Below are 62,722 nucleotides of genomic sequence, written 5' to 3' on the forward strand. Positions count from 1 at the left end.
ACTTGAAACAAAGATGGTATATAAATCTGGGAAAAAAAAGAGTGGTTACAATGAATCAAATAAAAGTAAAGTCTTACTTGTTGACAATTGTCATCCACTCTTTGTCATGGGTTTGCTTCGGAAGAGGGTCCATGATAAAAACTGCATCTTTGTCTTTATTGATAATGGTCAAAATCCAGTGTGCCCTTGAAAAGGTTAACATTAATCAGCAAGTACAATATGATTTGCCCATATGAAAACAATCTGCTTAAAATTAATCAATAGTTAAGTAATTTCAGAAACTTACCCAGAATTGTATGGAAGTAAAAAAACACGATCTGATTTGCCCATATGAAAGCGATATGCTAAATATTGTGATCGCTGTTGTGAATCTCCTACTCCAACTGAGATGCGCGAGGGGTCCACAAATCCAACTATTTCTTCCATGTGTGAGTTCAAAACCTTTTCATATAGGTGCCTAATTATTTATTTCAATTAGTTCATATCCTACCAGCTACTCGATCATAGCTTAAATATTAGAGAAAATACTCATTGAATCAGCAAGTACTATTACCTCATGTAAAGCACGATGCACGTGGCTGATAATTCTTGCATCTCCATTATGGAAGTAATGTCCTCTTTCAAGATGTATAGACGTCAGACATGCCCAAAGAATTCTTCCTCTAAATCTGCTGCAATAGCTCTTCCACTTGTGGTCATCGCGTCACATGCAAAACGATATAAGGCCTTGCAGTTCAGAGGCACTTGCTTGCCAGCTTCTGAGGTCTTGAATAACTCTTTCCTTATGACAGGATCTTGTTTTTTTGGTTTCTAGGGTGTTAAGAAAAAACAAGCAACACTCGTTAGAATAATGAAGATACATTCTAAGGTCCAAAAACTTATAGAATAGTCAATAAAAGATACATTGTTTAAGACTCTAGGCAAACATTTTTTAAGGTATGTTTTTACAAGTGTTCACAAGATTATCATAATGGAAAGAGGGAGCAGCTACCTTGACAGTTTCTGCAATATCAACCTCTTCAACCTCCACTACTTCAACATCAGCAGCTTTCTTTTTCACCTCGACATCCACACCCTTAGCCTTGTCCTCATAAACACAGCTTGCTTTATCAGACATCAAACCTTGGCCTGCAGGTACCATCTTTGGTGTAACAGGTGAATCACCAAGTTGTTTCTTCTCCAATATTTCAAGCCTCTCCAAAAGCCCCTCACGGTCCTTCAGAAACATTGCAATCAGCTCTTTCTTTGTAATTATATCCCTCGGTTTTTTAGGTATGTTGAAGTACACATGAGGGTTGACATTCCCACCCACTGCTCTGACCCTACCAGAATGCTCAGGTGTGTTCAAATCCATTGTCAGCACATCATTAGCACCCTCAACCTTTAACTCTCCATTTTTCTTCTTTTCCAGCAAGTCATCCTGACATTATAATGCATAATTTAAATACTTATCAATGAATAAGCAATGGCAGTCATGTATAAGCACAATGTAAATCCTTACAATGATATTCACTACTTTAGAAACTTCCTCATCCAATTTCCCATTAGAGTCTTCTCGTGCCCTCTTCCATAGGACTGAACGGTCGAGGTCATCCTCCCTAAAACTTTCTTTCCTCTAAGTTATAATCAAAATAATGCACAATTTATAAGTTTATAATTAAAACCACTAAAATATGAGGCCCTTATTAAAAAAAAATATCAGAATTTGTGGGCTTATAAAAAAGGCAAATGCTGCCAACATATGGATTGTTAAGAATCTTACCAAAGTCTCCTCCAATCCAATGTAGCCCTTCCGTGAAAGTTTATGATGATACTTCCTATTGAGGGTTTTTTGACGTTGAACCTCGTGTTTTTCCTACAATTAAGACAACACCATATTGTCAAATAAAGTACCTACCAGTTAGTTAAGTCAAAACACATAAATCTAAATTTCATACATATATAACATAAAAGGACTGCGTAACCCTTCCAGCAACAAACTAATCTCAATGGACTTGCTCGATGCCTTTATACTCCTTTGGTGGTGATTTTAACATCTTCTCATCGTTTATGAATGGGAGAATGTATTTGCGTGTCAGCATAGTCTTGAATGTTCTCCATTTGATGCTAACGGATGACAAAACATGTTTCCTGCTTGACGGGTCCAGCTCAAATGCACCCTACATCAAGTCGATCATTAAAAAAAAGCACATTGTTATCCACTAAATAAAGTAAAAAAGGCTAAAAGGAAGGTGCAGTTGCAAGTTCAATTCTAAGGTTTCATAATTACCATAACATCCTCCCATATGTTTTGTTTTATGGTGTCATCTACAGCTGGCCAGTTTTGATAAATGATTGGCACTGTGGTTCGAGCCAAAACCCCAATGTATGACATCAAAGTTAAACGTGCATCTCCGCAAGGTGCGCCAAAGGAGTTAAACTCCACTTTTACCTTTCTTCCCTGTGCTTTCTTCACAACAATTCTGTGCATGGTTGTAACCCCACGACCAGTCTACTTGGCCTTGGACTTGGCATGTTTTGTCTTGGACTTAGGTGATGAGGCATTTTTTGCCTTGGACTTGGCTGGTGATGACAAATTTTTGGCTTTGGGTTTGGCTGGTGATAAGGTCTTTTTAGCCTTGGACTTAGACTTGGCTGGTGATGAGGCATTTTTAGCCTTGGACTTGGCTGGTGATGAGGCATTTTTGGCCTTCCACTTGGCTGTTTTAACAATTTTTTTGGCCAGCTGTGTTGAGTTGGCCTTCCACTTGGCACTCCTCTTTTTCCTTGGTGTAGCCATTTCTGTTTCGCAGCTGGCTCTTGTTCCATATGAATAACAAATAAAGTTAGTATTAAAAATAATTGACTTAACAATTAAAAATAATTTACATATGAATAATTTACTTAACACAACCAGCAACAGCAGTACTATTACACATAACATTCTCTCTATTACATTTTATGCAAATAATGCACAATACCAGCAGTATCATTCCACATAAATAAATTAAAATATCACAAATACAAAATACACATATAAATGATTTACTTAACACAACCAGCAGCAGCAGTACCATTACACATACATTCTCTCTATTACATTTTTTGCAAATAATGCACAATAGCAGCTCTATTACATTCTCTCTATTACATTGTTTTTCTTTTTATTTGCATGATGTATCCATATTCGCTCACAATCAGGCCTCTTGTAAGTGGTGTCATCCTCATTCATCAGCTCATCAAATTCCTCAACAAATGGAAGGCCATTGGTAAAGGACTCATGATCAATCACATTGTTCCCTAAATCATCATCTTGAGAACAGTTATAATAGTCTCTATTAGGGGCTGCAATCACGACTGACCAGCTCGAATCAAGTGAATCATCTACATAAAAGACTTGCTTCACTTGGGCAGCCAGTGTAAACGCATCTTTCTTATGACCTATTCTATTAAGGTTAACCAATAAGAACCCTAGGTCATCTATCTTTATGCCCTTATTATTCTCTACCCACATACACTTAAACAAAGGAACTCGAAAATTACAATAATCTAACTCCCAAATTTCTTGGATAACCCCATAGAAAACCATGTCAGTGTAAACCGAATTCTTATCTTTCGCGTTCGCCACCTGCATTGTATTCGCCACCAAGGTAACCCCACTATTTTGGACATAATGCATATTGTCCCGTGCCTTTGTGTGAAAATGGCACCCCCCAATCTCATAACCCTCATACTTCAGCACACTCATTGGTGGACCTTGAGCTAGCCGCCTCAATGACATTATAACTCCACCTCTCCAAGTTCAATTAGATGTAAAACCTATGGTAACAAAGATTGAGTTACACTTTGTAAAACTTTTCCAAAACACCAAAATTTTGTAACAGTCAAAGCTTTGTAAAGGTAACAAAATAGCATACCTTTTGACGTAACCAGTAGATAAATTCACGATTGTGGGCTTCTAGCAACCACTTATCACTTTTTTTTTTTTTTACTTGAATGTAATTCTTTCAAGTAGGCCTTGTGTTCTCTACCAACAGATTCCAAACAAAAAAATCACAATGATGATTTGAAATTAAATTAAATTCAATATGTTATAAGTCTAAGTGGTGGATAAATACACTTACTCAGCATAAGGTTCAACTTCTGAGGCATTCTCCAATACAGTTCGGTGTGCTTACTCCCAAGATTCGCGGTCTACTAAATGTGCCTTAGTCCCTGAGAGAGGTCTACTGCTGTTTTGTGCCCCCATCAATGAGTGAGGAATTCCAATTGCTATTGCATCAGATAAGTAGTCGGAGCAAAACTCCACAGCTTCCTCAGCGATGTAACTTTCAGCAATGCAGCCCTCCGGTCGATTACGATTCCGTACATAACCCTTTAAGACTTTCATGGCTCTTTCAAATGGATACATCTATCTATAATAAACCGGTCCGCACAATCGAACTTCTCTAACAAGGTGAACGGTTAAATGCACCATTATATCGAAGAACGAAGGTGGGAAAATCTTCTCTAGCAAACATAAAGTTTCAACGAGATCGTATTGCACTTTATCCAACTTCGACACATCAACCACTTTAGTGCAAAGAGCATTAAAGAAGAAGCATAGCCTTGTTATTGCATATCTCACGTGGATGAGCAGCACCGAACGTATGGCGACGGGTAGTAATTGCTGCATCAACGTGTGGCAATCATGAGACTTTAAACCAAACAATTTCAACTCTTCCATGGATACGATGTTTCGCACATTTGAAGAATAACATTCCGGGACCTTAGTACCCAACAAACACCTACATAGTGTTTGTTTCTCAACCCTAGAAAAAGTATATGGAGCTGCTGGCAAAAAAGTTCTTTTATTCCCTACCTCGAGTGCCAAGTCAAGTCTAACTCCCATTTCCACCAGATCTAAACGGGCAGCCACACCATCTTTGGTCTTCCCTTGAATGTTCAATAAAGTTCCAATATTGCTGTCGGACACATTCTTCTCAATGTGCATTACATCCAAGCAATGCCTAATATGAAGTGACTTCTAATACTCAAGGTCAAAGAAAATTGATCTTTTCTTCCAACATGAAGTAAGAGATTCACCACCTTTTGGCTTAGTTGACTTAGTCTTCCCGAAGTTACAATTGATTCTAGAAACTTTTTCTAAGACATCTTCGCCACTTAAAGGTGTAGGAGTCTCACGATCATCCTGCTTGTTATTAAAAGCAGCCTTTTGTTTTCGATATGGGTGGTTGCGGTCCAAGAATCTTCGGTGGCCTTGGAAACACATTTTCTTACCATGTTTCAAAAAAATCGAATCTGTGTCTTCTCCGCAAATGGGACATGCTTTATAACCCTTAACCGTGCACCCAGACAAGTTACCGTAAGCAGGAAAATCATTGATTGTCCACAAAAGTACAGCCCTCAAAAAGAAGATGTCTTTTCTGAATCCATCGTGCACTCCATCAATTCCCTCTCACAAGGTCTTCAAATCATCAACCAAAGGTTCTAAGTACACGTCTATATCGTTTCCCGGCTGCCTAGGACCAGAAATAAGCAAGGTTAACATGATAAACTTCCTTTTCATGCACAACCAAGGAGGAAGGTTATAAGTCACTAAAAGTACGGGCCAACAACTATACTGGTTGCTAAGGGAACTGTGCGGATTTATCCCATCAGAGGAAAGGGCAAGCCTTAAATTTCTAGGCTCACTTGCAAAATCTGGCCACTTTTGGTCAACCAACTTCCAAGCTGGAGAATCAGCTGGATGCCGCATCATGCCGCCACTCATTTTGTGTTCAGCATGCCAAGTCAGATTGTTTGAAGTCTCACAATCCGTTTAAATCTTGGAATAGGTGGAAAGTACCACAACAGTTTTGCTGCCACCCCTTCCTTCTCAACTTCTTCCTTGTTGACCTTCCACCGAGATAGATCACACTTGGGGCACCTTGTGTCATGGGTGCTCATATTTTTTTCTATACAAAATACAGTTGTTCGGACATGCATGAATCTTCTCATATTCCATTCCTAAAGCAGCCAATGTCTTCTTCGCCTCATATGTAGATAAGGGAAGTAAATGACCATTTGGAAGCATATCTCCAAAGATGACCAGCATATCAGTAAAGCTATTGTCGGAATGACCATGTTTTGCCTTCAAATTGAACAACTTGACTAGGGCAGATAACTTGCTGTAATTATGACAATATGGGTATAAAAGTCTCTCTCCTTCCTCAACAAACTTCATAAACTCATCCGGATTCTCATTGAAATTATCAAATGCACCTTCGTACATGTTGACTGTTTCAGACCCAAATACATCATGTTCTGACTCCACAAATGTAGGGGCAGCACACTCATCATGCCATATCCAATTATTATATCGCTTGTCTATACCATTAAAGTAAAGATGCTCCCTTACTATCTTAATGGTAAACTTACTCAAGTTCCCACATTTCACACAAGGACACTGAATGTACTTATGATTGGTAGCATTCTCTAATGCAAATGTCAAAAAATCCTCAACTCCCACCTTATACTCCTTAGTCATCCTATCAGCATGCATCCAGGTTTTATCCATTGCCCTTACTTGTCGATATTAACTTCACATAAAGAGACAATAGCCAATTCAATATTAATGTGCAGTCAAATTAAAATGCAAATTTCTCACCTAGCCTCTTATGAAACAAATACTCATTAATACATTTTAATTTTACCCTAAGAGACAAACATTCATGTACTGCAATTTACATATAAGATTCAAAACATATATGTTATATATGGAAAACAAAAAGCTCATAAGAGACTTTAGAGGGACAACCTATTATTCCTAAAACTCAGCAAGTGTACCATACAGAAATCTACACTAGCCACTTTATTGTTCCCCCAATTTTTTTCAAATAAAAAACTTATATGCATACTAGGACAGCTCTTATGTCATATTTACAAGCACAAGCTTAAAATCAGAAGACCAAAATTGAACAACATCATGAATGTGATCGAAGTAAATAATTAAGAAATATACCTAGGTTAGCAATTCCTCATGCGTAAAAAAGGCTACTGGTTATGTCTTCTAATACGAACAAAGTAAACCTGAAAAATGAAATGCACAATTTATAATTTGCTAAAACACAACAGAGTAAGTCAAACAAGAAGCCCCATTCAGTAATTAACTACCAGAAGCACCCATGTCTTAATTCAATCTCATCTAATTAAGAAAGTAAGAACAAAGAAGCATCACACCAACACATTTTTCTAACTTATTACAAGGATGGTACCATCAAAACACTCCAAAAATCACAACAACAATATCTTTTTATTTGTGAATATGATATGGTACCAATCTGCTGGGCCTCCACAACAAAAGCTCAAGTGGTTGGCCTACACTCACACATAGCCATTGGTTTTATGATTGCTTTCATGTGGTGTGAAGTGCAAGACATATAGCCATATATTAATAGCAGGTTCCAGCTCATAAGAATCAAAGGCTGTCTATGTCAAACAAACGTTTGCAAATCAATTAACAATGAATAAGGCAGACATGGTAGTACTATTGTTAGCTCACACTTCACCAGACATCATCCCCCAACAACATAACCTTGTTTTATTAAATATAACACATTATTATAGCAAGGAAAACATGCACTTAAATTATTTTCAAAAAAAATAAATGAAAAAGTTGAACCTCCCATTTCTTCAGCATTACATTTTCTCACTTATTATAAAAGATTTAAAGTTTTGTTCTGGACCATGGATGATAATATAAAATTACAACTACTAGATAGTCCAAATCTCACTCACTAATTTAAAGTTTTGTTCTACAAAATGGAGCACAGAAAACGCCCTTGTGAGCAAACTAATTTACCCAAAAATTCAAAAACTAATTTACCTAGAAATTCACACTTCACCTGTCGAGAGGATCTTGGGGTCGAGAGGAACTTCAAGCGGTGGCGGCGACGGCAAGAGAGTGGCTGGGGTGCGACTGGTCAGGTTGTTCTTTGACGTCTGCGAATGGAGAGGCTAAGAGTCAGAGGGTGAGAGAGAGACAGAGAAGTGAGAGTGAGAGAAACAGACAAACTCACAATGAAGTCTGGGAGTGGCGAAAGCGACGACGACGGCGAGTGTATGAGGCTGATGAGCAGATAGTCCAAATCTCACTCACTAATTTAAATTTTTGTTCTACAAAATGGAGCACACAGAAAACGCCCTTGTGAGCAAACTAATTTACCCAAAAATTCAGAAACTAATTTACCCAGAAATTCATACTTCACCTGTCGAAAGGATCTTCAAGCGGTGGCGGCGACGGCGATGGCGATGGCAAGAGAGAGGCTGGGGTGTGACTGGTCAGGTTATTCTTTGACGTCTGTGAATGGAGAGGCTAAGAGTCAGAGGGTGAGAGAGAGACAGAGAAGTGAGAGTGACAGAGAAGTGAGAGTGAGAGAGAGAGACGAACTCACAATGAAGTCTGGGAGTGGCGATGGTGACGGCGACGCCGACGATGAGTGTGTGACACTGATGAGCTGAGACAGTTTTTGCGAGATGGAATTTGCGAGAGAGAGACAGAGAAGTGAGCTGAGAGATAGACCTAGGTTTTTAATTTTTAGTACATCTGTATATGTCTAAGTGTTGGGACTTGGGAGTAGGACAAAAAAATTTAAGTAAGAAAAAACACATTACATATCAGTGAGTTTGAGTGTTAGGATAAAAAATTATAAGTGTTGTGTTAAGATATCAGTTAACAATTTATACTGATGTCTTTATAAGTTCTTAGAAAAATGAAAATATTATATATCAGTTGAAAAAAACCATGTGATATTTAATAGAGTTTAGAAATCAGCTAAAAAATTATCTGATATTATAATTTTTACAATATCAGTCATATTCAAATCTGATATAAAATGGGTGATATCTATTGACAATATTCTTGTAGTGTTTGTTTCTGAAGCGCAGAAGAGGTACGTAAAATCACCGCTTTAATTATCTATGTTAATGATATGGTGGTGACAAGTGATGATCATAAGAAGATTTCTAGTTTACAACAGTATTTAGCCTATGAGTTTAAGATGAAGCAACTTGGAGACTTAAAATATTTTCTTGGGATTGAGGTATATAGCCCGATCCAAACATGGTATTTTCTTATCCCAACAAAAATATATCCTTGATTTATTGTCTAACACAGAGATGCTTGGATGTAAGCCAGTTGATACTCCCATTGAGCATAACCATAAGCTATTTGAGTGGTTGAGTGCATCTCCTACGAATAAAGGGAGATACCAAAGGCTCATTGGAAAATTGATTTATTTATCTCATACCCGACCATATATTGCGTATGCAGTGAGTGTGGTGAACCAATTCATGCATGATCCATGTAAACCTCACATGGATATTGTAGAGTGCATACTAAGATATTTGAAGTCTACTCCAAGTAAAGGTTTACTGTTTTCTAATCATGGTCACCTGAAGGTCGAATGCTATACTAATGCTAATTGGGCAGGTTCAACTGACAACATGAGATCTACCGTAGGATACTTCATCTTTTTCGGTGCAAATCTTGTGACTTGGAATAGTAAGAAGCAATCAATAGTAGCAAGGTCAAGTGTCGAAGTTGTATAGAGGTATGACATTTGGGGTATGTAAATTGCTATGGTTGAAAAACTTATTAACTGACTTGGGGTTTAAACCGAAAATGACAATGGATCTATATTGTGATAACAAGTTAGCTATAGATATTCCCATAACCCTGTTCAACATTATCGAAATAAGCATATGGAGATTGACAGACATTTTATGAAAGAGAAGCTTGAAGCTAGAATTATTGATTTTCCATTTTTGAAGTCTGAGGATCAACTAGCAGATGTACTCACTAAAGCAATAGTTAACAGGGTGTTTACTGACTCATTTATCAAGTTGGGCATGTACGACCTCAATGCACCAACTTGAGGGAGAATGTTGGCGTGAGTCAACCAGATTCATAGGACAATTAGTATAATTGATTAGTTGACTTTGTAATTACCATTTATGTAGGGTAGTTATTACATATCCCTGTAATCATGTAAGTAGTCCCGATAATCTTGTTACACTCTTGTACTAATACCACGTTTGTTACTATGTTTTTTAGTTTTCTTTTTAATTTTTAGGTGTATGTTTTTTAGTTTTCTTTTTAATTTTTAGGTGTTCTTGAGAAAATCTTATGGTTTCTCTTAAGAACTTAGGATCAAAACCTTTGTTTTTCTTTGGTTTTGTTGGAATTATTATGAGTATGTTTCTTTGATTCGCATATTGTTAGTTTAGACTTTACTTTCTTGCTCTTTACCTTTTCTCATAAGTAGGTTTATTGTTTTCTTTATCACTTTCTTAGATTAAAGTAGTTTATGTTATGCGGTTTACTGTTCATACTTGTATTATTACCATTAATTCCGAAGATTGCTTGTATTTTGATTTCATTTTTACAATTAATTGTTATTTGCTTGATTTTAATTTTGCACCCATCACTCGTACTTTTTACTTTCACTTATTGTATCACTGTCACACCAACCCCAGCCACACTATCCTAAGTCCTAGCAGCCAAGGCATTAGAACCTTTGCGACCAAGATGTGTTCCTTCCTCGGTTCACAGTCGCCTGACTGGAAGTCAGATTCGCACAACCTATCAATTGTACGCTCGGCCTCTCGACTGCGTACTAGCACGTCAACGCAAAATTTGAAGGACGTGATTTTCTTGATCCGCGACCTAGATAACACGTGACCGTAGAGATTTTGATGCAAACAAGTTTATTAATATTTCCCATTTTATGTAATAAAAAGACAAAATGTATATTAAGTACCATTTTTATCGTTTATCAGCCCATTTTCTGTTTTGGCGTTTGAAAAAAGAAATCTACTTTTTTTTAATAGCAAATTCAGAATTTTTTATATCCTTATTTCGGTTGATAGATCTTGCAAACAATTTGACAAAAAAAAAAAAATAGTAATAATAATAATCTTATAAACAAGTCGTAACGGCAAAACGTTGTTTTGAGTCTAATAACAACGAATCAACGATAATAACGAACTGGTTAAAGTGCTCTTCTCTTCCCTTTGTTATTATTGATAGATAATAATTTTAAAAATAATATAAATAAAAAGGTGATTCTTCGGTGAACGTGTTTAGTCTTTCTTTCTGTCACTGAAGTCTGATCGATAAATACAGAGATCCTCACATACCGTGCGTATCGCTGTGAAGGACAGCTCCTCTTCTTAGACGCAAACAGAGACAGAGTGAGAGGCTTAGATCTCTCTTCCTACGCTCAAATTTGATCTCTTCCTCTTCCTCAGGTAACTCTTTCTTTTTCTTCTTCTCAGATCTGCAGCATTAATTTGTTGTTTTCTCCTTTTTTCTTTGCATCGATTCTTCATTTTCCATGATTTGCTGCGATCTCGATTTTCTGACTTTGAGCTATCCGATCTCCTTTTTTGCCCATTTCCACGTCCTCGAAATTCATTATATTATGCAATTGAAAAGATTTGAATCACCATTGTTGTTGTAACTTTGTAAGATGGCTAGTAATTGATCTTTGGTTGGATTTGAAGGTGAAAAATGGGGCTGTCTTTCACCAAGCTCTTCAGTCGGCTCTTTGCTAAGAAAGAGATGCGTATACTGATGGTGGGTCTTGATGCAGCTGGTAAGACCACCATTCTCTACAAGCTCAAGCTCGGCGAGATTGTCACCACCATTCCAACCATTGGTAACTTACCCATCTCTGCATAATTCAATCAATCCCTCTCATTATCTTTTTTACTTGTATTAATTGCTTTTAATTATGTTATTTTTTCGGTTAGGATTCAATGTGGAGACTGTGGAATATAAGAACATCAGCTTTACTGTCTGGGATGTTGGGGGCCAGGACAAGGTATAAAGTCTTTTTTCTTTTCTTTTTTTATATATTTTTTTTTAATGTCACTCCCTTCAATATTCAATTGGTAATGGTAAATTTCGATAAATGTTGATTCGTGCTCCTGATTTATTTGCTTTTGGCTAATCGAAGGAAATAATTGAAGGTGGGTCATTTAATATGTTCCGCTTGTAGCATGTTTCATTCTTTATATGATGACTTTTCTTGTGGACTATCTATTACTTTTGGTTCGATTCACATGCATGTCCTCCATACCTTGCTGTATCAGGTGTAATGTAGATACTTAGTGATGTGAAAGGAGAATTCTTTTTTATGCTGATTGAGACAATACCCAATATGCAGCCTACATGTTTTATTACTTCTGCAGTTCACGCCATTATCAGTCGAAAGTTTTTATGGCTGCTGGCATTTCAATTTATCTTGTCTGTGATTTTTTGTACGTCTTTCCAGATCCGACCTTTGTGGAGGCATTACTTCCAAAACACACAAGGACTTATCTTCGTGGTTGACAGCAACGATCGCGACCGTGTAGTTGAAGCTAGGGATGAGCTGCACAGAATGTTGAATGAGGTATCCGTAAGCTTTGGAACTTCTTATGCGATGCTATAGAGCGTGATAAAATATAGCATTATGAAAACTTGTACGTTTATGTTGCTACATATGATCTTTTCTGATAGTTACGCTTTCGTTGCATTGGCAGGATGAGTTAAGGGATGCTGTGCTGCTTGTATTTGCAAATAAGCAAGATCTTCCAAATGCCATGAATGCTGCTGAAATAACTGATAAGCTTGGCCTTCACTCCCTCCGCCAACGCCACTGGTAAAATTGATTATATTCTCTCTCCCTCCCTCCCTCCCTCCCTCCTTCGCTGTACTACTAACCTTGTAAATTATCCATTGCAGGTATATCCAGAGCACTTGTGCCACTTCTGGTGAAGGACTGTATGAAGGACTTGACTGGCTCTCAAACAATATTGCAAACAAGGTAGACTCGGGCTCTCCTACATTTTGAATAACCCGATTGTTCTCTAAGGTTTACTTTTTCTGATTTTTGTTTTCCTTATGTGCAGGCATAGATGGCGTGACTCGAATTTTGTGTAGCGACAAGTGCTGTAATATGAAGATGACATTAATCCTTGGTGTTCTGCATGTGCTACTGTCTTAAGTACCTTTTTACCATGTTTGTGTTTTCTCTTGCAAGGCTTCCTTTTCTACCTGTAGTTTAAGAATAATTCATAAGTTCTCAATTTTTCTCTTGGTATTAACTCAATAGCATTATTTTTTCAATTGTTTTGTGAAATGAAATAGCCACCATTTGTTTTGCTACCGTTGTTTACAGTACGTTTTCCTCTCTCCTTCTCCCTCATCTTGTATGTCTGCCATTCTTTCAACCCATATTTCTGGATGTGGCATAATTGCGCATGCTGATATGAATTGGCAACTAACTTCTTGCATTCCTTTAGAATGACAGGCTATCGCTCCTTGGAACCCGTGATCCTATTCTTGGTTGAAAATTTGAAATAATGCTCAACAAGCATTACTTGTAGTCTTTTTTTTCCTCCTTAAATGAGTAGAATATATGGTGTACCTTTTCACATGAGAAAAATAGGGTTTATATATGAATAATGAATGTTATGAGTTGGACGCGCCTGATTCATGATTGTATGCTACAGATGTGGTATACAGACTGGGTTGAAAAATGGATGGAAATCAACCCAGTCTCAAGATTTGGACCCGAATTGGTGATTGAATGAAACTAAAAGACAAACATGATAGAAACCAAAAATGGAAGGACAAAATTCTAAATTTGGTCATGCTAGAAGAGTGTCTTGGCCTATAAATATTAATTGGATTAACTATATATATAACGTATGCATATATGGGCTGTGCCCGAATGTCAGTTAGGCTCAATTTTACTAAACAATTGCTGTGATTTATTGTGAAACAAGAGAATCCACAATAATCAAAGAAATTTCTGCAAGCTTAATCATATTGTGGTTATCACTGGAGATTGGCGACACACGTATTGGGTCATGCCTCCTGTATATGTCTTCGCAATCTATAGCCTTGTTTGCTCCATCTCTAACCCAATCAATCACGTCCCAATAAGAGCCTTCACTACAAGACTTGTAAGCTCCCAGAAACTTGCCCAATGCATCACGGTAATCAGATCGGCAAACTTCAATTCGTTGTCTATCCACGGGATCATTGGTGACATGGTTGAGAGTGTTGGGAATCCGAATATCAGAAATGTCTCTGACTTCATCAATGGTTATTGCAATGGAGATGAGGGCAAGCCCATGAAGGTCAGCTCCAGCGGTACGTAGGTCTCTTTGTAGAGAAGAGAAGCAAAAATCATAACTCTCGGCCTGCCTGCAAATGTTGTCGAGTAAGGCTTCATCAGCAGCGGCGTTAGGATTATGGCGCGTCAAGAGGAGAAGAACCAACATTGTTGAGCAGCTTTGAGTTTGAGAGGCCATTTTAATTTGCGTTTGGAGGAATAAGGATGGTGAATTGGTGATGGTGCATCGTACATGAGATTATGAGAATTGAAGAGTGGAGGTTTTCATATATAACAAAAGAATAGGAGCATACTGGTTGGTCGGTACACGTATGCGTGTGTGCGACGTAGCTACATGATGCACGCACATATGTAACATATTATATTAGTTGCATATCCGCATGTGTCTTCTATATCACTATGTTCAATTGTTCAATTTCTTATTTTTTATTTAGACAAATTATAATTTATTAAATGAGATAGAATTCTGATTCAAGGTCAGTTTTGGAGATGAGAAGTGAGCCAAGCCGAACTCTCATTCTCCCAAACTGTTATAGAATTACATTGCACAGCAAACTTAGCCAAACAATGAGCGACAATATTGCATAATCGAGGAATATATATACGAACCAGTGACTAGAAGAAAAGTGCGCAGTCTGCGCCAGAATAACCTCAAATCTCCTCCAAAAGGTGTCTGCAGTCCACTGCCAAATCCTCTTCCGTACACCTAAAACGATAGACAAGAGATTGCAGTTCATTGCACGTCCATCTCGATCAAGATGAACAGAATCAAATGCTGCGCGCAGCAACAACATATTGAAGTCCATAGTTATAATAATGGAAGGGCTATAGCCACCACTACATCCCCCTACTATCATGAAGAAGAAGATCAACACCAGCTCCCCCCATCACTAGATATGGATCAATAAGCACCATCAAGAGTTAAGATCGAAGAAAGACCCATCCTGCAAATCCTCCAAGAAATCCACAAACCCCATCAAAGCCCATAACAAACGGACCCATTCACAACCCCAAACTGCATGCATTACCGACTCCACCTCTCCACGACATCTGGGACACCATGGCTCCATTGCCACTAGCTAGAACATATAAAGATAATCATAGATTAGAAATGATAAATACATGAAGAGTAACTTGTTAAACACTAAGTATAATGACGGATCCAGAAATTTTATCCCGAGAGGTTATAGCGTACACCATACCATAAATTTTTTTTTACAAAAATAATACTAAGAATTAAACGATAGTAATTTCATTTATTATTCATGATAAAAACAAAACAAGCTACACAATTGTCTACGACGAGTTTTGATATATATTATGAAAACGTGTCATTATAACTTCATTATAAATACAATTAAAAACATATTTTTCAATGTAAACAATCCAATTATTGCTTAACCATTGATCTCTCATTTTGTTTCGGAGTAGACCCTTAATAATATTCATGGTGGAAAACTCATAATAACAATAATCAATTAATATAATAAAAACTCATAATCAATTAATCAAATTTATCAAAGTAATAATATAACAATCATCAACCAAAATCCAATAATCAAATTAATACAATAAAAACTCATAATCAATTAATCAACCAATAATTAAATCAATATCAAGAACCACTAATTAGTCTAATTTCATCACAATAATCTTATCAATTAATTAAAAAACATCATATACATTATAAATTTAGAGTGACTTGAGAATTTGGAATTAGGGTTTGAAACTTCAAATTTACTTGAAAAAATGAAATTGAAACTTAAAACTTCAGCCTTGAGGGGCACTAGGCATGCAGTAGGGGCAACGGCAAGCAGAGGACCGGCGGCGTGGTGGTTGGTCCGGTGGTGGGGATTGGGTTAGTGGGTTTGGTCTGTGTGGTGTGGGTTTTGGAATGTTTAATTAAGGAAGGGAATGAGAGTGAGGGAGGGGCACACTGAACACACACGAGTTAGTAAGTTTGGGAGAGTTTTTTTTTTTTTTTTTCTTGTTTCTAGCTCAAAACGACGTTGTTTTGAGCAGAAACTTAAAAAAAATAAACAAGCCTGGCCAAAAAGAAGTCATTTTGGCTAGGCAACAAACATGAAGGAAAAAAAAAGAAGGAAAAAGGCTATTGAACTAGTTTGAACCAGTATGGCGGAGGGAGCCAGAGAGAGGGGGGCTGTCGTCCAGACACCTGATCGAGGGGTCGTCATCCAAAGAGATGGGATGTTTAATTTGGGCTTCTCGGCCTGGCCGCCGGGGGGTCGCTTGACCCCCACCTTTGTATGTGGATCCGTCCCTGACTAAGTAGGACTCCTTAATGGATGAGGTTTATCACACCTCCGCTGACAGGGTGGGATCTCACAGGAAGCTTGGACAACATATAGTGAAAGCGATGAGGAAACAATATTTTAGTGAAGATATCAACTATTTGATTAGCATGGAAAACTGGATTAGATGCCAAGGAGATGACACTTAGGTTATCACACCAAAGTAAATGGACAACGAAGATGAAGCTGTATATGTTTAAAAGGGGACCGAAACCATAAGATATAGGTTGCAATATAAGCAAGTTGACGATACTTAGCCTCCGTACTAGAACGAAAGACTCCGCCTTGCTTTTTGGGACTCCAAGCAATCGGATTATATATAGCCAAGATAAACACAAAACCCACTAGTAGAATGATGATCATGAGGATTGCCATCGAGCAAATTCGTTTTCTTAAGAAAGTCCAGAATATATTTTGATTGGCTTAGATGAAGCCTAAGAGATGTGCATTAATGTAATGAATTGGGCCAAGGTCCTTCATCAAGAATAATCGGCCCAAGTTACTAACGAGACCATCAATGTGAGACCGACTGTTACCTGTAATCAATATGTCATCTACAAAAATTAACAAATAAATATGATTTGGCCAATTTATATAAGTAAATAAGGAATAATTTGCAATGATTCAGTAAAGCCTAGATGTTCGAGATGATTAGAAAAGCACTAAAACCAAGCTCGTGGGGCCTGCTTAAGCCCATATATAAAGCGATCTCCACAACTTGTAAACATGGTTGGGATATTGTGGATCAACAAACCCAATAGGCTGCTTCATAAAGATGTCCTCTATAAGAAACCCATGTAAAAATGCATTTAGGACATCCAATTGGCAGATGGCCCAATTATGAGTAACGACAAGAGCGAGAACAAGATAGACTGTTGAATGATTAACTACTGGGCTCAACATTTCGCCATTGTCAAGACCCGCCTACTGGTGAAGACCATTAGCCACTAATCAGGCCTTATATATAGCACTCAATGGACCCATATGACCGCATCTTTATCTGGTAAACCCATTTATTAGGCAAAATATTCATGGTAGGCAAAAATGGGTGCCCTGAACATGACATGATTCCACCAATCTGGACCATGGCCAGATTTTGACCATGGAAAGAAATTTTTAGCGTGGAAACTTTTAGGATGGCATCAAATTTTAACCATGGACAACAATATGGTGTTGAGATGAGAGAGAGAGATTGATAGTGGTTGCCAGTGGGGAGGAGTGGCCCCCATGGGGATAGGGATACCAGTGGTTGAGGTCAGTGGTGGTCCTAGGAAGGTGGGAGTTTGATTTTTAATTTTTTTTTGTTTTAAAATTATTTAGTTTATAAAATAAATATTTCAATAAAAAATAGTCATTTTGAAGTATTTTAATTTTAGTTTAATTTTTAAATATCTTATATATAAATTGATAAAAATAATCTTAAATTTAACAGATAATTAGACGATTTGTGATGGCAGATGCCACATTAGCACAATTTGCAAAATATGGGTGGTACGTTGTAACATCATCTAAAGTGGCTGCAGCACTATCTAAAGTGGCCCAATCGACTAAAATATTGACGCAGCGCTAATATGGAAAAGGGATAACAAGCATTAACCCTAGAACAGATAATCTGGAATCCACAAGAAAATTGAGGAAACCTCAATAGTTATGTTGATAAATTATGAAAAATCCCTCTATAGTAATTGTAAAATTGCTTAAGTACGCCAATGGAACCCTAAGGAGCAAACAACCTTATAATTAAGGCCCACGGGTAATTAAAAGCCCAAATAAAATATAAACGAAAATAAATAAAATGTCTGAAAATTTTAAATGCAGTTTTGAGGCCCTAAACGACCTCAGAAGGCTGAAAAAGCTTATACGTCATAGTAAAGAGACGAGTTTGACTCATCTCGCGATTCCCTTCGATTTGATATGCAATAGCGCTATATTCTGAGCCAAACCCTCCGACTAGTAGAAATCATTTCCTGGATTTGTGGCGATCAAGCTGTTGCATGAACCTTTCCGCCATCTGTTCTACATCAAATATGACCATTTGTCGACCCATAATATAAATGTCAACCATCAAAATTTCAAATGTGCAACAAAATAAACCTAGGTCAAAATTTCCAATATGTAACAAACTTCCACAAACAAAGTCAAAGAAAAGATGATTGGAGTGGTCAGTATCTTTATATATTAACTACACAATACCCTTTTGGATCTTTTTGTTGGTACTTGTCCTCCATAGATGAAGTCAAAGCCTCCCCAACCCATTCAGTTGATCTAAGGAAGAACACCTAATTCTTAGATCTGTGTTCATAAAGTATTAATAGCTCAAAACTAAAGGCTACAAAAATCCCCAAAAAACTAAACTTTGAACTTGACTCCTACTACGAAATTGTATTATCAAATCTCAATCCCATTTCCAATTCCAAGACTCTATTTAGCCACCACTACTAGAAAAAGTAGCATTCGGCATAGACCAATATTTGTGCCCCTATGGTAACGACGCAGTCACTAAAGTCGTATTTGTATCTGCAACTAACGTTTTAGTTGTGAATCAGGCACAAATAATCGTTTTGAGTCAGATGCATGTAGACACAAATGTGGTTATATATGTGTCTCCATTCTGACAATGAGCCAGAATTTTGTGTAGTTGATGTGACATATGTAAGCTTTCTGAACATGCACAATCCACTCAAACATGCCTTCTTGAACGTCATTTATTTTAGGATTTTTTTCATTTTTAGTACCTAAACTTTAATCATTGTCTCAATGTGGTACCTAAACTTTTATATGTCCCAATTGAGTACCCAAACTTTTATTTTATGTCTAATAGGTACCCAAGTAAATTTTTGTTAAAATTGTTAACAGAAGTTAGAGACAATATAGTCACTTCATCTCTCCTCCATCGCCCATCCGCCCACCACTCTCGATCCCTTCCATCTCTCCTCTATTGCCTTCCCCCCCCCCCCCACCTTCCTTTCTTTGCAGATTGTAGAAAAGTAAAAGAATAAAATAAAAAATTCAACCTCTCTTCTCCTTGGACAACCCAGCCCCCCAACCTCTCTCCACCATCGGCAACCTCTCTCTCAACCTACCCACCTTCCCTCTCACCACCATTTGCACTGGCTGGAGGCCTTTTCTTCCCCCTCCCTTTTTTTTTCTTTTTTTTTTTCTCTTTATATCCTTCTATTTTTCTCCCCTTCTCTCTATTCCTTTCTCATTCTAGATTTTCATTGGCCTCCCTCCCCCCCTCTGCATCGGCTAACCCCTTTGTACATGAATATCATTATCAGAGTTATTTACTCCCTTTCTTAAACCTTTTTTTTTTTAGTTTTTTTAATTTTGGACTTAGAAGTTTAGAGACTTATATACTCTTCGAAGCAACAACCACGACAATGTACTTAGTCATTGTATGATGTCTGGCAGGGGTCACCACTCCCCGTCCTACAATCAACTCGAGCGTTCCAGGAAACCGAAAAGAAACAGGTAGGTCCGTTGAAGCCTACCCCAAGCATGTAGCTCTCGCGAGTCTTTCGGCTATAGAACAATTAGTGCCATCTTGTCTATAATTTGGGGTTCCGTGAGTTGATCGACAACGCGGTTAAATGTCCGAAACTAATAAGCACCATGCAGGTTCACTGATCACTTATGATAAACTTCCCCTTCCTTTTAGCTTGAATAGAACACAGAATGATAGTGAGACTCCCTCGAAAGGAGTCGAACGGTCCCTCGAAAGGAGTCGAACGGTATACTTCAATCTTTAATGGACACCGGGGAAAGGGGGGCGCATGGGGTACTCCCCCGCAAGCGATATAGCCTTCTAAAAAGAGAGTAGTGTTAGTTTCTAGGATTTGTTATATTGGCTATTTTCCTTGTCAAAACTATTGTATTTAATTTTATTAATCTCTCACAAGCTCTAGGCTAGATTAATGACAAGTTCAGCTGTATTGAAGAAGTCAAGAATGAACAAAGACTCAAGGTATACTGCACTTCATTCAATTCATGAAAATATCAGTTTTGTGTTCATTTGACTAGTCATAAAGAACAATGTTTTTCATGTACAGTGGTTGATACAGTGACAGACACTGCAGTGGGGCCATTTCGGGTTTTTCTTTTAAAGCCCATTTCATTGAAAGCTCATTCTCTGTTTTTTACTAAACATACATGTGCATTGCACATGACTTGGTTCCCCCAATGTATCAATCAATTCTGATTGCATCTTAGTCATTCACGCCACACACTTACACACACATCAGCACTATTCATCATCTTCTCCAATTCTGATTTTTGCAAAATAAAGCAAAATTCCTTTTTACAGCTCCTCATTCCTATCCTTAGTAATACTAGGATACCCCTCTAGGACAAAGAGAATATGCCCCTTATTCGTCTCTTGTGGACAGCCATTGATTGGCTTTCACGTGGCTCGGGCAAACACGGAATTGGTGTGTGTGTGTGTACGGGTATATGAGGTACTCTGTTCAGATCTTTTGGCGTGGGTCTATGAGCATTTTTAGTGTGTATTTTTCCGGTTTTATGCCTGGGTATTTTTCAGGTTAAGTGCTCATCTTTAACAATTCAGAAAATGTTCTTTTAATTCTTAAAAATCAAAAAGATTTTCTGAACTTGTTTTGTTTCATCTAAAATTCTAAATGGGTTTGAGTGTTTAAATCTTTTCATATATTCTTCAAACACATTCATTTTAGATTTTAGTTGAAGGATTCAATATCAACCTTTTCATGTCTCTAGCTTGAGAAGGTTGATCTTTTTTTTTTTTTAAAGAATCCAACATTGGCATATCATGTTCATACATTGATGAATCTACTGAGCTTGGTGTGAATTGGTGCCATGGGTTGATGAGCTTGGAGTTGGAGTTGCCTTCTTCATGAATGACCGATTGCCTTGCTTATAGAAGTTGCACAAAGGGGTAAGAAAGCTGCCACTTAGTCTAGGACTTAGTGATTGAGCTTGTGTGCTGTGTGCTCCCTTTGTATTGAACTTCTTCTTTAGTGGATTGCTTGGTCAGCTGGAAAGACCCAGTTTTTAACCGTTAGTGGTTTTCTGGGTGAACAATTGTGTGGCTTGTTTGTGATCTGTTTTCCTATGTGTTGCTGATTATTGATTCGAAAATATCTTCACAAGATCACACACTTCACTTTAGCATGTTAACTTAGACCATGAATGCTAAATGAAAGTTTGTTAAATCTGTCCACACACCACTTTAGTTGTTGATAGCACTGGCCGGGATGCCTACATTGATGGATCCTTTGAGTGCATAGGGTGTCACTCAATTCCCTGGTGTGTTCTGACTTGTGGCATTTACTGAAGTTGATTTGATTTTACAAGTAAATCTGGAGGTTCAGATTTTAGTTACTGGATCGTCAGAGTTGTGTCTGTTTGACTAGTTCATGAATGATTATATAAAATTAAAATTGGGGTCCGATCACTGAAAGTGAATTTAATCAAGTTAATTAAGTGAATAGATCACCTAAATTAAACTTTCAATTGGTATCAGAGCGCTACTCTAAAAGCAAATAGAGAGGTCCTAGTGTATTGTTTGTTTTCTAGGTGTGTCTAGATGGAAAGAGATCGAGTCGCAGGATCTTGCAACTCTCCTCCATTCTTTGATGGCAGCAACTACGCTGCTTGGAGAGAGAAATTTGAAATTTTTCTTGATGCCTATGACGAGTTGGCATATGAGTATCTCACTGTTGAGTGGATTCCTCCCACACGAACTGTTGATGGGATTGAAACTCCTAAGCCTAGGTTCGAATGGTCTTTTGCCGAAGTCACGGCCTCTAGCTCCAACAAGAAGGCTAGAAATGCTATTGTCACTGCACTATCTTCCTCACAATTTGCACACATACAACATTGTGTCACGGCTAGGCAAGCTTGGAACAAACTTAGGGTTGTTCATGAAGGGGACAAACAAGTTAGGTCACTTAAGCTTCAAATGGTACATGCCAAATTTGAAAAAATTAGGATGAAAGAGTCCGAGTCATTTTCCGAGTTCTATGAAAGGTTGGAAGCCCTCACAAATGAAGCCATGTCCCTAGGTAAACCTTATGAGGAGTCTACCATTGTCCAAAAGGTTCTTAGATCTCTACCTAAGAAATTTCAATCTAAGAAGCATGGAATACAAGAAGTCCAAAATTTGGATGAACTCAAAATTGGTAAATTGGTAGGAAAGCTTAAAACTTTTGAGATGGAACTTGAAATGTATGAAAGGGACAGCAAGAAGTCAAAGGATATTGCTTTGCAAAGTGTCAAAGAGATGAGTGAAAACTTGAGTGAAAAATCATCCATGTCCGATGATGAGGTTGCCCTTTTTGTCAAAAGATTTAGACGAATTCTTAGAAATAAAGGGAGATAAGCTAGGACTAGTGGTAACAACTTTAAGGAGTCCAAATTCAAACCTCAAGGAGAGAATTCATTTGAGAGAAAACAAGAGAGGAAGTTTAACTTTAAGGAAGGAAGAACAACCAAGAGAGATGTGAAATGTTACACTTGTGGTGGAATAGGTCACATAGCAATTGAATGTGCAAATAATAGAAAGAATTATTCTTATAGAAAGAATTATTCTTCAAGTAAGAATAAAGCCATGAAAATCACTTTGAGTGATAGTAAGAGTGATGACTCAAATGATTGTGAGTCTTCTTCCGATATTGAGGGTGATGAAGTTGCATTTGTTGCATCAATCAAGGAGATTGAACAAGTTGATGGTGGGTCTGACTTAGAATCTGCTCCTGATGATGAGTCGTACACTGCACTTTGTGATAAGTATGACTTACTTTTCACCGAAACTCTTAGCATAAAGGAAGAAAATCAGAAACTAAAGAATGCTAAATTGAAATTGTGTGAGAAGATTGAGTCATTAGAGACTGAATTAGAAAGTGTGGCTATCTTGAAACAAAATTTTGAGAGTCAAGTCAAAGTGCTCAAGGAGAGCAACATCTACTTTAAATCTTGAATGAGAAACTTCAAAAAGAAGTACATGAAGCAAATGAGAGCATTGTTGAGCTCATGGATTGGAAAGCATCATGGTGACAAAACCGGTTTGGGTTTTAGTGAAAATAGTCCTAGTGTATCTAACACAAAGACCATTTTTGTCAAGTCAAAATCTGATCATGGTGTCAAAAAGGGTCTAGGTTTCATTGACATTGGTCAAAATACATCTCATTCTAAGTCAAGTCAAGCTACATCAAGTGTCACACAAATTGATTGTTCTACTTCACTTAGAAAAACAAAGTTTGTCCCGGTTTGTCATTATTGTCATGTCAAGGGTCACATTAGACCAAATTGCAACAAACTTAGAGGAAAGAAACCAAGTGAACCAAAGAGAAATATTTCTCTACAAGAGCAAGTGAACAATCTACTCAAAGAGGTAACCAAAATTGCCTTACTTGTCACCCTACTTCCAAAAAATAAGCCAAGTCCACATCAAAGATGGGTTGTGAAGAGCTCCACTAAATGTCTAGTAACCTTGAATGCTTTTTCAGCCACCAAGAGGAACATTTGGTACCTAGATAGTAGGTGTTTCAAACATATGACGGGAGATAAGGAGGTCTTTACCTTACTTGCTCCTTATGATGGTGATAGTGTGACTTTTGGAGGAGGAGAGAAGTCCTATGTGAGTGGAAAAGGGGTTGTACACATTCCCGGTATACCCGAATTGAAAAATGTAAGATTTGTTGATGGGCTGAATTCTAATTTGCTTAGTATTAGCCAACTTTGTGATGAATGGGGTGGTGAAGTGTGTATGTGCAAGAGTGGATGTAGAATTGTTGACTCCCAAGGAAGGGAGATCTTGAATGCCCCTAGGTCTAGGGATGATTGCTATGTGTTTGATGGCAATGTTGGAAAAATTGAGAATACTTGCAATAGAGCTATTGATGACACTAGCTCTCTTTGGCATCAAAGACTTGGTCACATTAATGTTCATGACCTTTACAAGTTGTCTAAGCATGAGGTTGTTAGAGGTCTTCCAAAGATAGGAAAGCCTGAAACTTTTATTTGTGGTCCATGTCAAATGGGGAAACAAACCAAAGAACCACACAAAAGAGTCAAAGACATAGGCACCTCTAGGACACTTGAACTAATTCACTTGGATTTAGTTGGTCCTGTCCAAACCTTGTCAATAGGTGGAAAGAAATACATTCTAGTCATGGTAGATGATTTTTCTAGGTACACTTGGGTGTCATTTCTTAAGGACAAGTCGGAGACATTTGATCATTTTGTCAAGATTGTGAAACTGCTGAAAAGTGAAGGTATGTCGAGTCTGTCAACCCTGTCCAGAATTAGATCAGACCATGGAACTGAGTTTGAAAACTCTCGATTCGATGAGTTTTGTTGTCAAATGGGTATTAAACATGAATTCTCAGCTCCAATAACACCCCCAACAAAATGGAATCGTTGAGAGAAAGAATAGGGTTTTGATTGAGATGGCAAGAGTGATGTTGAATAGCAAAAATCTTGCTAAACATTTCTGGGCTGAGGCGGTAAACACAGCATGTTACATCATAAATAGAGTCTACCTTAGGCCGGGAACCAAAAAGACTCCCTATGAACTGTGGAAGGGTAGGAAACCTAAGGTTACACACTTTAGAGTGTTTGGGAGTGCATGTTACATCCTTAGGGATAGAGAACATTTGAGGAAATTTGATTCTAAAAGTGATGAGGGTCTGTTTTTAGGCTATTCATCCAACAGTAGAGCTTTCAGAGTTTTCAATTTGCGAACAAATTCTATGATGGAGTCCATAAATGTGAAAATTGATGATCATGATGCATCTATTGAAATGGCTTCAGATAAGGATGGATTGTTCCCACAATCTGATCCAAAAGAGGATAATTTGGTTAAAGAAGAGTCCAAGTCAGGCAGTGATGAACTTACTGATGACACAAAAAATGTTGAGTTTGATAAGTCAGAGAGCAAACAAAATGACAAAACTGTGAGTGACAGATCTGAAAAACCAAGATGGGTGAAGTGTAACCATGGTGAAGATGTAATTCTAGGTTCTTTAGACCAGCCAATTAGGACTAGAAAACAAATGGCCAATGAACTTGCTCATGTGTGCTATGTGTCCATTGTTGAACCTAAAAATGTCAAAGAAGCACTCAATCATGAGGAATGGGTGAGTGCAATGCATGAGGAATTGAACCAATTTGAGAGAAACCAAGTGTGGACTCTTGTAGAAAGACCAGCCAACACAAATGTCATTGGAACCAAATGGATCTTCAAAAATAAATCTGATGAATTTGGGAATGTAGTTAGAAACAAGGCTAGGCTTGTTGCTCAAGGGTACTCTCAATTATAGGGTATTGATTTTGATGAGACTTTTGCACCCGTTGCTAGACTTGAGTCCGTTAGGTTACTTTGTGCCATTGCATGCCATCTTAAGTTCAAATTGTATCAAATGGATGTTAAAACGGCATTTTTAAATGGTTACTTGAATGAGGAAGTTTTTGTGGAACAACCAAAAGGTTTTGAGGATCCTCACATGAGAGATGGTGTTTATAAATTGAGGAAAGCCTTGTATGGGCTGAAGCAAGCTCCAAGAGCTTGGTATGAGAGACTCTCTCATCACTTGTTGTCCAATGGGTATCAAAGAGGGTCGGTTGACAAGACCCTATTTGTAAAAAGGTTAAAAAATGATGTCTTGATTGCTCAAGTTTATGTGGATGATATTTCTTTGGTTCAACTTCAAATTTTCATGTTAAGAGATTCATTGATGTAATGTCTAGTGAATTTGAAATGAGTCTAGTTGGTGAAATGAATTTCTTTTTAGGGCTGCAAGTTAAGCAAGTAGATAGTGGGATATTTATCTCCCAATCTAAGTATGCTAGAAATTTGGTCAAAAAGTTTGGGCTTGAATCTTCCAAAGTGGCTACTACTCCAATGAGTAAAAGCTCCAAACTTCATAGGGATCCAAGTGGTAAGCAAGTGGACCAAACCTTGTATAGAAGCATGATAGGAAGTCTCCTATACCTCACAGCTAGTAGACCGGACATATCGTTTGCGGTAGGAGTGTGTGCTAGGTTCCAAAGTGATCCCAAAGAATCTCATTTGTTTGCAACCAAGAGGATCATCAAATATGTAAGTGAGACTCTTGACTATGGGTTGTGGTATACCCATGATACCAACACTAAATTGGTTGGATTTAGTGACTCTGATTGGGCTGGGTGTAGTGATGATTTGAAGAGCACCTCGGGTGGTGCTTTCTATGTTGGGAATAACTTAGTGTCTTGGCATAGCAAGAAGCAGAATTCTGTCTCTTTGTCGACTGCTGAAGCTGAATACATAGCAGCAGGGAGTTGCTGTACACAACTCATTTGGATGAGACAAATGTTAGCCGATTATGGAATTGATGAGAAAACCTTTCTTATCTATTGTGATAACATGAGTGCTATAGATATCTCCAAGAACCCGGTGCAACATACTCGAACCAAGCATATTGACATAAGACATCATTTCATTCGAGATCTTGTGGAGAGTGGAACTCTTACTTTGACTTTTGTTCCTTCCGAACAGCAACTTGCAGACATCTTTACAAAGGCTTTAGAGAATCCAAAACACATTAGTCTTCGGAAGTCAATTGGCATTTGTACACATGCATGATTCTTTGTAGTTAAATGTGCTTCATTGTTTAAGTTTCCTTTCTTTGGTTTAAGTAGTTTCGTTTTTTTTAATAACCATTTTGAAAGGTCTTAACATTACTTGTCACACTCTCTTTGATTTTCAAAAAGGTTCTTGCATTACATGTGTCATGTCAATAAGCATAATCCTTTCTTCTTGTCCAATGTTAGCTTTGAGATCTCTTTCTAGTTAACACTTTGTCATGGTCAATCAAACTTGTTACATACGTTTCAAGGACAATTTGTTTGAGGATGCAATTTAGCCTTTCAATATAATTTCTCCTTTGTGACCCATCTTCAGCTGAACTTTCCTCATTTGAACAAATGTGCACCATACAAAAATAACAAAAAAAAAGAAGTGTGACCAAAGAAGTCACGGCCCTAGGGAGAAATAAGGTGTTTTTATGGAGTTCTAGGGTAAAGAGTCGCAAAATTGGACCAAATCATTGCACTTAACTTGAGATGTGCCTAAACAAAACAAATGAAAATAATTTTTCCATAGCCATTGTCATGAGTTGAAAAACTTTGTTTTCAAGATTTGTTCCCAAAGTAGAAATTCTCTTGAGTGGCCAAATTCTAATCTCTTTTTGTGGATGAAACTTATTCAACCTCTTTGGTTGTCTTTGACATTGTTTTCCATCTAGAACAAGTCTTGAATGCTAGCATTGACCTCCCTATATCCCAAATATGCTTATTTTCTTGCACAAAATTTGCAATCTTCATTTTCCATATCTATTAGAGTGTTGTCATTGGTGGTTAATGCATTTCAATTGTTTTTGTTTTTGTCAAAATAAAACTCCTGAAGCACATCTAACTCATAGATTTATTCCTTGTGTGTCATTGCCTCTAACTCTTTCAGGATTCCTCTATCTCTTTGTCAATCCACATGGCTGTTTTATGTTCCAGTACGCATTTTGTTTATTTTGACTAGCCTAACAATCGTCAAATACAATTAATTTCACAAAGCCATTCTGCACCTTGGATCATTGTTCATTAAGGGCTTTTCGGACATTTTTCTCATCTCTAGCAGCCATTATAATCCACACGCCCCTCTTTTCCTTCAAATCCCTAAAAATTTCAGAATCTTCATCTTCTCTTTTCTTGCCGCGTCCATCTCTCTCTCCCTCTCGCGACTCACCTTCCTTCCTCGCTCGCAACTCGGTCTGCTCCTTCCCACTCGCGACTCGATCTGTGTCGCGACTCGGCCTGCATTCTTCTTCTCGCGCTTCGATTTGCCAAATCTCCTGCTGTCGCACTTCTCACCATGTCGGGCTCCACCATCATCCCCTCTCGCAGTCGTCAACGACAATCCACGGCGGATGACTGTGAGGAGCAAGATTTCATCAATGGGCAGAATCGTTTTACAACTCGGTGGGCAAAGAGGTTCTTTCGCGTTGTACTTTCCCGATCTGTGGTCACAGAGCGCCATTACAGGTTAGAGGACTTCAACCTCCATCTCGTTCGTCAAGTCTTCTCCTTCCTCTGTGATTATCAAGTCTCCACCTTGAATGACCTCCCTCACACAGTCCCTTCCTACAACCTCACCGTAGTTCAAGAATTTTATGCGAATTTCCCAAGTCGCATTGCCCGAACTAGTTTCAATGTCTATGTGCGCAACTGTGATGTTTATTTTCGGTCTAGTAAGATTTGTCAGGTTCTTGGGTTCAAAAAGTCTACCCACTCTGATTATCTGCAATATTTAGAACGTTCTAGGTCATATACTGCTGCTCAGTTCCAGGCCGTAGCTTATGTTAACCCAGCAGCCCCTCTAAAGGATGGTGTGTTACTAGAGAAGTCCGAATTCAAACCTTTTCACAGGTTTTTGTGGGATTTTGTGCGTCACAATATTATTCCTACCTCCCACAATTCGCACCCTTCTGAGGAGCAAATTCAAGTTATGATGTCTATTCTGAATAAGGATCCTGTTCCCTTAGGTTTCATCATTTATGAACACATTCAGACCAAGACAATTGGTAGTGGTCGTGACCACAAGGGTGCCCTCATTTTCCCTCTCCTTATCCACCTCCTTTGTGCCCGCAGTGGTGTCTCTTCTGTGGCTGGTCTGGATACATTTGCTGAGCCTATGGCTGACTATACGAAGACAGTCATGAAGGTCAGTGAAACTTTTGCTCGTAAAAAACGAGGTGATCAGGCTCCTTCCCTTGAACAAGCGAACGCTGCCCTTCTTGAAAAGGTAAAAGGTCAATCGGCTATTATTGCGGATCTCATGGCCCAACTAGCAGCTCACACAGCTCATTTTGCTACCTTTGCCTTAGTTCCTTATTCTGATGGGCTCCATACTGAGGATGGTGATCCACATGCTGACATTCCTGATCATTCCGATGACACTCCAGGGATGGACCCCACCGATTCTCCAGTGCCAACAAGCTCAATCGCTTTTCAGCCCGACGATGACTTTGAACTTGCCATGCAAGCCCGGTACCGAGATGCTGCTATTGCTGCTGCCAGTTCTCAGTCCTAGGGGGAGTTAGAATTTAGGGGGAGTTAGTCTTTTGTGGAAGTTCCTTTTTAAGCATGTATTTTTCTCCAACTCTTTGTGTGCTCTTTAACTTCACTCTTATATTTGCATGTATGTCCTTTTGTCTTTCCATGACAAAAATGGGGAGAATGTATTTGTTTAATCTACATTGCTTGCTGTGTTTAAATTGCATTGGTTGCTGTACTATCATATTTTGTGTTGTGCAAGTACTTCTTCTTGCAGGTACATTATAACATAGTGTTGGGCTGAGTGTTGAGAGTCTTGTGAGGTGAATGGGTTGATGTTTTGTCAAGGAAAGTCAAAGGGGGAGATTGTTAGTTTCTAGGATTTGTTATATTGGCTATTTTCCTTGTCAAAACTATTGTATTTAATTTTATTAATCTCTCACAAGCTCTAGGCTATATTAAGGACAAGTTCAGCTGTATTGAAGAAGTCAAGAATGAACAAAGACTCAAGGTATACTGCACTTCATTCAATTCATGAAAATATCAGTTTTGTGTCCATTTGACTAGTCATAAAGAACAATGTTTTTCATGTACAGTGGTTGATACAGTGACAGACACTGCAGTGGGGCCATTTCGGGTTTTTCTTTTAAAGCCCATTTCATTGAAAGCCCATTCTCTGTTTTTTACTAAACATACATGTGCATTGCACATGACTTGGTTCCCCCAATGTATCAATCAATTCTGATTGCATCTTAGTCATTCACGCCACACACTTACACACACATCAGCACTATTCATCATCTTCTCCAATTCTGATTTTTGCAAAATAAAGCAAAATTCCTTTTTACAGCTTCTCATTCCTATCCTTAGTAATACTAGGATACCCTTCTAGGACAAAGAGAATATGCCCCTTATTCGTCTCTTGTGGACAGCCATTGATTGGCTTCCACGTGGCTCGGGCAAACACGGAATTGGTGTGTGTGTGTGTACGGGTATATGAGGTACTCTGTTCAGATCTTTTGGCGTGGGTCTATGAGCATTTTTAGTGTGTATTTTTCCGGTTTTATGCCTGGGTATTTTTCAGGTTAAGTGCTCATCTTTAACAATTCAGAAAATGTTCTTTTAATTCTTAAAAATCAAAAAGATTTTCTGAACTTGTTTTGTTTCATCTAAAATTCTAAATGGGTTTGAGTGTTTAAATCTTTTCATATATTCTTCAAACACATTCATTTTAGATTTTAGTTGAAGGATTCAATATCAACCTTTTCATGTCTCTAGCTTGAGAAGGTTGATCTTTTTTTTTTAAAGAATCCAACATTGGCATATCATGTTCATACATTGATGAATCTACTGGGCTTGGTGTGAATTGGTGTCATGGGTTGATGAGCTTGGAGTTGGAGCTGCCTTCTTCATGAATGACCGATTGCCTTGCTTATGGAAGTTGCACAAAGGGGTAAGAAAGCTGCCACTTAGTCTAGGACTTAGTGATTGAGCTTGTGTGCTGTGTGCTCCCTTTGTATTGAACTTCTTCTTTAGTGGATTGCTTGGTCAGCTGGAAAAGACCCCCAGTTTTTAACCGTTAGTGGTTTTCTGGGTGAACAATTGTGTGGCTTGTTTATGATCTGTTTTCCTATGTGTTGCTGATTATTGATATGAAAATATCTTCACAAGATCACACACTTCACTTTAGCATGTTAACTTAGACCATGAATGCTAAATGAAAGTTTGTTAAATCTGTCCACACACCACTTTAGTTGTTGATAGCACTGGGATGCCTACATTGATGGATCCTTTAAGTGCATAGGGTGTCACTCAATTCCCTGGTGTGTTCTGACTTGTGGCATTTACTGAAGTTGATTTGATTTTACAAGTAAATCTGGAGGTTCAGATTTTAGTTACTGGATCGTCAGAGTTGTGTCTGTTTGACTAGTTCATGAATGATCATATAAAATTAAAATTGGGGTCCGATCACTGAAAGTGAATTTAATCAAGTTAATTAAGTGAATAGATCACCTAAATGAAACTTTCAAGTAGCTAACTTCTAAACAAAGGGAAAGGAAAAATCTTAATAGTCCTAAGGGGAGAGAGTGATTCACGGGTGTGGAGCACGAACGCAAGAAGAAGGAGTCTTTCTTACTCTAAAAAGTAACCAATGGATTACCATTGAATTGTCTTTATAGTGGGAGTGAGGGAATGGACTCATAGAGCTCTCTCGTTAGCCCAAAAAGCTATAGGGAGAGCGTATATATACGAGGGAGTGACCGAATGACCCAATGTGTCTTACTTATATTCTTGATGGAAATCCTTGATTTCACGATATGAAAACTGAAAGGGTGAGAGTGAGCCATGGGTGTGGCGCACGAACAGTCTCTCGGTACTTCACGGACTTTGGATTCACGGGTGTGGATTCACAACATCAGGTTCAACATTTCTGCCCCTAAAGCTCCTATTTCATGACATGTTCCCAATCCGATGAAAAGCTATCATGCCAAGCTGCAGGAAGCTTATTTGCAGGCCTGTGGATCCTGTGATGTTGTGTCCCTAGATCATCCTCAACGAACAGACAGAATAGAGAGATGAGGAGAGAAATAGAAGGATAGAAAGAGAAAAAAGAAAAAAGAAAAAAAAAGGGGAGGGGGAAGAGAAGGCCTCCGGCCAGTGCAAATGGTGGTGTCACACCTCAATCCTGAATAAAATCTAATATATCAGAGTGAAGCGTGACTTACGTCCTAATCGTAGATTAATAAAATTATTTCTACAATTAAGACGTGAAAAGAAAAAAAAATAATATAAAATAATTGGAGAAACTAAGTAAAGTGAAAATGAAAAATACACTTTATTAGCAAATTACTGTTCCAAGAATACCATACTAGATGTTCATCTTCTTATATATTACAATTTATTGAAAAACAAACAAAATATAGTACTCCAGCAAATTATCTAAATTTCCCTTGGGTATTCCACATCATCGGTCATATTTCCGTCACCTGTACGATCTATTAGGGTGTGAGCTTTTAAGGCTTAGTAGGGTATAGTGATCCCTCATGGCCAGTTATCACATTTAATCAATGTCTTAGTAAAAGGAAAAAAAAAAATACTGATAATGATTTCAATTATATGCAATGATAATGTGTGTACTCACTTCTTAACCATTTTCGTTGACACATACCCAAGACAAACAGGCATACACGTCACATACCGTGCATCCTTCTACTGTGGCCCCGAATGTCCCAAGTATGAGCCAACACCCGTCCGTCGCTTTTGCCTAAATATTTTGAATATTATTAATTCTACTTTTCCTTCAATAATTCTTCCACAAATCATGAGCTCACCAGGTACATCTCCCTTTCTCCATGGTGTCTCTAATAACTCACGAGACCACCAAGTCCATCTTCCTCTCTTCTTGGTGTCTCAATTAATCATTTTCTTAACATTGTTCACAATCACACTTTCCTTATGCACTTATGATTATGCATGTAAAGATAAACATTAATGTATGTGTAGAGAAATTAAATCGTGCATTAATAATAATTCAACCTTATGCAATTTGAGTGTATCACAAATTTAGGAAATTTCACAGTGCACACACAAGATTAATAATAAAAGCTTCTTCTCAAATATAATGAACTTGATACTTTTAATAAAAAAATACCATCATAAGTATTAAAGATAAATTATCACAAAAAATATCACACAACTTGACACAAGGATTAATTGTAATATAGTCCAATCATTGGGGAAATAAAGACCCTACCTTAATTTCTTGAGCACGGGTTCCTTCTTGGTCCGTTCCTATGTGTTCAGGTCTAAAAATTTTAAAAACTATAGTTTACATATAACTTAGGCTTAATTGTGTTTTTACCACCCAAAGTTTACATTGATTCCCACTTTACCACCTAGAACTTTATTTGTCCCACTTTACCACCCAAAGTTTACATTGATTCTCACTTTACCACCCAGAAATTTATTTGTCCCACTTTACCACCCAAAATTTACATTGATTCCTACTTTACCACCAAAAGCTATTTTTCGTGTCCCAGTTAACCTTTTTCCGTCTATTCTGTCACTCTAGATTCAGGGGGTAAAGTAGGAATCAATGTAAACTTTGGGTGGTAAAGTATGACAGATAAAGTTCTGGGTGGTAAAGTAAGAATCAATGTAAACTTTGGGTGGTAAAGTGGGACAAATAAAGTTTTGGGTGGTAAAGTGGGAATCATCCCAAACTTTGGGTGGTAAAAACACAATTAAATTTAAATTTATTTCACTCTCTTTTTAAGGAGAGTGTAACTCACATTCTAACTTAGAAGTGTCGGATTGACGCGAAACTTGTACCAATTGACTCGTATCGAAAAATAGAGTTAGGAGAGTGAAAATTGGGCAAAAACGGTCGCCGAAAACAGCCGCACACTCCACCACGCGCCGGCAGTGCGAGTGGGGGTGGCTGGCCAGTCACTGTTCATCGTCTCTTTAAAATAGCCCATGTTTTCCAGATTTTTCAGTTTTTTTATCTCATTTTTTACTCGACTTTTGACCTATCAAACCTTCACCAAATTGAGAAACCTTATACTTGTTTTAAAGCTCTACATCACCTCTTTACAACCATATAAAGAACATGACAAACGAATGGTTACAACTCAAGTTATAAGGCCCGAAAGGAGGCCATACGAACATGCGAATTTTCTGGGAAAATTTCCATATTTTTCATTTTTCTTGGTTTTTCGTTTCTTACGTTTTCAACCCTCAAAACCTATTCCTATGGCTATAATAAGGTTATAAATGACCTATTTTTAGTTTAACAATATTAAACAAAGAGGTATAAACAAAATTTAAAAATAAAAGTTTCAAAAGAAAATTACTAAGAACACTCATGGTTCCTTGAGCTCACCTTCGTTTCTGTCCTTTGGAGTTAAAAAGAGGCTAAAACTTGTGATTCCTTCTCAAGTTTCTTCCCTCCCCTTTCTGTCCCTTTCCAGTTCACTCTCTCTCTCTCTCTCTCTCTCTCTCTCTCTCTTTGTTCAGTCTTGCTGCTCAAGGGTAGCTTAAGCACACTTACACAGTTTATTTATAGCCAAAGTCTTGGTTAGAGTAACATCTAATTGGCTTATATATTCAGTTAAGAAGAAATGAATCTAATCATTATTTAGATAAGGACTCATCCCTCTAAAGGGATCATCACCATTGATCTTAAGCTTAGGTGTTCCAAATTGAGAAGGCTGATGGACGGGTAGGCAATGGAGGAGAAATGAAGTGACTATATTGTCCCTAACTTCTGTTAACAATTTTAACAGAAATTTACTTGGGTACTTAGCTGACACAAAATAAAAGTTTGGGTACTCAATTGGGACAAATAAAAGTTCAGGTAGCACATTGAGACAATGGTCAAAGTTTAAGTACTAAAAATGAACAAAAAAAAAAAAAAAAAACTCTTTATTTTAAAAATTAAATAAATATTTCATTATTAATGGATGTGATTATATGACACTTGTACAATTTTATTGAAGCACACTTCATCTCGAACGTGATGGACGACTAATAATTAAAAAAAATGGAAATGATTTAAAATTGATGGGTGTGTGAGTGTGTTCTTGCATACACCCAATTTGATCTCACAGACATACTACTAATATATCTAATAAGTTATTATTAATGAAAAAATATCACTGAATCTTATTTTGTATATTTTATTTAAATAATTAAATCTCACTATTGTCACTTGTGTGTACAGTAATGGAAATATTTATTTACAAATTTGTAATGCTAATTCAAATGAAAAATAAAGATATATGTACTGACATTCATTCCATACATGAACACATGAATATTGTAAGAAAAATTCTAATAGCATATTTGAGAAAGATCAGTAAAGATATAATATAACTATCTTTCATTGCACAGAATACCATATTAACTAATATAATAGTCAATTTCTACATTCAAAATATATCCACTGCAATCCAATCCATGTCAAATTTGTCTACTTAATTTGTCTAGTAGTCAAAAAAGCTTTATGCTCATCCTCTAAAAAAACCATTGCACATAAACCTATTCCTAACATTTCTTTTCAAAAGTTCTTCAAAAGAAGAGTAGCAGCAGATGAGAAGCTATGATTGTTCAAAAGAATCATCAATAACATACAACATAAGTTGTGCCCTCACAACATAAAAATCATCAATAACAGAATCATAACTTATAGTATTAACAAGATCTTTTTCAATGTGGATAACCATACAATAAACAAGAAACTCATCACATATTTTGTTTCAAAGTCAATTTTTAATAAATTTTATGGATGAGAATGCTCACTCAGTTGTTGCCGTCGAAACAGGAAGAGTCAACACAAGATGAATCAATCTCTGGATCAACCATTATGATTTTCTTGTTCTAACAAGTTCATGACGTAATTCATAAATGGAGGACACATTCTAAAATTGTAAATAATGTGCGAAATATTAAAATTATCTATTATGTGTTATCAATTAAAAAACTAATGTCTATTTAGTAAAATAAATTAACAAATTAACAACATATCAACAATTAAAAAAATTAATAGTTCTATGGCATATTATAACAAACTCAAACAGCCCTTAACTTAAAATTTAAAACTCTTAATTGAAATAGAAAGCCCTAAATTAAAACCATAAATCAAAAAACTAACTTTAAATTTAGAGCTTCAAAAGAAGTTATTAGGCTATTATTATAGTTGAGTGGGCTATTGGGTGCATATCAACAATTGAGTATTGAGTTATTGGGCTAATATTACTACAAGCTCTAGCCTTTGGAGAGGTTCGTCTCTGATCTTGGGTAACTACACAGAGGAAGATGAAACAGAGTACGGCGAGGCAGGCATGTGAAAGAAAAAAAATTGAATAAATGATATTTAATCATTTTTAGAAAAGGGGTTGTTTTTGAATTTTTTTTAGATATTTATTTTAAAAAATAATCTACCGAACACATATTTAAAAATGTTAATAATTATAAACCCCCTAGTTAGAGATAAAATCTCTCATAACCTCCACCCAAAATCTAACTCTCTTATAACCCCCAATCTTACACTTAATATTTTCCTAAACCCCCTAGTCAACTAATACCCAGTCAACTTTGACTCCCCATATTTTAATTTTCCAGTTTTACCCCTTTTGTTTTATTTTCATTTTCAGCCAACTAATACTCTCTCTCTCTCTCGGTCTCTCCTATCTGTTGCCTCTCTCCCCTCTGCGTCTCTCTCTCTCCCCGCTGCTGTCGCCGGCGCGTGCGCCGCCGTCTGGCGACAGTTGCCGGCGAGACCGGTCCCATCACACTCGCCTCTCCTTCCTCTTCCTCCCTATGCCCTCCACGTGCCGTGAAACTAAACGTCGACGCCAGATCGGGTCTAAGCAGATCTGAGCTCTCTCGCCGGCGATCCGTCAATTCCGGCGGCGATGAGGTGTAGGACCGGTTGGGTTCTTCTCGCCTCTTCCTCTTCAGTCTCTCCATGCCATTTCCTCACTCCGACCACCACTGGGCACGGCTTTTGCGAAGCTACAAAGCTGCGGCTTCTCCGACGGTTTTTGTGCCGATTTCGGTGGTGTTTTCTGTCGATCCAGGTATCAATCTTTGTCCCCTCGCCCTGCTCTTGCTATTGGTTGGGTTGTTTTAACTCAAATCTTGGTTTTCAGGTTGGTTTGCCGCTGCAACCGCTAGATCCGCCACTTGTGGCGGCAGGTTGGGTGTTTTTTTTTGCTGTTCAGCCTCCCCCGAATCCTAAAAGCTCAATTCGAGGTCCGAGAATACTTTTTGGGTGAGTTCTGTAATTTTTTGTGTGTTGATTGGGGCTGGGCAGCCACCGTGTGTGGTGGTCACCGCCCGACTCGGCCGTTGAACGATCAATTTTATGAACCCTGTTTGATTTGTTGAACTGTCTGGTCTTAAACAGGTACCTCGGCGATTAAAAAGTGCAACTGAATTCAACAAATTCAGTTTCAGTTTCTAGCTTAATTAGTGTAACTGTGTAAATTCAGTTTCAGTTCTATAAAATTTAGTTTTACTTTCTGAAAATTCAGTTTCACCCCAAATTCAGTTCTAGCTTAATTATGTTAATCGGATAGAAATGTGGGTTTTTTAATTGATTTATAAGTATATACAAATTTACTTAATTTATTGATTAAACAGTTTCAGTTCGTGAAACAGTTTCAGTTCTTGAAACAGTTTCAGTTCGTGAAACATGAGTTTTAAATGAACTTTGAATGAAATTATGGTTCTGAAATATGATGAATCAAATTTGCAGGTAGAAACAGATCGAGGCAGTGGCGACTGTCGTGTACTCGTCACGCGTGAGGTGATCGGACGACGTTGTATTGTTGGCTACTCCTCTCATCTCAATGACTTGTTGTATTGTTGGTTTTTTTTTTATAAGGTTGCTGTGTTCTTTTTAGTGAAACAGAATTCAGTAAAGGTGTAACTATTTTAGTGAAGTGTAATTGTTTTAGTAAAGGTGTAATTGTTTTTTAATTAAGGTGTAATTGCATTTTAGTCGAGGTGTAATTGTTTCATCACTTTATTTAGTTTCAGTAAGTGAATTCATAACTGAATTCTTCAATTTAGTGTAACTGAATTTCTGAAATTCAATTTCAGTGTAATTGAATTCTTGAAAATTTTTGAAATTCAGTTTTCAGTGTAACTGAATTTTTGAAATTTAGTTTTAGTGTAATGAAATTCAATTTCAGTGTTTGATTTTAGTTTTAGTTAAATATTGAGTTTTAGCAAAAACTTCAATTCCAAAAAAAAAAAAAAACAGTGTCACCAAAATATAGTTACAGTGACGTCAGCATATGTCAGCATGCGTCAGTGCGCGTCAGAAGGGTAATTTAGGATTATAAGTTTTAGGGGGTTTTGAAAGAGTTTCTAGATGGGTGGGGGTTTAGACAAATTTTTTTGGTGAGTAGGGTGTTTAAAATTAGGCACTATATTTAAAATTTAAAAACAATGTTGTGTTTTTAAATACAAAAAAAAAATTTTAAATAGGATACCAAACGACCCTTAAATGTGTATTAATCTGGCCGGTCATTTCGCAAAATTTTTAAATTTTTAAATTGCTCATTTTTCTAATTTTTTTAATTTCCCTTTAAGTTTCCTATTACCAACGTAATTGCCAAAACTGCCTCCAAATTTGTTATGCCTTTTGGTAGAATTTTTCACTTTACTCTTTTGTTCCCGCTTCGATCTCCAATTAAGCTTCTGTTTCTCAACCCACAAAGTTAATTCAACTTTGATCTAAATTTTAGTAAGTTATTGTTATCGAATTCACAAAGTTGGCGGTTCTAGATGCTTCTTGGCTGCCTCTACCGCATCGAGTTTTGTTTCGATGAAGTTCTAGACTTGTAAAGATCGGTAAAAAAATTTAAAAAATAAATGAAAAGAGAAAATTTAAAAAATAAAGAAAAAAAAGTGAGTGCTGGAATATATTCTAGGAGCGCCGTTAGCGTCTCACCTATTAAATATGCAATTTTCTTTTTTATTACTTTTAATTTTATAGTAAACAAATTTCACAGACAAATGAAAGATCCAATTTCTTCCAGCAGCAGACTGGAAAAGTTGACTAGCTTAAATAACTCGATGTATTTTTCATTTAATTGCTCCATAACAACGACATTTTCTTTGTACAAACACAGGACGTACTACTAAGCACAAAATATATCAGCACACACCATTACAAGCAAAACAAATAATTACAATTAATTATTCTAAGCCGCTGACGGGGCAGTGACGTACTGAACCACACCAGCTTCCGATAGAGCCTCGATGAAAGGCTCCATGTTCACCACAGCTTCACCCACAATACTTTTTTCCTTCTTGTAGTCCAACGTCTCGTCGTTGTAAATGTCCCACCATTTTTGTACCAACATCTTTATGTCCTCCCTCTGCATGTTCTCTTCCTTCCCAGTATACCTCCATGGCTTCGATCCCTGCACATCCCAATTAATTAATTAATTAATTAACAATTCATTTGATTAATAATATTAAATCTATATATATATATACTTACTGCTGCACAGTAATGCACTACTTTCACTTTATCAAGCTCAACATTCTCCGGGTGTCGCCACAACATTGCAAGTACGAGATTGTAAACCAGAGGGATTGGCTTGTAAATATTCCTAAAGTACATGTTCAAAAAGTCCTGCTCCGCAAAAGGGGTCGGAGGGGTCACTCTCAGGGTCTTCAAGAGGTCCTCGTACACCAACAGGTTGGGCTCGAACACGAACATCCCCGCATTGAAGTAGAGCGACGGGGGTGGGCCCAACTCGTCCCTGTCACTGGGCCACTGGACCTTCTCGGGGCACTGCTGGCAGTACCCGATCTCGTACTGCGGCGTGTGACTCCACGTCTTCTCGCAGAAGCAGTCCATCACCGCGTAAAAGTGGCCGTCAGGCAGATCGAAGAGGTGGTCGATGTTGTCGTACACCTGAATGTCACCGTCCAAGTAGATCATCTTGCTGTACTCTACAAACTGCAAGGGTATCTTCGTCAATAGAGGAAAAAATCTGACGTGTCAAATAAGGATCTAGATTTGTCACGTGTAACAAAATGAACGTACCTCCCATATACGGAGCTTGGAGTAGTTGATGACGTAATAGGCCATGGCGAACTGGGTCTGGTTCTCGGGCGGGTAAACGGGTTCGATCTCTCGGACTATGCAACCTTGCGACTCCAGAATACGACGGTGCTCTTGGGGAACGTCGGGAAGGACCGCAACGACCAATGGGTATGCCGTTTTGACCTTCCTCAAGCCCTTGGCCAACCCGACCACGCCTTTCACGTAGTCGCCGTTGCCGGCCAAGAAGGTGACGTAGGCCCGACTCGGCAGGATGGCGGGCTTGGGGAAACCCGATTTGACAACGCTGGGAACGAGTTCGGGAGCCATTGATGACGTGTCCAAGGGAAGGAATGAGGTTTATAAAGAGAGAGATAAAGAGAGAGAGAGAGCCGGCAGAGATGAGAATGAGAGTTTTCAACTGCACAGACTGCTTTTGTGGGTGTTTGGTTATTTTGGTGGAGGGGGGTTTAAATAAGAACCAAATCAAATTAAACTCGCCCCAAATTCTGGCGAAATTCATCAAATGTTTTGGGAAGATCTTAATCCGTATGCGCTACACGTGCCCCACATCAAGTCATCCAACGGTGGGAAGTCGTTTGGGGAAAGTTCTGGAGAGGGCTTGTGTTGAACTTCTGTAGAAGAAGACGCTAGAAGGTCCAGTTTCCTATTCTTGTTAAAATTTTCGGGAATTTGGAGGTGGAAAATTTAAAAGTAGAAATCCAATGTGATTGCCTGTAGAGCCACGTGTGGGGCTGTGTTTTATTCAAAACCCAAACGAAAAAAAGAAAAGAAAAAAATAAGTTGTTTTTTTTTTTTTTTTTAATATTTTAGAAGCATCACAAACAAACATAACATTACATACAATTTTTTTTTTTTCATTATGTGTAAAAGTTATAAGCAACCCAAAAAAGAAAAATTAATGATGAAAGTTATAAACAGAATTTCACCAAGCATCCTAAGGTTCCATTGCTTCTTATGAACGATGTTATGATCAACACTGTTTCTTATGAATTGAAGAAAAAGATATCCAACTTAAAATGAATTGGCTATAGAAGGGGAGGCTCAAGACTTAAGTATGTCTTTTATGCTCTCAGAATAAGTTCATACACATATATTAAGTTGAGTAGCCACACGAGCTCTATTGTCACCTAATATAAGTTATTCATGTATTTGAGTTAAATGACGCTACACATGCAGTGTAAGGGTGTGTAAGAGAATGTGAAAAATATATTGTCCCATATTACAAAATTATAATTTTACATAAATGCTTATAAAGGTCTTGAACCGCTCCGCTTATAACCAATTGTTTTGAGTTGGATGTTCCAACTTAATTCGATCATCAACACCACTTCATGAGTTTCACCGCTTTCAACGTACACACGCGTACCGCTGCAAAAACTTCACTGATCATTATCAACATCGGTAAAATATTCAATAGAATTGGTAAGACCAGGCAAACATGGGAAAATGGGGAAAAAAAAAACACACACAAAAAAATTCTATTCAAAGAATATTTCCCTTGCGTACTCCAATTCTCTTTAATTTTTTATGTACAATATTTATTTAAATTCTCATAAATATTTCAATCAAGAAAAAGAAAACCCCACGTCCTCCAAATTTAAGGAAACACAAATCAATATATATAGTAAATCAATTGAGTTCTTTTTCCTTAGTTACCTAATTAAGTTTTCTTGGCCAAAAGTATGATTAGTTAATGTCAAATCTATGAAAAAAAGGGAAAAAGTTTGAGGAAAATATGCAATTTATTATCTCACTTTAAATTGGAGACTTGGAATCACTAGTGAATAGCTGAAATGCTAAATGCTAAATGACAAGATAGAGAAATGTACAAGATTAATTGCATGGAATGCAGTGACCAATTTGCTACACGATGAGGACTCAACAGTCAACCCCATAAGTCAGAAATTATATAAAGGAAAAGAAATGTAGGGTACGTTCTAAAAGACTCTATAGCTTCAAATTCGTGGCTAATATTCCCACAGATCATTGCCATGTCATTAATGTCATTGATGATGATGCTTGCCTTGCCTGAGTAGAAATATAATGGGCCCTGAGTTGTCCATCATCTTGAACTTTCCATGCTTGACTAAATCTATAAATCATACTCTCTTTCTCTAGTTTCTCTATCCTAGCAACTTCTATGGGTTATTTATTGGTTGTGTCTCCCTTTAGTCTAAAAAGTCCGTTTCTATACGGGTATATTAATTGTGAAGTTCATCTATCTGAAGCTTAAGATATATTTAATTATATGCTAAATAGTATCTGTATAAAATGTTAGTGATACTGCAACTGTCATTAACGTGATGCACATGACGAATTTTTTGGGACAAAATTGTCTTTAACACTAACGTGATGCACATGACGAATTATAAAGCTAATGCAACTAAAAAAATAAACAAATAAAACTAATGAAATTAAAAAGCACTTAAATTATAACAAAAAATTATAAAGAACTTAAATTATAACAAACAAAAACAAAAAATTATAAAGAATGAAGCTAAAAGGACAAAAAAAAAAAAAAAAAAAAACAAAAGTAAGATCAGACATTCAAACCTCACCTCCAACCCTCCTAACCCCCCCACCCACTAACCCCGACAATCCCACCCCCACCCCACCTCTCTCCCCATCTTTGGCCACTGGGCGGCGCACCCCGCTTGCAAATTTCTCTCTATATATATAGCTCTCTCTCTCTCTCTTCCTTTCTCTTTCTCTTTCCCTCTCTCCCTCTCTTTCTCTCTCTGCAACTCTCTTTCTCTCTGTACTAGTGCGGTACCACCAGACCCAAAGGGTGCTGGCGGCTTCACTGGTCTCCGATCTGGAGGTTGCTGGCGGCACCCTTTGGGTTTTGAGGTTTCGCGCCAATGGAGAGAAAAAGAGAGTTGTACAGAGAGAACGAGAGTGCCAGAGAAAGAGAGGGAGAGAGAGATCAAGAGAGAGAGAGAGAGAGATAGATAAATAGATAGAGATGGATGCTAAAAGGTGGGAAGGTTGCCGCCGCGGGGAGGGACAACATCGCTGGCCGAAGAAGGGGAATAAGGTGGGTGTAGGGAGGGGTTTCTGAATATTTTTTATTTTTTATTTAGTTTTTTTTTGTAAGTATTTTGGAGGTGGAGGGTAGTTGGGGCGAAGACGACCATTTTGAACCTAAAAAATTGGTTATGTGACACGCACGTAGTGACATTTTTAGACGAACAATGTAGTTTTCCCAAAAATAATTGACCAAATAATTAGAAACCCAATAGTCATTGAGCATCTTCCAAGCTTAGCAACTACAATTTGCCAGCTATCGAGACCGAGCACGGGCCACTGTCGACTGAAGCTCGATAATGAACGCCATCATGCCTCACATATTTGACGCTCATTGAAACCTTTAACCAACTATAACTTTCAGAAAACCCATTTGAAAATTTGCAAATCTTCAAAATATGATCAAATCTTCAGCATTTATCAAGAGCGCAGTTTGAAATTCAAGAACTTGAGCTCTAGAAAAAAGTATTGAGACGACTACATCTTGAATTTAGAGGTAGCTACAGCATTTTAATCTGGAGGCAATTGGCTGCGGTGGCTGTCAGTCTCTGATATTGGTCAAATGTCGAAATTGTAGTTACTGTTTTGCTAGAGAACGAGATGAGGAGATATAGGGATGAGAGGTAGCAAAGCGATGGGAGGGAGGGGGCCGCGGGTGGGGTTGCAGTGGCGTGGGAGGTGGATCGGTGGAGGGGAGAAGAGAGGAAAATGAAGGTAAAAATTCCACGAAAAAACAAAAATTGTGATTTGAAAAAAAAATGTGATAAGTTATAAAAAAAAAATCTTGGAAATTGAATAAGAAGGGGGTGAAAAATTGGTTAAATATTTGTTTTTTAAAAATAAAAAGACAGTTGCAAGAATAAGATTTGTTATGGGTACATTGGAATGACATAGAGGTGCACCCTAGAGATGACCTAAGTATTGTCCTTAATTAGGGTTTAGGGTGAAAAAACTTATCTATGATATTTTTTATCTTTCTTATAATTAAAGATTAACACTTCTTTTGCATAAAAAATTGAATTTTCTTGTTGAACTTCCCCAAGTTGGTTCAACTACAAATTTGCAGCAGGATAACATGTCTTTTACTCAAATGCTACAGGTAACATATATAAAATTAAGGAAAGGTTAATGTTGTTTCTCTAAATTCTGTCTTATTAAGTTTTTTGTGGATTTTTTGTAGGAATCTATGATGCATTGTAATGAGATTTCACAAAGTAATGAAAAAGGCTAAGAGTTGGGACTTTGAGCACTTAATTCCGTCAACATATAAATGGTTTTCATGGATTTTGTCTGTAGATGCAGCTCGAACATCAACTGCAATTTTGTGGAGATGTGTAAAACATATTGAAATATTAAGAGTGACATGAGATTCTATACATTTTATGCAACATACATATATAGAAAATACGAGATATAGAAGTTGCTAATTTATTTGAGTTATGGAACAATTGAGTTGTATTTGTAAACATAATATTGAGTAAATCGTTTGACTCATGAATCCATAAATCCAAGATCTAGAACTTCATGATTCTCACAATTACTTAAGGTGGAAATTCAATTAATCATAAATACATGCCTTGATCCATTAGAGCAATATTAAAATAAAGCAAGATGGATACCTTCATCAATCCATAGATGAAATGTTAGTTTAGAGGAAAAAGGTTTTTCTCTCTTAGCCTTTTTGCAAGATAAAACCCTAATACGTATTTTCTTGATGTACACAACTAATGGGTATGTGCACTATTTATAGGCAGAGAGATGACCAATTTCCTAGTGGTTATTACTTTTACCACTCATTACAATAAAAGTTAAGGAAATTACTTCTCTTATTTGACCAATAAGATTTCCCAAATAATTTATTAATCCCTATTTATGCAACAAAGGCCATTTCATGTGGGCCACATACAGAATATTAATAAAATATTCTTACATTTTCCGAGTTGGCCCATATGATCAACAAATTTGCTTTATGGTTTAATAATTAAACATTAGGCGCGCAATACATTTTGGAATAATCCTTACTTTAATTGGTCACGATAATACCATCATTAAGTGATCCACTAATATGAGTCATGGCGGTCATACAACAATAGGCGACAAATCTCTTCCATGTACCACAATATTAGCAAACCCCCTAAAATGGTCCATTTATTAGAAGCATCTATAAAGGTCCAACAATTAATAATGTCTTTGTCAAAGACTATTCGGCCATGTTTGTTTAGCCGTACTCAAAACTTGAAATGAGAATGGGATTTTGTTCCAAGAAGGCTTGATGTTTGGTTGACTGGAAAGGGAACAAAACTAATGAATTGACCTTAGTTGACTGTAAACCAATTCCATCAAAAAGGAGCAAAAGAAATACCATGAGGGGGGTAGTATTTCTATTCCATAGTTAATCTGGAATGTAAAAATTACCATATATATTCTTTTATTATTTGGCTATATTGAAAAATTAGAAACTATAATAGGAAAGATTACCAAACGTTGAGAGATAGGAAATATTGGCACATAATTATGGCACATATCTTTCCTATTATATTGATATGTGTCAATTACCAAATTAGAAAATATAATAGGAAGTATTACCAAACACTAGAATGGAAATAACAAGTATTCTCCTAACTTTGATTATGTTATTGTTCCAAACGTTGGAATAGGAATTGAAAACTCATTACATTCCGGGATAGACAGGAATAAGAGTGCAATTATTATTCCTATTCCAGGATTCCGGTCAAACAAACGGGGCCTAGCTTCATGTTATCATTCATCCAATCTCATACATGTATACATATATTTAAAAATAGAAAATATCAGAAACATAATCAATTATTGAGCTTAGAGTGTCAACTCAAAGAAATAAACATTATGCAAACTACAAAATTAAAAGAATTATTATAGATTGATCACAACCAAGACCAATCATTTCAACATGTTCATTAAGCGTCGTTGGTCATAACCCTTTTCCTTAATAGGTTTGCAAGCATAAGCTTTGTCCTTATAGACACTCGTTGTTTCTGAACCTCCTTCATAACGATAAGGTATTTTAATATTCTATTATGTTTAGCATCCTTAGAATATTACCTGTTGCTCTTGAAGAAAATGACAGTTGTAGTATCACAATAAATTCTCAGCGACTTGGTAATAGGATCATAAACACCAAGTCCTAAGATAAATTCTGCAACTCCAATTCATAAATTGTGACCTTAAATGTAACAACCCCACCCAAATTTCATTAAGAATTTAAAATTTTATTGGTTGTGGACCTAAGAAGCAATAAGGAAAGTTGAGTTGTGGGACCCAAGATATTTTTTGTAAATTAATTGGGAGACAATAATAAGTTTTGGGGTTTATAGAGATTTAATTGTGATTAAAATGATTTTTGGTGATTAAATTTAAGTCATGAAGGATTTATTGGAAAATATTTGGAAACATTTAAATTAAGTTGAATAAGTTGCAGGGACTCAAAGTTTGAAGTTGAGGCAATACAAAAATAGTACAAGGCGAGAGGAACCCATAGGAATTTACGGAACATTTTTCTGACCTCGGATCCATTATTGGTGAATTAATTAAGGTGTGGACAGTTATGCCCTTAATGAAAAAGTTTGGGTTTCCAAAGGGTTTAATTGAAAAGTAATTTTAAAAATTACAATCTTAGCATGGTTGGATAGAGCTCGTGCTCACGAACGTGTAAGCCAAAACGGATCGCAATTCGGAATTAAGTAGACAAAATTATGGGCATTTGAAGTTGGCGGGCATTATGGTAATTTTGTGGATAAGCCATTTTAAAAGAACCAGTTGCTCCTTCTCTCTCTCTGCAGGCAGCAATCTTCCTAGCCCCCCACTAGAAATTTTCGGTTTTGACCACCACCCTTCCAAACTTTAACCGGCCAAAATTTCTTCGTCTGAAGTCCAATTGACACAATCTTGGTGGCTATGGCTTCGTATCGAAGCTCGAAAGGTCCGAATGGTAACAAACATCAGAGGTAAGCTACAACAACTCCAAGCCTATTACATGGATTTTCTTTAAACACCTTACTGACTTGACCATGGGAAGGCCCTTGGCTATGGCTTGGTATATCACACGCACGTTGTCTCACACTATACTGAGCGAATCGAAGCTCGAAAGATTGCAGCCCCTTGACGGTTTTTTGTTGATCTTCGGCAACTCCGGCCACCTTCGGCGGTGTTCTTCTTGGTGGATTGAAGGTGATTAGAGATGCCGAATTGGAAACCAGACCTGAACGGACAAGGTTTACGATACCGAATCAACTCTTGGACGAGCTTCGGCTAAGGTCGATGGAGATTGTCTCTTGGCTAAGGTCGAGAGAGCGAAATAATCCTGAAAAGGTTTAGCATAGCTCGGTTAAATAATGAATGGACCTTGTTAATTCATAATTTAACTCATATTGGTTATTTGAGTTTTGATTGAGAAATAATAAATGTGAGTTGGACTTTGTTTTCAAAATGATTATATGACGTTAAAGATTTATTTTATATTTTATTATTAGAAGCTTCTTGAGATTTAATGGTTTATATAAAGGTTGGGTTTTTTATGCATAAATAGTTTTTAGTAAACATTTAGCTTATTATTTATGAATAAGGTTAAAAGATTTAATAGATTTGATTTAGCATTATTATCAAAATCGGCCTCATGAGAAATTTCATGATTATCTAGCTTGAGAAATGTTTAATGGAAAATGTTTATGGTAAAAAAATGATGAACTTGAGAACATGACTTTGGCATTAAAATTAATTTTGAGAGGTACTATATATTATGGAAATCATGCATGAGCATTTCATTCTCTTATTTCGATTTTAAAATTAGGGTAAATTACAATTTAATACCTCAACTTTACCTCGGATTTCAAGTTAGTACCTCAAGTTCAAAAAGTTGCAATTTCATGCCTCAACTTTTATTTTATTTCAAGTTAATACCTCTATTAGTCTTGCCGTCAAAAAAGCCGTTATCTGATGACGTGGTACACCACCAAAATGCTTTATTTCAATTTAGTACCTCAACTTTATCATATTTTTCAAGTTCATACCTCAAGTTAAAAAACTTGCAAATAAATAAATGTTTTTTAGTTTTTATCTCAACTTCACCCTAGTTTTTTACCCATCAAATCTCTACCAAAACTATCAATCTTATACTCATTTGAAGCTACGAATTTCCTCTTTACAACCATATAAAAATCATGCAAAAAGGAGTTATGAAACCCAAGATAATTGGTCACAAAGTAGGCTACCCGAAAGTGCCAAATTTTCCAAACAAATTGACAATTTCGGGTAGCCTAATTTGTGACTACTTCTTTCGCGTTTCATAGCTCCTTTTTGAATTATTTCTATATGGTTATAAAGAGGAGATTCATAGCTTCAAAATGAGTATAAAATTGTTGATTTTGGTAAAGATTTGATGGGTGAAAAGTTGGGGTGAAGTTGAGATAAAAACTGGAAAACATTTATTTATTTGCAAGTTTTTTAACTTGAGGTATGAATTTGAAAAACATGGTAAAGTTTAGGTACTAAATTGAAATGGAGCTTTTTAGTGGTGTGACACGTCATCAGATAACGGCCTTTTTGGCAAGACTAACGGAGGTATTAACTTGAAACAAAATGAAAGTTGAGGTATGCAATTACAACTTTTTGAACTTGAGGTACTAACTTGAAATCCGAGATAAAGTTGAGGTATTAAATTGTAATTTACCCTTAAAATTATATGCATTTAAAGTATTTTAACCCTTTCATGGTTTTATTTTGACTTTTGGTTTAATTTATGCTTTAAAATGTTTTAATCCAAGTATTTTAACACTTAATTTAACTATGTTACATTTACATCATATTTCGTTTATAATTTGGCATGACATGAGAGTTTTGAAGCATGATTATTAAATGATTTCATCGGAATTTTAACATCTTCAAGTTTCACTAAACCAAATGTTGAGATGATTTCAAGATTTAAAAAAAATATTGAATAAGAGCGAAGTCCAGAATTTGGCCAATATCCATTGCAGCAAGGATGAGAAGATCACGATTGTTGACTTACAAAAATAGCTTGTTGAGGCAAATACAATTGACGACAACTTTCAGGTTAGTTTTATGTTGTTCGCCTTGGGAACTATTCTTTGCCCAACTTCTTCCCTCATAGTGAATAGAAAATTTCTGCAAGCACTCTAAGAACCGAATACCATACGACTCGGTAATTGGGCAAGTTATTCTCTAAAGCATCTGATGGATGGAATCAAGTCTTTCAAGTTAAACGAATGAAGCTACCTATCCGGTTGCGTTATATTTTTGTAGCTGTACTTTATTGATGCTCTTCAACATGGCAGAACAATGGTAGACCGTTCTTTGCCCGCTCTAGTTTCATGGGATGAGCAAAAGACAAGTAAGCTGCTGTAATGGGTGAAAGAAAGAGGGTGATTTTTTAGCATTGAAATTGAACTAGGCAATCTTTGTTTGTCAGTTTACCAACATACTGATGTGACATCCTTAAAAGGTGAGGTAGCGACATTGTCTCATACTGTTTCTGTCCTCCAGAAGCCTGTGGCTGATGCTTGCTCATTTATTTCTGCCATAGGAAAAGCCATGGCTTAAGGGAATAAAGCTGTTTTTACCCTCCAGAAATTCCAAATTGTCATGAATGCAAATGTTTATGCTATCCAGAAATCCATTGCCAACAACAATGAATTAATGTCCAATAGATTTATGCAATTTAAAGAAGAATTTTTTAAAAATGTGGGTGAATTTTTTAAGAATTTAAGAATTTTTTAAAATTATATACTAAAACATTATTATATATATAGAATATAGGGCATAAGGTTATATAAAATATATTTTAGACTCTAAAATATAACTAGGTTAATATTAATTTTATATATTGTTTCTAGATTGGCCTCTTCATCTCAAGATTTATGAAATAAATGTGTTATTTTATTTGATCTATTTAATAAACCCTAAACCCCAAACCCCATAAAAACACCCTTTACCCTAATAATAAGTATATACCATATCCTAAAGCTTAGGGTATAGGATATAGGATATAGTGTATACCATATCCTAATATTATACAATATCCTAAACATTTCTATATAGTTATATATTTTGTTACCAACTATGAATTATAGTCTTAGGGTATAGGGTAAGTTATAGAATTAAATTTTTTTTAATAAACACAATAGGGTTTAGGGTATGAGATATAATTTAAGTTTAAGTTTTAGTTTTAGTTTCTAATTTGACTAAAACCCAAACCACTCATTTTTATACATTTAGACAGTAAGCGTGGTTCCTACTAACTCATCAAATTCCTCAACTAATGGTAGGCCATTGCCAAACGATTCATGGTCACCAATGGTGTCCCCTAACTCATCCTCATGACCACAATCTTTATAGTCTCTATTTGGGGATGCAAGTACTACGGACCACATGCAGTCTAGTGGGTCTTCAATATAAAATACTTGCTTCACTTGGGCAGCCAAGGCAAAAATGTCTCCCTTGTGACCTATCCTATTAAGTTTAACCAAAAGAAACCCTAGCTCATCTATTTTTATGCCTTTGTTATTTTCTACCCATTGACACTTAAACAAAGGCACACTGAAATCTTTATAATCAAGCTCCCAAATTTCTTGGATAACCCCATAGAAACACATATCTGTGTAAACGAGATTTTTATCCTTCGCGTTCGCCACCTGCATTATCTTTGCCACCAAGCTAACCCCGCTATTTTGGACAACACGTACGTTGTCACGGCCCTTTGTGTGAAATTTGCACCCACCAATCTCATAACCCTCATAAGTTAGAACACTTATAGGTGGACCGTAAGATAGCTGCCTCACTGAATCTGTGATGTCCTTGGCTCCATCCGCATTTCCTTTGCCACCTATGGGAATGAAGATTAATTACAAGTATATTAAAACTGGGCCACAATACAAAATCCTCCATTAGGGTAGATCATTTGTAAAGGTAATGAAATCATACCTTGTCACGTAACCAGTAAATACTCAACAGCTTCTTCACCAATAAACCGTTCAGCAATACATCCCTCCGGTCGATTACGGTTCTTAACGTAACATTTTAACACTTTCATGCCTCTTTCAAATGGGTACATTCATCTATAAAAAACAGGTCCACACAAACGAACCTCTCTAATAAGATGAACACTAAGGTGAACCATTATATTGAAGAACGAAGGTGGGAAAACCTTTTTGAGCAAGCACAATGTGGTTATAAGATCAGATTGTATCTTATCCAATTTGGACACATCAAACACTTTACTGCATAGAGAATTAAAAAAGAAACATAGCCTGGTTATTGCATATCTAACATGCTTGGGCAAAACCGACCTTATGGTGATTGGTAGCAATTGTTGCATCAATGTGTGGCAGTCATAAGACTTAAGACCAAATAGTTTCAACTCTTGTATGGAAACAAGGTTACTCACATTAGAAGAATAACCTTCCGGGACCTTCATACCCAACAAATAATTGCATATTGATCATCCATAGATAGAGTATATGGGGCAGCAGGCAAAAATATTCTATTTTTCCCAACCTCTGGTGCCAAATCAAGTCTGACCTCCATTTCAATAAGATTTGAATGGGCAGCAACCCCATCTTTTGTCTTCCCTGGAATGTTTAGCAACATTTCAATAGACTTTCGCACACATTCTTCTCAATGTGCATTACATCAAGAGCATGTCGAATGTGTAGAGACTTCCAATACTCAAGATCAAAGAATATTGATCTTTTCTTCCAGCAAAGAGCATGGGTTTCAGCACCTAACCTACTCGTTCCAAGTTGCTTCCCAAAGACACAATTGATACCCGAAACTTTTTCTAAGACCTCTTCTCCACTTAGAGGCCCAGGGGCCTCACGAAATTCTTGTTGATTATTAAAAGCAACCATTTGTTTTCGATATGGGTGGTGGCCTGGTAAGAACCTTCAGTGGCCTTGAAAACAGATTTTTCGACCATGTTTCAACCTAATAGCATCCGCGTTTTCTGCACATATGGGACATGCTTTATATCCTTTCACCGTGCAGCTAGACAAGTTACCATAAGCCAGGAAATCATTGATTGTCCATAAAAGGGCAGCCCTCAAAGTGAATGAGTTTTTTCTAAATCCATCATACACTTCATCAATTCTTTCCCAAAGTGATTTCAAATCATCAATCAATGGTTATAAATAGACATCTATATCATTCCTCGACTGCTTGGGACCCGAAATCAACAAAGTCAACATCATGAACTTGCGCTTCATGCACAACCACGGAAGAAGGTTATACGTCATCAAGATGGCGAGCCAACAATTATATCGGCTACTTAGGGAATTATGTGGATTAATTCCATCAGCCGAAAGACCAAGCCTTAGAATTCTATCCTCACTTGCAAAATCTGGCCACTTATGGTCAACCAACTTCCAAGCTAGAGAATCGGCTGGATGCCGCATCATGTCGTCACTCACTCTGTGATCAACATGCCAAGTTAGGTTCTTTGATGTTCCACAAGATTTAAACATTTGTTTAAACCTTGGAATAGGTGGAAAATACCACAAGACTTTTGCCGCCACCCCTTCCTTCTCAACTACTAACTTGTTGACCTTCCACCGAGAGAGGTCACACTTCGGGCACCTTGTTTCGTGTTCATACTTATTTCTATACAAGATACAATCGTTCGGGCATGCATTTTCTTATACTTCATCCCTAAAGCAGAAAGTGTCTTTTTCGCCTCATTCATAGATAAGGGTAGCAGGTTATCCTCAGGCAGCATATCTCTGAAAGCAACCAAATAATCTGAGAAGCTACTGTCAATCAACCTATGTTTTGCCTTCAAATTGAATAATCTGACCAATGCAGATAGCTTGTTGTACCTATCACAACCATAATATAAGGGTCTCACTCCATCATCAACGAAACTTCTAAACTTATCCGGATCATTTTGAAAATTATCAAATCACTACAAGAAAAATATATTTGGGCGACGAAACTTTGGGAGACGAACCAAAATTCGTCGCCCAAAGCAACTTTGGGCGACGAACCAGAAGCGTTGTCGCCTAATCCCATCTAGGTTTGGGCGACGAACATATTCGTCACCCAAGATAACTTTGGGCGACGAATATAATTTTCCTCGCCTAAAGGTACTTTGGGCGACGACAATATTTCGTCGCCCAAAACACGCGCCAAAACGATAGTTGATTCATATATTGGGCGACGAATATGTATGTTCCTCGCCCAAAGTGACTTTCGGCGACGAACAGAAACATTCCTCGCCTAAAATGACTTTAAGCGACGAACTATTTCATCGCCCAAGATGATTTTAGGTGAAGAAGGTTTCTATTCGTCGCCCAAAGTCACTTTGGGCTAAGAACATACATATTCGTCGCCCAATGATGGGCGAGGAACATGCATATTCCTCGCCCAAAGTCTCATTGCCTTTTTTTTTTTGTACAATTTTATGTACGTTATATTCATATAATGCGATTGTGTTTCCATTAATCCAAACGGTTCAATTTTTAATTCCTCACTCAATGATCATCATTGCAAAAAATTAGCTCAATCGGAGATGTAAAAGTTACGTAACCGTGCTCGAATTTATGAACGATCGTGAATTTTCTAATACTAATCGATCGAGTAGATCAATTCCGATTTGGCCGATTTTTTGCAGGGATGATCTTTTAGTATAAACGAATAAATTGAACGGGTCCGATTGTTGAAATCACATTGTAGTCTTCACAATTGTTGAATCGACAAACTTTCAACGAAAAAGCTAATAGAATTATACTCTTTAAGTGTATTTGTATGTACAAGCTCACTTTTCTATTGTGTTTTTAACGATCCGAACCGATCATTTCTTAGTGCCCCACTCAAAGATCATCCATGCAAAAAATTATCTCAATCGGAGATGTAGAAGTTAGGTTTGGCGTTTAGGGTGTATAAACGATCGTGATTCTTATAATAATAATTGAACAGGTATATGAATGGCTCTGATCGTTGTAATCTGGTTGTGTTCTTCATAATTATTGAAACGACAATGTTTCAATGAAAGAGTTAATAGAATTTTATTCTTCAAATGTATAAACCGTTCTTTTATATATAGAATCTCAATATTGATCGTGTTTTCAATGATCCGAATCGTTCATTTATTAGTTTCCCACTCAAAGATCATCTATGCAAAAAATTAGCTTAATTAGAGATGTAAAAGTTAAGTATCGGAGTTTGAACGCATGAACGATCATTGCCTACTAATAAAGTTTTGGGCGACGAACCATTTCCTCGCTCAAAGTTACTTTAGGCGAGGAATGTAAAATTTCGTCTCTCAAAGAGGCTTTGGGCGACAAATATCTTCGTCGCCTCAGATAACTATGGGCGACGAAATTTAATATTCCTCACCTAAAATGACTTTGGGCAAGGAAATGGTTCGTCGCTCTAGGTTACTTAAGGCGAGGAATATTAGTATGCGTCGCCCAAAGGGATTTTAGGCGACGAAATGTGCAGTTCGTCGCCCAAAATCATTTTGCCTTTTTGTGTACAATTTTATGTATGTAATCGTATAAGATGCGATATTAGTATTTCCAACGATCCGAACTGTTCATTTTTTAATTCCCCACTTTAAGATCATCCCTGCAAAAAAGTAACTAAATCGGAGATGTGTAAAAGTTAGGTAACGGTGCTCGAACTTATGAATGATTGTGAATTTTCTAATACTAATCGAACGAGTGGATGAATTCCGATTTGACCGATTTTTAACAGAGATGATCTTTGAGTATAAAAGAATAAAATGAACGGCTCAGATCGTTGAAATCACATTGTAGTCTTCACAATTGTTGAATCGACAAAGTTTCAACAAAAAAACTAATAGAATTATACTCTTCAAGTGTATATGTATGTAGAAGCTCACTTTTCTATTGTGGTTTGAACGATCTGAACCGATCATTTCTTAGTGCCCCACTCAAAGATCATCCATGCAAAAAATTATCCTAATCGAAGATGTAGAAGTTAGGTTTGGCGTGTTTTGGGTGTATGAACGATCGTGATTCTTATAATAATAATTGAACGGGTAGATGAACTCCAATTGGACTGATTTTTTGCACGGATGATCTTTGAGTATGAACATAGATGATGAACGGCTCTGATCATTGTAATCACGTTGTGGTCTTCACAATTATTGAAATGACAAGATTTCAATGAAAGAGTTAATGAAATTTTATTCTTCAAATATATAAACCGTTCATTTATATATATAATCTCATATATTGATCGTGTTTTCAACGATCTGAACCGTTCATTTATTAGTTTCCCACTCAAAGATCATTTATGCAAAAAATTAGCTCAATCAAAGTTTTAGAAGTTAAGTATCGGAGATCGAACTTATGAACGATCATGATTTTAATAATGATAATCGAACGGCTAAATGAATTTTGATTTGACCGATTTTTTGTAGGGATGATCATTTAATGAGGGACTAATAAATGAACGGTTCGGATCATTAAAATTAATAAATTGATTATATAAAATTAACAACATAATTGATTATGTAAAATTAACAACATATTTAGTTATTTAAAATTAATTATTCGGACAGCTTTTAGGCGACGAAGTGGGAAAGTCGTCGCCCAAGACTCTTTTGGGTGACGGAATTTCTTCTTCGTCGCCCAAAAGTTGAAAAATTGGGCGGTATTAAGCCCGCCATATATTTTAATGTTTGGGCGACGAACTTAATTTCGTCGCCCAAGTTGTTCTTAGGCGAGGAGATTCTTAGTTCGTCGCCCAAGAACGTTTTGGGCGACGAAAATGCTTCGTCGCCTAAGGGTCTCGAAATTTTTAAAATGGTTTTCTTTTTCTTCTTTTTCTTTTCTCATCTCTCGCCCAGCCACAGCCCCGGCGATCCCCGTCCAGCCTCGCCCAGCCCAGCCCACAGAAACCCAACCCCCATCCCCCCGGATCCCCGCCAAGCCCCAGCCCCACCGTCGCTTCGCCGCTGCATCTCTCGCTTCCCCTCGTCGCCGATCGCCCAAAACGCTCTCTCTCGATCTCTCACCCCCTCCTCTTTCTCTCTCCCCGAAACCCAACCCCTCCTCTTTCTCTCTCCCCGAAACCCTCCCCAGCTTCGTCTTTCTCTCTCCTTCCCCTCTCCCTGCCGCCTCCCTCGATTCCCATTCCTATCCCCACTAGCAACCCCCACCCCGACCAGCAACCCCACCTGAACCCAGCTGCAGCAAACCCACCCGATTGTGGGTTTTTGGTGGGGTTTTTTTTTTTTTTAATTTGGGTGTTTTTTTTTTCTGTGTTTTCTGCTCATTAGCTTTAGTTTTTTTCAGAGGGAACAAGTGCAGGTGGCCAGGGGAATAGTAATACCCAGGGAAATTTTTCAGGTCAGACTTAAGACTCAATTGCTCCTTTAATGTTATTTGGCTGGTGTTTTTAATTTTTTGTTCTTAAATTTGTTTATTAGTGTTGAATAAATTAGTTTAATTCTGATCATTGTTAGGGAAATTAATTTGCTGATTTTTTCTTATGCTAGATAACAAATTAATTTTCATATAAAATTAGTTAGTTTTTTATGTGTTTTAATTATAAAATTTATTAGGTAGTTTGTATGTAGATTAGTTAGTTTGTTAGTTTTTAAATATAAAATTTAGTTTAATTACAAAATGTAGATTAATTAGTTTGAGAAATATAATTTAGTTATAAGGTGGAAGGCGATGGAGTCAGCTCCCAATGATATAGTTCAGCCATCCTCGAGTACTGGGAGCCCCTCTATGCCACAGAGGGCCCGTCGATCTCACCGCTCTAGTCAGGTCACTGCTTCCGCTTCCGCTTCATCTACTGCGACGTCATTCACTGCCACGAGGGGACCATGTAGTGGGTTGAAGTCCTCTCGGATCGTGCGCAGTACTGGGGCGCAGATTCCAGTCATGTGTGTGCAAAACGGCCTACGATCGTTAGATCCTAACGTTGATAGTTTGTTCTCGCACGATGTGGGGGCTATTATCCTTGCCGAGTGCGCCATGATTGCAACCACTTGGAAAAAATTGCCGGTAGAGATTCAACACAAAGTGATCCGCTCCATCTCAGTGAGTATATAGCTCAATAATTAATTCAAAACAATAAATTTGATCATTCATAACAATGTAATATTTTTTTCAGGTTAACTTTGACATTCAGATGGATGATCCCCTCACCATCACGTACATGACAGATTTACTCATCAAGTCCTACAGGCAGTGGAAGCATGAACTACACGTGCATTTCAAGGGATTTTCGTCGGCAGTTGAGGCATTGACGAACCCCCCTATGGAGTTGGTAGAGCGGTCTGACCAGTGGCGTTTTTTGTACGATCATTTCATGAGCCCGTCGTTTTTGGTACGTTTTATCATTTTAAGACTTTAAAAAATCGATTATTGTTTTGTTATTCTATTATTGTATACATACACTAACACATTTATAATTTATTTAATATTTAACAGAAGAAGTCGGTCGCCAACGCCAGAAACTGAAAAGGGAAGCCGTTTAACCATCATAGTGGTCCGACGCCCATCTCATATCGAGTGGAGTCGCGACGTCGGGTACGTCATTATTTAATTTGATACATATATATTCTTTAATATTGTTTGGTCTTTGACAAAATTATTTTCTTTTTCAGCGTGGGTCACAATTCCCGGAGATAGACACTTTCGGGGATATCTATGTTCATCCCGGTTGTGATGCGGCCAAGGCAAAACATGTTAGTTTTTTATATTTTAAATTTTTTCACAATTTTTTATATTTATTTTTCTAATTGGTTACTTGTATATATAACATTTTGAATAATGAGATGGTGGCCAACTCAAGAATATATTTGGAAAGCTTGGCCGAGCAGCACCCTCCGGGTACTCCGTTGGAGTCGATTCCAGTACCCGATCCCGATGTCGGACTTCGTATTATGATAGACTCATTGGGTGTTAGGCCCGGTAAAGAAATACGCGGCATGGGATATGGGCGGATTCGTGATGTTTGATCCTCGTCTTCGTCTTCATCTTTTTCACAGCCATCTGCAGTCGTCGCAGGTTGTCCGCTCAAGTGAAGAAGTTGCAGGAGGATTTACGAGCAGAGAGAGCGGAGAATGAGGCGTTGTATGCTGCATTGACCAAAGCGATACCTGGGTTTGTCTCGCCACCATCTTCTCATCAACCTCCGTCAGATATGAATGATGATGATGCTACTGGTTTAGAATAGATTGACCATTAGGGTTATTACTATTTTGTATGAATATTTGGATATATAAATTTATTAATTTTGTTTTACATAGTTTTTGAATAAAGATTTTTTTTTTAAATATTAAATTCAAATATAATATAAATAAAAAAAACAATTTTTTTTTTTTAAAATATGTTTAGGCGACGAATAATTTTGGTCGCTTAAAGGTGCTTTGAGCGACGAACTTAATTATTCCTCGCCTAAATCATGTTTAGGCGACGAACAATTCCGTTGCTTAAACATATTTTGGGCGAGGAATAATTAAGTTTGTCGCTTAAAGCACCTTTAGGCGACGAATAATTTGGTCGCCCAAAGCATGTTTGGGCGAGGAAATTAATTATTCCTCTCCCAAAATATGTTTAGGCGACAGAATTGTTCGTCACCTAAAGATGCTTTGAGCGACGAACCTCATTTTTCCTCGCCCAAAACATGCTTTGGGCGAGGAAAAATATGCTTTAGGAGACGCACTAAATCCGTCGCCCTAGGTATCTTTGGGCGACGAAATTTACTGGTTCGTCGCCCAAAATCTTGGGCGTCATGGCTTGGGGGAGTAAACTGTCGACGAACTCAGTTCGTCGCCCAAACCTTTGGGCGACGAAATTCGACTTTGGGAGAGGAACGAGGTTCGTCGCCCAAACCTTTTTTTCTTGTAGTGAATGCACCTTCACACATGTCCACTGTTTCAGACCCAAAGACACAATGTTCAGTACCGTTTTCATGTTTAACAGTAGCTTCACCATGCCATAACCAATGCTTATATCGTTGATCAATACCGTTGAAGTAAAGATGCTTCCTTATTACCCTAACACTATACTGACTCAGGTTCCCACATTTTACACGAGGACAATGGATGTACTCAGGATTGGTAGCATTCCCTAATCCAAATTTCAAAAAATTCTCAACTCCATCCTCATACTCCTTCGTCCTTCTATTAGCATGCATCCAATCCTTATCCATTGCTATTACAAATACCAACATCACATAAACATACACAAATTCAATATAAAAGTTCGGGAAAATATGCAATTTTGTTAGCTCCTAAGAACCCAAGTGATTAACAAGTTATTTGCCCTAACACCAAAACTGGAAATCAAAGACCCAACAATTTTGTTCCACTATGTTTCAATACCTGTATTGAAAATAAGCAATCAGCTTCCATGCAGTCACATAAGCTATACAAGCATTAATGCCTTTTCCAACTTCCATGCAAACTTATTACTCTAATAGTACAAATCGATAAAAAAAACATGTTCTGCAAACAAGCAATGTTGCTAATTCAAAATAATTAAGCTAAGTAGCAGTCAAATGATCCCTGATTTATCAATCAAACAAATCTGGACATTATCCATGATTTATCAATCAAACAAGCATTTCAATGATCCTGGCCTATCAATTAAGTAGTCAAACTAATGCCTGAAATCATCCATTCATTCAACTCACACATCAAGCTATTAAGTGTAGCTATTAAGCTGTTATTGATAGAAAACTAAGCAGTCAAATCGTCCATTATATCTTGTCACTAATTTGGATCTATCAATCAAAAAACCAGTTAAATGAACAAGGAACATAGTTGGAAAAATACCAAGCTTAGCAATATATTCCTCTTTTCTACTTGTATTGTATTCTACTTCCACAGTACCCAGATTATCCTGAAAAAAAAAAAAAAAAAAAAAAAAAAAGTTAGAATGTAAACACCATAATCAAGCATAAAGCCTTAAATAATGAAAGACCATCCAATCAGTTAAAGCAATCAAATGACTTAGCATAGGCATAATCAGACAGAAACACATAAACTTTACAAAGATGGAACCAAATAAAGTATCGCATTCCTAAATGAATCATGTCCTATAAATCCACCAAATACTACACTATTTGACTTTGAAATATTTCTTAATTTCCTTCAGTCTGGTAACACCGGACTAACACACTTTCCAGCAAAGTTTTTTTACACTTTTTGGTAGGGCTTCAGAAATTTGAGGTTTGCGATGCATATATACATTGACAATTAATAAGTTTTTCGCTAAAAAGGTTTCAATATCTTCAATTAAGCAGAGTGTTCATATACATTTAACTTCTGCCATTAGTATGTATATATATGTATCTCATATTTGCTTCATCAAATTCTGCGGTAGTTTTGGCACGAATCTTGAAACAAGTAGCTTTGTGTGGGAGAATTTCTTTGCACTTGTAATTTCTTCTATTGGCTTGCTAATATTTTTGTATCTCATTGGAAATGTGCAAGTACGTGGTTGATAATATATATATAGTCTCTATGTTAACTTCTTTTTGTATATATGATTAGATGGTGAGAAGCTTCCTTTTACTTTTCCAACTTCATGGGATGTCCCAAAAAGGACAATTTATTTGACTTTTTTTTTTTCGCTGATACTTTAAGTTGACCTTTTATTGTAAATAAATATGGCGGCTTGCCTTATAAAAGAATTCCTTATAAAAAAAAAAAATCTGTAATTGTTCAGTATAATTACAGTTAGCTATATATCACACACATACTTGAGATCTTTAGTGGATTACTTGATCGGTTAAGAGCTAGTGGATTTGTTAGTTAGATGGAACATTACAAAGAACAGGATCAAAGCAGAATCAAAATAGAATGCAAAAGAAGAGTAAGAAAAGGTAGTAGACTATCCAAAAACTTAAGTAGGAGGCTATGTAGTCACGGTCATCCCATTTCAGAAAAAAAATAAAAAAGAACCTATGATTTTTAATAAGTTAGGCTATAACTCAAACATATGATGAGGTATTTCCTAGGTCAAGCTTCTATGTACAAATTAATTATACCTTGTTTGAAAGAGATATAAAACACTTTGTTAAGCAAATGGCAGACCCATGTAACACAATCAGACAACCATGGAATGAAAAGTTCCAACTTCAAATGTTCTTTTTTCCCCCTACCAAGGTAATTTTACAGAGAACAAAACAAAAAGACAAACAAAGCAAAACGCAGCATAACAGAGTAAAAGAAAACTAACTGCTGAAATTGTATATATACTAAACGGTGAGAGGAGGCAGTACTGTTCCTAGACTGTTCACTGAAAAGTCCGTTTTGCCCCTACTGTTTCTTTTTTTAGTTGGTTGCTTCTGTGGTTTTGCTGGTTAGTGGGGCCGTTTTGGTCATTTCGCGTCCTTTTTTCTTCTAGCCCTCCTTTTTCTGTTTTTTTACGCCTGTGCCATCGCTTTCTTTTTCTTCTGTTTCCCCTTTGTCTTTTTTTTTTTTTTTTTGATCTGCATGCCATTCTGTGAATACCTGGGTTGGGTATGCACTCTTTGGTCATTCACGCCACTGGGCTTTTGCAAGAAAGGGTTCGCGTCTCCCTCTCTCCCGACACTCTGTCTCTCTCTCTCTTCCCTCTCGGTCTCTCTCCATCGCCGTCACTGTCTCCGGCGGCGGATGGGGGTGGTCTTTGGCCCATCTTCTTCGTCTCTTCATCCTCTTCCTCCTCATACCCTTTGTTTTCCCCAAAACTCAGCCAACTCGAGAACCCAGTTCGGACCAATTTGGGTTCATCGGCGTTGACTCGCCGAACCCGATGGCGTAGTGAGGCCGGACCACCTGGGCTTCGTTCTCCTCGCCACGGGGAGTCTCTCTGTGCCGCTCACTTGGGCCGACAATGCTTCACGACAGCCTCCAAAGGCCAACGGCTTTCCCGTTATTCTCCTCTTGGCGTATGTGCTTTGGGTATGCTTTTTTTTTTTTGGTCAAATGCTTTGGGGGTATCTTTTTCTTAATAACATGAGCACAAAAAGTCCAGGACTCCAGGGTTTCTGTATACAACCAAGGATTTGACTAGCTCACCCAGCACCCAATTTTTCTGATACTTGCTTGGTTTTTGTTCTTTTTTTTTTTTTTTTCCTATAAGAAGCACTTTGTTATATTGTATTCTGCGTTTTTTTTTTTTTTGTTTATGGGAAAGTTATACTTTTTATATCTTTGGTATGCATAGTTGTCTCTATTTTGCTATAAGGTGGTGCAACCTGTGAGTTCGTTTTTTGAGGTCACTTTTTTATTTCTTTTCCCTCAATCTAATGCATATGAGTTTTGAGTGTGGTCATTTTTTTTCCTTTATGTTGGTAAAGATGAAAGTCTTTGTAACAGATTTTATGATGGCAGGTGTAAAACAATCAAAATAGTGAGGTTGAATTAGTGAGTCTTGCAGGTTTTATAACAAAATTTAAGTGTGGTAATTTTTTTCCTTTCTGTTGGTAAACATGCAAGACTGGAAAAACATACTGATTCAATGTGTGAAAGGAAATAACTAGACAAAGCAAAAGACCCAGCCACACAAAAGTGTCAAAAAGATAAAGAATGGACATAACATATAGGGCCAGAA

At 37.2% G+C, this 62,722-nt stretch overlaps 3 protein-coding genes across 4 annotated transcripts; 1 reads left to right on the forward strand and 2 right to left on the reverse strand.

Moving 5' to 3' along the window:
* Window positions 1-11,048: 11,048 nt before the first annotated feature.
* Window positions 11,049-13,174, forward strand: LOC147283183 (ADP-ribosylation factor). Of its 2 annotated transcripts, XM_086246108.1 has the most exons (7): window positions 11,058-11,271; window positions 11,527-11,681; window positions 11,776-11,846; window positions 12,300-12,419; window positions 12,550-12,668; window positions 12,752-12,833; window positions 12,919-13,174. In XM_086246108.1, exons 2-7 carry the CDS (start codon window positions 11,534-11,536, stop codon window positions 12,922-12,924), a joined length of 546 nt encoding a protein of 181 aa, XP_086102234.1. In that variant the 5' UTR covers window positions 11,058-11,271; window positions 11,527-11,533; the 3' UTR covers window positions 12,925-13,174. The 2 variants fall into 2 exon arrangements, with proteins under 2 accessions (XP_086102233.1, XP_086102234.1); XM_086246107.1 differs by lacking the exon at window positions 12,919-13,174 and having other exon boundaries at window positions 11,049-11,271; window positions 12,752-12,860.
* Window positions 13,175-13,782: 608 nt separating this feature from the next.
* On the reverse strand, window positions 13,783-14,328 carry LOC147283184 (pectinesterase inhibitor 5-like). Its single transcript, XM_086248377.1, has one exon. The coding sequence runs from the start codon at window positions 14,326-14,328 to the stop codon at window positions 13,783-13,785; it is 546 nt and encodes a 181-aa protein (XP_086104503.1).
* Window positions 14,329-39,187: 24,859 nt separating this feature from the next.
* On the reverse strand, window positions 39,188-40,438 carry GOLS1 (galactinol synthase 1). The gene is made up of 3 exons (XM_086246062.1): window positions 40,098-40,438; window positions 39,546-40,010; window positions 39,188-39,465 (listed from the first exon to the last, which is right to left on the reverse strand). Exons 1-3 carry the CDS (start codon window positions 40,422-40,424, stop codon window positions 39,244-39,246), a joined length of 1,014 nt encoding a protein of 337 aa, XP_086102188.1. The 5' UTR covers window positions 40,425-40,438; the 3' UTR covers window positions 39,188-39,243.
* Window positions 40,439-62,722: the final 22,284 nt, after the last annotated feature.

Source organism: Dryas octopetala, chromosome 6 (genome assembly GCF_963921425.1).
Source record: "Dryas octopetala chromosome 6, drDryOcto1.1, whole genome shotgun sequence".
Taxonomy (NCBI): domain Eukaryota; kingdom Viridiplantae; phylum Streptophyta; class Magnoliopsida; order Rosales; family Rosaceae; genus Dryas; species Dryas octopetala.

Excerpts from the sequence above, each read along its gene's own strand:
- LOC147283183 (XM_086246107.1), top strand. The coding sequence starts at position 11,534 with ATGGGGCTGTCTTTCACCAAGCTCTTCAGTCGGCTCTTTGCTAAGAAA. Across the intron at positions 11,847-12,299 it reads ATGTTGGGGGCCAGGACAAG|ATCCGACCTTTGTGGAGGCA; the intron begins GTATAAAGTCTT and ends ACGTCTTTCCAG. Across the intron at positions 12,669-12,751 it reads TCCCTCCGCCAACGCCACTG|GTATATCCAGAGCACTTGTG; the intron begins GTAAAATTGATT and ends TATCCATTGCAG.
- LOC147283184 (XM_086248377.1), bottom strand. The coding sequence starts at position 14,328 with ATGGCCTCTCAAACTCAAAGCTGCTCAACAATGTTGGTTCTTCTCCTC.
- GOLS1 (XM_086246062.1), bottom strand. The coding sequence starts at position 40,424 with ATGGCTCCCGAACTCGTTCCCAGCGTTGTCAAATCGGGTTTCCCCAAG. Across the intron at positions 40,011-40,097 it reads CCAAGCTCCGTATATGGGAG|TTTGTAGAGTACAGCAAGAT; the intron begins GTACGTTCATTT and ends ATACCCTTGCAG. Across the intron at positions 39,466-39,545 it reads TAGTGCATTACTGTGCAGCA|GGATCGAAGCCATGGAGGTA; the intron begins GTAAGTATATAT and ends TGGGATGTGCAG.